The sequence below is a fragment of the Fringilla coelebs genome, assembly GCF_963513975.1.
Source record: "Fringilla coelebs genome assembly, chromosome: 11".
NCBI classification, from domain to species: domain Eukaryota; kingdom Metazoa; phylum Chordata; class Aves; order Passeriformes; family Fringillidae; genus Fringilla; species Fringilla coelebs.
The window spans coordinates 18,362,717-18,432,672 of record NC_140037.1 but is presented as its reverse complement, the minus strand read 5'-3'; the positions used below and the strand labels follow the sequence as shown (position 1 = coordinate 18,432,672).

The following is a 69,956-nucleotide window of genomic DNA, read 5'->3' as shown; positions in this document are numbered from 1 at the left end:
TTCTGCCTTCATTTCAGTCACACTGAGATCTTGAAATTAAATTTTCTTTTTCCCAGATTCAGAACCTCCCTTTGACATTTCGACAATGGAATGTGTTGATTTTGCTCTCCAAAACCCCTCACTTTTTTAAAACACCCTTCAATCCTACTTTTTAAAAACCAGCACTTCAGAACAAACCAAATGTTTCCCTGCGAGTAAAATGTAACATTTTGTTAAATCTGGATCAATTCCTTTTTCTTTCTTTCATTCCCTAAGCCCGAGCTTTTCCCAGCAGCAGCTCTGACCGAGTCCCTCTGCTCTGCCTGAATCATCCCAGCACAGGAAGCTCCAGGAGCAAAATGTGTCAGGGACACCCAGGCCAGCAAAATTCAGAGAGAAAGGGGGAAAAAAGGAGGGGAAATGGGCTGAGGGAGGGAAACAGGAGCTGGTAAGGGAAGCCCGATATTCCAAGCACACGAGGGCAGGCACTGGACCTTCTGCTTTTCAGGTGGTTGAATCCCAGAGTTGAGTGGTTTCCTCTCCACCTCACCAGGGAGCAGCTTTTATGTTCCACTGAAAAGGTATCCTGCTCAGACAGGCAGAGGCATAATGGGAGAGATCCATTAACCGGGAGGAAACGAGGGCATGTTAAACATGAAATATGCATGGGGGCTCTCGCCAGCTTGTTAATGCATTTGTGTTTGCAAAATACCTCTGGCTGGGGAAGCAGGGAGGGAGAGAGGGATGAGGCAGGCTGGGGGCACCCTGGGCACGGCGTGGACAGGAGGAGGGTGTAGAGAGCAGGCTGGAGCAGGGACAAAGGCAATTTGTGCCTGATGGGAGAGCAGGTTGGTCATGAAGACCTGCTCGATTCTGCAGAGGGAAATAAGGGCAGCTGCCTCTCGAGTCAGCCCAGCCCTCACACAGGGGTTCCTGGTGCTGGGGTTTGGGGGGTCAGGCACTGCTTTCCCTTCCATGCACACCCTTGAGCCCCTGCTCCCCACAGAGGCTTGCCAGCATTTGTACAGGAACCTCAGTGTTCCCACAAAACTCACCTCCACACATTTACTGGGACATTATGAGATTGTATCAATGATTAAAAATAAGCTGCATCGGTCGAAAGGGGCAATCCCAGTTCATGAGGTGATGGATGACCCTGGCTGGGGGACAGGAATCACTGAGCCACAGATTTCAGAGCTCACCCCGAGTCCATCCAGGCCCAGTTATTTACCACAGGGCTTATACTTCTTATTTTTTTCCCCTTCTTTTTCTTTTCTTCCACTGGCATTAAGAGCCTAAAAATAGCCTAAAAATAGCCATGCTTCCTAGTGCAGCCGGCAACACAAAACCAGGTTACCAGTGCTGCACAACAGCAGCCAGCTTGTTTGCTCTGAAATCAAATTTGTTAAGGCATTAGTCTCCTGTTCCCTCTCTCCTCCTGCTCTCCCTCATCACAGCCAGCCCAAGCTTCCCTGCAGCCACTGCCACAGCTGGCTCAGGCACAGGGGGGACATCATGGGCTCAGAGCGAGGGACAGCCACTGCCCCGGGCTCAGCATGTCCACCCACAGGCACCTGGGGAGTCTCATGGCTGGCTGTGCCCCATCAGAGCTCACCCCTCAGCTCTGGGAGCAGCCTGGGACCCAGGGGATGGATGGAAATGGGTGCTTCTCCCTCAGACTGCAGCAGGGAAAGGGTGAGCAGCAGTGCCCAGCCAGGACAGCTTGGGCTGGGGGCTCCTGCCAGCCCCACTCAGGACACAAGGAGGAAACAGCTCCAAGGGGAGTGACCCTCAGGCTGGGCAGGAGCAGAAGGCAGCTGGACCCTCTGGGGGCTGGGAGAGGCTGTGGACAAGGCTCTCCGTGTGCTCTGACCGCAGGTCATTACAGACCAGTGGGATCCTTCATGAATTATGAGCCGATATCGATCGTCTTTGCCAGTAAACACAGAGTGACCTTTATTAAAAATACACGAAAAACTCACTTAGGGAAACTCACTGACTTCTTGCTGCTGACAGATTTACACAAAAAGCAGATTTGTCCCACAACAGGAAATGTGGTGAATGAGGCAGGAGAGGGGAGCAAGGCTCCAGCACAGCAAGCACCACATCCCTGCCAGCCCCTGCACACCAGGACCAGCCGCCTGCTCATCTGGCAGAGCTGCCCACCTGGGCACCCCCCAGGGCAAGGGTGCAGGTCTCTGCCCTGAGGGATACTGCAGGGGGAAAGATGCCAGTCCCTGATGGATGCAGGTCCCTGATGGATGCAGTTATTTGGGACAAGAGTGGGACAGTGTAAATCTGGGAATTTGCTGGGAGCTGCCCAACAATAGTCAGGTCTCTTGGGGTTAGAACAATTAATTTTGTGCAGTACAATAGCACAACCATTCCTCCTGGCCAAGGTTAAACATCCCAGTGCTGCAGAACAGCCTTTGTGTTTGCCCAGCATAAACCCCTCGTGCTCCCTCAGGAGTGCTGCTGCTCCTGATGTCTTGTCCATGGGTTAGAGAAACGAACAGCTGTGGCTCAGAGCTGGATGGAGATGAAGAGTTCCGCACCCCTCAGCAACCGCTTGAGCCGTGAGTGACCGCTTGGACCCACCTGTGGGCAAATCACTCAGGATCCACAAGGATCACTGAGTCCAACTCCTGGCCCTGCACACGACTGCCCCCAAATCCTTCCATGTCCCTGAAAGCATTGTCCAAATGCTCTGTGAACTCTTGGGGCTGTGACCACTTCCCTGGGGAGTCTGTTCCCATGTCCAGCCACTCCTTGTGCTGCTGAGGGTCAGAACTGCATCATCTCCAACCACTACATCCCACCAGCCAGGGAGCCCACAACAGCCACAAGTGCATTTGAGATCTAAATTATAAATAGGAACACATGGCACCACCAACTCAATGATCCTGGTGGCCTTTTCCAACCTAAATGATTCTGTGGTCCTGTGATCCTACCCAGAGCATTTCAGGATGATGCCTCAGGAGCTCTCAGCATCCTAGTTCAGGAGTGGGAACCGGTCCCACAAACTGACCTGCAGGTTTCTCTCATCTTTTTTTGTAATTCTCTTTTCTAGACATCAGCGAGAATTTGGTTTTTAAAGCTTGTGGGCATTTTTCAGACAGACAAATAGAAACCAATTGGTAAATGCACACAATGATCAATCAATCAATCAATGGCTTAATTTGCACTTGTTTTTTACCCAGGAGAGCTGATTGTAATAAATATGTACGGAAATGGAAATGATGGATCCATTCCCAAACCAGCTCAGGTGTTTGGTTTGGGAAGCTGTGAATACCTGGGGCCATGTTTGCTCCTCACCTCCATGACCTGTGCTGTGCTGGGATCCAAGCCAGAGGGACAGGATTTGCATTTTGAGCAAATTTCCCGACTTTGCAAGTTGACTGTGCTCAGCTTCCTGCAGACACCTCTCGGCAGAAGGGCTTTCTGGCAGACAAAACCCCCCTTCTCTCTAGAATCCTCAAAATATTCCATTTTGGAGCAGCCAGAGCAGATGATGGAGGAGAGCAGACTCTCCAATCAGTGCCGGGGCAGGAGGGCTGGGAGCGAGCGGATGCGACACGGAATGGGATGTGCAGTGGGATGAGATAAACTCCCCAGCTTGTTTGGGCCCATTATGGCACATTATTCATCAAAACACTCAGCTGAAATCAGCCAGCTCCGGGGTTTGTTAATTTGCTCTGTTTCAAAAAAACCTCAGGCTTCGGAGAAAAAAAGTGCCCAAAATATCTCTTTAGCAGACTGCAGCCAAGTGGTCCCAGAGAGGAGCCCATCATCCCCAGTTATTGCCTTGCTTACATCCCTGTGGAAATTTGGGAATGGCTTCTCTGAGCCGAGAGGGGAGGTGAGGAGCTGGATAACTCTCTGCCTTTTTAAAACATTCAGGATATTTTCCTGCATGGAAAGAGGCTGCCAGGATTAAGTCATCCCAGGAAGAGTGTTATTGCAGCACGCCTGGGTGAATTCCTTGCACAGACAAAGGTGATCCCTGTGTCTCCCATGGGAGGGGGGCTCTCACTCTGCCCTGATGCTGCTGGTCAGAGATAAATGAACCGAAAAGAGAAAACCTGGGGGCTCATGAGCAAATCTGGGTCCTGTGAGCAGATCTGGAGTTTGTGGGTAAATCTGGGGGTCCATGAGCAGCTCTGGTCTCTGTGAGCAGATTTGGGCTCTGTGAGCACACCTGGGGTGTCTCTAAGCACATCTGGGGGGTCTCTAAGCACATCTGGGTGGCTGCACCCACTGTGTCCCTGCCTGGAGAGCAGGGATGCTTTCCCAGGGAGGGAAGGCAGGGAGCAGGCTGGGGTCCTGCACCAGTCACCCTCCCTGACCCCCCAGTCCTGTCACTGTCCCATCAGGGGCAGAGGGACAGTGCCAGGTGGGATGGTGCCTCTGATTTCCAAGTGCTGGTGGTTTTGGGTAGGTTGGACCTTGCTGGAACTCCTTAGCAACACAAATGCTGCCCCTTTCCCTGCCCAGGAACTGCAGATGCAAACAAAGCCCTTCCATCAGCCCCTCCGTGGCACCCACACTGGGACCCTCAGGAATGGTGTGGGACCCCTGCCATGCCTCAGCAGTGACTCAGAGTGTCCCACTGCAATCCCCCCAATCTATATCTCCCCCTGCTACATTAAAGGGCAGTCTGCCATGGCTGGAAGATTTTATCCTGTTGCCCTTCTCCCTCCATCCCTGAGGGCAGATGAGCTCCCTTGGGGACCCCATCAAAGCCCCCTGAACATCCAGAACCCTCCTCGAGGCTCAGTCCCAAGTCCAGGTTTGTGAACTAAGAACAAATCCTCTGGGTTTTGTTCAGACTTTCCAGCCCTAGCACCAAGCGTGTGGCAGCACTTGCCAGCTGCTGACATCATTGAGCCCCTGTGTGTGATCCTCTCTTGTCTCTGTTTGGCTCACCAGGGCTGATTTCCACCAGCATGGAATCTCCAGGCTTTGCAGCATTTCCAGGAGAAACCCACTGTTGCTGTTGTCCTTGCATTCTCTCAGTCCAGGGATGCTCCAGTGCCACGATTTCCCTGTGCCACCACACAAAGACAAGGGATCCCAGGTTTGGATGGTTTTACTCATGAACTCACTGTGGAACAGTTTCTGTTGCAACCTTTGGGATAAACCAGGGCTGGGACTGCATGAGAACCGTGAGGGGTCCAAGGAGCCCCTCTAGATCCTGGCAGTGCCTGATCCACCTTCCTAAAAACATGTGTCCACGTTGTGAGTGTGGGCAAGGCTGGCAGGAAGGTGGCCAGGGCCTCTCCTGTGTCCCCCTCGCCGCTCCCCTCGCAGCTCCCGGGGGCTGCTGGACGTGCCGAACCCGCTGCACCAGCGGCTGCAAGACGGAGCCGGCGATCTGGTTTCAATAAAATCAGCAGATTGCTTCATGGCTGGATGGGAATGTTGTGAGGCTCCAGGATTTGCTCCTCTGGCAGCTGGATCCTGTTTGTCCATCGCTGCAGCTCCCACCCCACATGTCCGAACAGGCTTCCCAGGGAGGGGGTCAGTGTCCCAAGCCTGTCAGGGTGTCAGAGACATTTGGACAGTGCCCTTAACATGCTTCAGCTTCTAGTGATTTCTGAAAGTATCAAGTGGTTGAAACAGATTAATTTTGTCAGTCCCTTCCAGCTGAAAATATAATATTTCATAGTCTTAGTTATAGTCTTAGTCTCTCATTTTTATTTTTATTATTATTATTATTCTATTTTTATTTTTATTATTATCCTTATTCTTATTCTATTTTAGTTCTTATTCTATTTTATTCTACTCTATTCTGTTTCATTCTCATCCCACTCTGGGTGCTGTGCTGCTCGGAGCACAGTGCCTGCCCTCAGTCCAGGTGGAGGCAGTGCTTCGAAATATTGCAGTTTTCTAGGTTTTCTCTATACCTTTAAATTCCAAAAGCATTGTGACTTCTAAGGGAAAACCCAAGCCTTTAAAGCTGTAAACAGCTGGTTTCCCTCTTCCTATATAAGACCAATCTTTAAAAAAAGCACTAAAAATTTAACAACCTTATTGTTTTTTGAAGTACTTTGTGAAGCTAGGCCACTCCTAGGCTCAGTCTGTTGTCCAGGTGAACTGGATAGCAGCAGGACAAATCCAGAACAGCATCCCCAAGAGCCAGCCTGGCCTTCCTCCCTTGCTTGGCTCTATTGCAGTCCCCAGACTGGCCCAACAGGAATTTCTGCTCCATACTGAAATGAACTTGAGGCAGTAAAGGAGTAAATGTGTAAAGAGAGGGGTGAGCGCTCTGTCAGCTTGGTGCAGTGGAACCAAGTTCTTCTGAGTTCTTATCTTCTGAGTTCTGGCAGTGGCAGAGGCACTGACTCACTCCCAGAGCCCCCATCCTGCAGCGCCGTGAATCCCAAACCCGCGGCTGCACTCTCAGCGTTCTGCTCCTGCCAGGACAGAAAAAGCGCAGAGCAGGACAGAGCAGCTGCGTTTCGCGCCCCATCAGCTAAATTTCGATGAAATCATTTTGATGATTTGTTTAGGAAGGGAAAAAGCCCCATTAACTGTACATTTGCTGTTAATTAATAGGCTGCTTTTTCCTCCTCTGGCACAGCACTTCCGAGCTGCCTCACGCTCCTCTCTGAGCGCAGCATCCTGGGGGGCACAGGGAGGTGGGGAGGGGGATCTGGGCAGGGTGGGACCTGCAGCAGCCTGACCCTGGGTAGAATGGCTGTTCCCAGCTCCATGCCCTGCTCCAAACGTGACACATGAGGATGGGAAAAGCAAACAGCCCCATTCTTCTCCCAAACCTCGGCAGGGCTGCCCCACCACAGTCCATGGGCAGCCCCCTGGGCACTGTGCAATGCCAGCAGGGCAGGCGAGGAGTTCCACAGCTTTTCAGCTTTATTATTTTTAGTAAATTCTCTTTTTGTGTATTTATTTTCTGTATGTATCTTGTAAACATCTCTGGAATGTTATTCTAGGGGAACATTGGCTGATATCCTCCAGGAATCGGAAGCTGGAGCTGCTGGGGGTGGGAGCAGGGCAGTGCCCAGTGCCTCAGGGCACTGAGTGCCCAGAGCTTGCACCAGGCACAGGCACAGCAGGGAGCTGGATAAGTGAAAAGTCTTACAACCATTCCGTCAAAATGCCCACAGGATGCCAAAACACTGGGGAGAGGAGGGAGCAGTCACACCTGTCCATGTCTCACACAGGTTCTAGCAGCATGGCCAAGGGGACAACCACAATGTCCCCAGCACAGGCAGAGCTCCAGCAGAGTTCAGGCTGGGAGAGCTTGGGGTGTTCACCTGAAGAGAAGGCTCCAGGGAGACCTCAGAGCCCCTTCCAGTGCCTACAGGGGCTTCAAGAGAGCTGGAGAGGGACTTGGGAGAAGGGATGGAGGGACAGGACAGAATGGTTTTCTTTCACCCCAAGGCACAAGGAGAAGGGGCAGGTGGGAATTCTTCCCTGTGTGGTGAGGCCCTGGCACAGGGTGCCCAGAGAAGCTGTGAAAGTTCCCTGGAAGTGTTCAAGGCTGGGCCACTTGCTTCACTACCCAGGCCAGAGAGAAGAGCCCTGCAACTTTTGGTCCTAATTAAAGATGGTTTGTTTTGAGATGCAAATAGTTTGTAATCAGAGGGGGAAAGGTGGAAATAGCCACAACTTAATTTCTACAGTCTAAAATGAATCAGGCATCTGTGGGGGTTTTTTTTAAATATGTATTTCTTTTAATAGGGTGAGTAACTTTTGTGTGGGCTGAATTAGCTCTAAATGAAAGCAAACAAGGCATAATTAGAAACTGGTTCACTTTTTTCCTGGTTTCTTCCCCTCTGGAAGGGCAGCAAGGTGTGCATTCAAGGTGTGCGTCTGGACGGGATGGACGAGCAGCAGGGTCCAGCTGGGGGGTGAGGAAGGGGCAGCAGGAGCTCCCAGCACGGGAGTTGGGCACACACTGGGGACCATCCAGTGGCTTTAAGCCTTCTGGAGGTGCAGGATGAGGCCTCCTCCCAGCTGCCAGCCCCACCAGTGGCCGTGGCACAGTGGCTCCCTGTCCCCACAGCCAGACATGCCTGCTGTGGGAACCTGCCTCTGCCCAGCAGCAGACGGGCTGCTTTGCAAAGGCAGCTCCACGTGTAAATCTGGGAAGCTCCCACTTGGGAAGTACATGAGTTTCTCATTTAACGTGGTACCACACTGCATTCTTTCTTTATAAAGAGCCCTCATTTAACTTTAGGCGTGTTTGTACATCTAATTTAAAATGGGTCATGTTTAATTGATTTCATATATCACTGCTGCTGCCGCCAGCACAGCCCAGTGATGGTGGCAGTGCTGCATCCCTGGAGCAGGCACATGGCTGGGTCCCAGGGGTCCCTTCTGCTCTGACCTTGTTCCATTGGCATGGCCACAATGCCAAGTGTCACCATCCCCAGGGAGCTCCCTCTGGCCAGAGGAGCACCAGGCTGAGCAGGGCAGGGAGAGCCTCTCCAGCTGTTCCATGGCTTCCCTCCAGCTCCATGGTGCCCACACACAACCACTGTGGGCTGGTGGTTTCCAAATCCTCGGGCTGGGGAGGAGGACACTGCTTTCAGAGCAAGGCAGGAGCTGGAGAGCTCTCTCCATGTCCTGCCACCCCTGCATGGGCTCTGGGGCTGGGCCTGAGCTGGGGTCATGGCACTGCCTGTGCTTCCCATCGCCCTGTGCTCCATGTCCCCAATGTCCCTGCTGTGGTGCCACCACGGTGAGGCACACACCAGCTCCTCAGGGCAGGAGCCTCTCCAAAACACAGGGACAATAGGACAGCAGAGCAGGGGACAGCACTGGGAGACAGGGAGCATCACTGGGGAGCCCAAGCCTCACAGGACATGTGCCTGGTGTGTGTGCCCAGTGCCTGTGCCCACCCTGCCAGCCCCGGAGCTGCAGCAGTGGTGGGCACTGCTTGTCCTGCTCCGGTCACAGCTCTTCTGGGGAACTGAATCCAAGTGTCAGCAGAGAGGGGATGATGAGTCAGCTCCCACCAAAGGCTACACTATTACCTAGCAGCTTAATAATGAAAACTGTCATCATTCCTGCAATAAGGAAAGATAAATAAGTTATTAAAAGAAGAGCCTGCCACCCTGCCTGGGCAGGGCACTGTGCCAGAGGGATATTAACTGCTGGCCACAGCCTGTCTGTTTGGGGAACAGAGAGGGATACCCTGAGTGCTCTGAGAAAGAGCTCTTTCCCCTCCAGCTGGCTTGGAGAGAGCTCGTGTGCCTGGCACAGCAAGAGCCACCACTCCTGCTCCAGCCACAGGTCCTGCACCAGCCACAGGTCCTGCTCCAGCCACCACTCCTGCTCCCATTCCTACTCCTCCTCAAAGCCGCAAAGATAAATACAGCCCCAGGAAGGGAGATGGGGCTGGGGGAGAGGACTGAGGGTGAGGAGGGGCCAGAGAAGGTTCTGAAGATCTGATCACCCTCAATCCAGAGCGAGGAGTGCATTAATGAGAGCTTTGCTGAGCACTGTCAGTGGGACCCTCTGCTGAAAGAGAACCAAGGGGCCACCCACCAGAACATCCCTGTGGCAGTCCCTGCAGCTGATCCTGTGCAGAGAAGGGGCAGGTGCACGTTCCACACTGGATTCTGCTCAGCTTCACAACCAAAACCACTTTCCCCTCCCTACCAAGCTCCCTTGGTTGGGCCTCAACTTCAGCACCTGTCAATATGTGACACAGCAAAAGGCAGCTCTGATGGGGTGAGAGAAAGGCATGAAACGGTAAAGGAAGGAGGAAAGAAGTGACCTTCCTTGCCCAGCTGTATTTTACTGGGAGAACATCCACTAGCTGCTCCATCTCTGGCCAGGAATGGTGAGGCCCTGGCTCCTCTGCAGAGCTGAATAGAATAAATGACCTTCATAACACTTTCTCTCTGAAATCCTCCAACTTTCCAGTAATAAACAATGTGGTTGTCAGGGCAGTCCAGTCACTTTATCTAAAAATTGCTCCTTCCTTCCTCCCTGAACAGTCAGAGAATCTTCCCTGGACCCTACAGCAACACATTCTCCTCCCTGCTGTCTTCTGGGGGGGTCATCCCCAGGCCTTTGCCCCCTCCCACATGTGTCTGTGCCCCCATCCCCACTGGTGTGACCTCCCGGGGGCTTAAAAAACCAGAACAGTTATTGTGGCACTCTCTCTCTGGGCTACCTCAGTGCCATTTTTAGCCTCAGCACAGTGCCTGGAACCGTGTTTTTTAATCGCTGTGTTTACATGCATCTTCTGGAGCTGTTGAAGTGTCCTGACAAGCCTCTGGAATCAAAGGCTTGGAGCTGCCCCAAGGGCAGGGAGCAAAGAGAAAGAATCACCTGGGCTGCCGTGGGGATGGCCCGGGAAGGGCTGCAGGAACACGCCTGGCACAGAATTGGGGGGGGATGGCCCGGGAAGGGCTGCAGGAACACGCCTGGCACAGAATTGGGGGGGGATGGCCCGGGAAGGGCTGCAGGAACACGCCTGGCATGGACAAGGAGCGGGGTATGGCCCGGGAAGGGCTGCAGGAATACGCCTGGCACAGAATTGGGGGGGGATGGCCCGGGAAGGGCTGCAGGAACACGCCTGGCACAGAATTGGGGGGGGATGGCCCGGGAAGGGCTGCAGGAACACGCCTGGCATGGACAAGGAGCGGGGAATGGCCCGGGAAGGGCTGCAGGAACACGCCTGGCACAGAATTGGGGGGATGGCCCGGGAAGGGCTGCAGGAACACGCCTGGCACAGAATTGGGGGGATGGCCCGGGAAGGGCTGCAGGAACACGCCTGGCACAGAATTGGGGGGATGGCCCAGGAAGGGCTGCAGGAACACGCCTGGCACAGAACTGGGGGGATGGCCCAGGAAGGGCTGCAGGAACACGCCTGGCACAGACTCAGGTGGGCTCTGGGCCACGGCCCTGCCACCCACAGCGGTGGCGCAGGCCCCAGCACGCCGCGCTCCGGCAGCACGGCCTGCAGACGCCACCAGATCCACAGGCAGGTTTCCACTCTGGGCCAGGAAAGAGCCCATAAAGTTTGTGAACATCTTAAAAATTAAGCACCTAATGAGGCCCATGGTGCAGCCAAGGGCTGGGTGCCAGCTGGGTGCTGGCTCCGCACTGGGCCCTGCCCGTCCCACAGCATGAATGCCACAGAGGGGCTGTGGGGACAGAGCAGGCCCAGGACACGGCCACCGCTTAAATGGCCTGGGGACACTGAACTCCCTCACCAAAGCCCTTTGCTCTTCCACTCCCAGAAACATTTCACTTCCTGAAAACCTGTTTTCAGGTCTTGCTGTCAGTAGTTCATGTCTCCTCAGCCACGGAGGGATGGCTGTCTGGGAAAGATCAGTCTCCCGTGCCCTCAGGCTAAAGCCAAAGGTTTGTCTGGGGTGCCATCACCCTGATGCCATGGTGCCATCTCTTCCATGCCATGGCACCATCTCCTTCATGCTGTGCATCCTCCCTCCCAGAGCCAGGCAGCAACACTCCCACCCACGGCCGTCTCAGAGGGACCTGAGGGCTGGGCTGAGGGCAATTTGTCAGAGCTTTTTTTCCATCCCTCTGTGCTTTCCTGGCTGTGAATAACACAGCACCCAGTATGTGGATGACTTCTTCGATGTCTCAGCTCTTGCTGCAGGAGGGGACAGCCTCATCCCAGCCCACGGTGCAGGGTTTCCTCTTATATCCCACAGGGCAAAGCTGACCAGGGCTGTGCCGCCTCTCCAGCCACCCCTCCCTGCCCCTGCTCTGCTCTGGCCATGCTGAACCTGACCCATCCCTCCTCCAGGTGCTGCTCCCCTACTTCTGCCCCAGCCCAGACTCTGCTTCCAGGGCACTTGCCCACCTTGGTGCTCCTCTGGAGACTCTTTCCCCCAGCCTCCCTCCTCCTGGCCAGTCTCCTGCCATCCCTGCCTTCTACTGCTCTCCTGCCGCCCATAAAAATATATAGAATATAGAACATTATTTTATGATGTACTATAAAAAAAAAAAACAACCTGGAACTAGGAGACACGTGCCAAACCTCAGCAGCACATGCAGGAATGCCTTTGTCCCAGCTGTTGCTGGATTGCCTGAGTCTGAAGGCTTTTCAGGACAGGAACCTTGTTTTTCTTAATTTATTGATTTTTTTTCCTGGCACTGGGCAGCAGTGGTGGCAGCAACTGTGCACAGTTAGTGATGCCATCTTTGGGTCCCATCTCATGAAGGGCTGCCCAGGGGTCCCCAAACCAGAGCTGGGAGTGTGGGTATCAGTGGAGCTGCAAAATGTGAAGAGGGGCAGGAGCAGGGGCCTCCCATTGTCCCAAGGATGCTGCTGCAGTTATTGCTCCTCAGCTCTGTACCTGTCAGAGCCCTCTCCCTCCTTCCTCAGGACTGAGCCTGTGCCCATCTGGGACCCCTCAGCTTTTCCTGGGGTTTCACTGAACTCCTGGTTCCTGCACATTTAGGGCACCCATGAGCAGGGAACTGCTTGTCTTTCCTATCAGGGCTGACGTCAGACCCTAAACAATCAAGGGATTCCGTCCCACACCCTGAGGTGCCAGCCCCACTCCCCAGGGTGCCAGCCCCACACTAGGAGGTGCCAGCTCCTGGTCCTCCCTATTTCCTTCCCTTCCTGGGCTGGTGAACTTTCCTACAGCCCTTTCCTTCAGCCCCAGCTCCATAAAGCTCCCGATTCATTCCGCAGATATTTCCTGCGCTGGGGCTTTCCGCAGCATCTGCTGGTTTGAAGTGCTCCGTTTATTCGTCCTGGGGGCACCATTACTTTCTGCTTTAGCAGTTCTGCCTGCTCTGAAGTCTCTGCCAGGCTCCATCCACGGGAGAGAAAATTGATGAAAGAATAATAATGATGATTGTTATAAATATATATTTCATTGCGGTGGCCCTTGGTGCACGTGTTCGTCACTGATGAGGAGACCAGAGGGTGAGGGGGTGCTCAGTTCCCAACAGGCTCCCAGCAGCAGATGTGTGTCCTCACCCTGCTGCCCTCCTCCTCCTCCTCCCCTTCCTCTTCCTCCTCCTCTGAAGGCACCCCTGTCTGCTCTCCCCAGAGGGTCTCAAGTCGGTCTGGTGGCCAAAAGAGCTGGACATGTCTGGAGACGGGATTCTGGCAGTGCCTGTGGGACATGTTCTGGGCAGGCTGGAGCCACTTCCAAGCTCATCCATCCATTGGGATGGCGGGAACAGGGATCAGGGGGAGAGCAGCTGAGTTGGGAATAGAGCCTTACAAAGTGGGGCATGGGGAAGAGATGCCCAGCCAAGTCTCCTGGCTTCTGCCTCCATTTCTCCATGGACTTCTGCTCTCATCCAGCTCAGTGGAAACATAAATCACCAATAACTTCACCCATAAATGATCCCCATCAGCACCAGCAGCACATTTCCCCTCTCCTCAGGGGATTTTCCAACCAGGGATTCTGTGAGCAAGTGGAGAGAATCTTGCCCCTTCTCTTAAAGGAAACATTTTTCCTTTGTTTCACCAGCTGTGGATAATCCCCTTCCCTCCACATCCTCAGCCACAGCAGACTGAGGATGCTCTGGGCCAGTGTCCTGACCCTCGTGGCCACTCAACCTCCTCCACTTCCATTTCCTGCTGCACAGAGTTTCAGGTATTTCCTGTAGACACTTTAAAATTCCTCAAGGGCTTCTCCATTTCACCCACAGTGGGATGGCCTGGAAGCAGGACAGCAGGAGCTGCGTGGAGTGGGGTACCTGGGAAGGCTTTGTACGGATCAGCATTCCTTGGCTCATGTTCCCACTGGCCTTCCCACTCAGAGCAGCCCTCCCCTCCCTGCAGATCAGACCAGAGAGTTCTACATGGGCCCTCCTGGGTCTGAATATCAGTAAATGCAATTCCATCTGCAGCAAGGATAGGGTTACCACTGCTGGCTCATCCCTGCTTGGGCCAGGAGCCATCTGTGTGCTGGGGGCTGTGCTGGGGACACACACGGATGCACAGAGAGCACCAGCCCAGGGGGTACTGTTACCTACAGATGGAAATTCATCTCCAAGGTACTTGATCTCCCCTAAACTCCTTTGCTGTAACTCTTCCAGAGGACATCTGTTAAATCTCTCCAGGGATGGAGACTCCACCACTGCCCTGGGGAGCCTCTCTCAGTGCCTCACCACCTTTCTGGGGAAGAAATTATCCCTAATATCCAACTGAGCCTCCCCTGGCACAGCTTGAGGCCGTTTCCTCTCATCCTGTCCCTGTCCCCTGGGAGCAGAGCCCGATTCCGACCTGGCTGCACCCTCCTGTCAGGGAGCTGTGCAGAGCAAGAAGGTCCCTTCTGAGCCTCCTTTTCTCTGAGCCTCTCCCAGCTCTCTCAGCCACTCCTGGCGCTCCCAGCTCTTCCCCAGCTTTGTTCCTTTCCCTGGACACACTCCAGCCCCTCAGCATCTTCCTTGTCTCTCCAATCTACATCTTGCAGCCCAGGAGGGTGGGAGAAAGAGATGGAAATACATCAATCACCAGAGCTTGCACAAATGCAGATGCAAAATCTGGGATTTTTTTATTCCTTATCTGCTATTAGACCAGTCATAACCTCTGCTGGAGCCCCCTCCCAGCATGGTCAGAGGCAGTAGAGCTCTCCTGTGCCCTCGGGGTCACCATCTCCTTCCCCATGCTGCTCCAGTGGTGCATCCTGCAGAAGGGAGCAGCTCCCTACAGAGCCCCCTGCTGTGGCCATTCCAGCCTCACGATTGCAGCAGATCCTTCCCAAACACTCTGAGATCCAAATATAAACGGACAATTCCATGGAAAACCCACAGCTCAGCTCAAGCAGCAGGTCAGGGATGTTGGCTGAAAGGCTGTTCCAGGGCCCAGAGAGAGACCATGCAGCCCAGAGGGTCTCAGCTTCCCTTGTTTGCTCCCGAGGAAGTTGGTTCTTATGGCAATTTGTGCTTCAATAAACGTGAAATAAAATCCATTCTGCCCTTTCCCTGCTGGCGTCATCCCCATTTCCCTCTGTTTATCACATCACATCCATTGCCCCGGCAACCACGGCAGCCCAGGCAGGGATGGTAGTGGCAGGTGTGGCCTGTGCCAGCCCCCCAGCCCTGCATGAGGATCCCGCTGTCACACAGGTGTCTCCAGTGGGACACACCTCTGGGAGGGAGGGGGGCTGGCAACAAACCGGAGTTAGGAGAAAACAGCCCCAGAAGAGGATGCTCTTGGCAGGAGCTGGTACTGGCCCCAGGCAGCACCCACGGGAGTGACTCTGGAAGTGTTTGCCTGTGGGATCTGCAGGTGTGAACATCCACCCCCACAGCCTGGCTCTGCCTCCAGGACGGACACAAACAGAACCCCCAGCTCAGACAGAGAGTCCGGGAGCACTCCGGGGACTTGCTCCCAGTGCAGGTCCGTCTCTGCACTCACTCGTGCCCTCCCACCTCGCGGGGCCATCCTCTGCCTGTGCCTCCCCTGCCCCGTCACCCTGCAGGTTCACCCCTTTGCCCCTGCAGTAAGGAGCCCATTCCCGGTGGACCCGTTCCCTTTAGCCCTGCATCGGTTCGGATTCACAGCTCCTTGTCCCACCGCTCCCAGGAGAGCTTGCGGACCCCACTGAGGACAGCGCAGCCCGCGGGGTTCCCCCTGCTCCAGGCTTCGCCTCCATCCGGGAGATATTCCCATAGCAGCGACAGCCCGGTCGGTCCCGCGCTCCTCCCGCGGTCTCCGCCTGCCCCCGCGCGGCGGCTCCGGGCACGGACCCGCACCCACGGACAGACCCACACCCACACTCACAGAGGGACACGCACCCACCGGGGAGCCGTGCCCAGACACGCAGACAGACCCGCAGCAGTTTGAGACAGACAAGGGTCACTGGGAGGCAAGAATGACGGAAAGGATGGGAGGGAAATGCTCAGGCACGGGGAGATTTACTTGAGAGAAAAGACAGAGAGTATTCAGAGAGTGGTGAGGCCCTGGCACGGGTTGCCCAGGGAACCCGTGGATCCCTGGAAGTGGCCAAGGCCAGGTTGGACAGGGCTTGGAGCAGCCTGGGGCAGTGGAAGGTGTCCCTAAAGCTTCTCGTGCCAATGGGGATGGGATGGGTCCAATCTGTGCTGGAAACGGAACCTCCTGGAGTCTCCAGAGGCAGCCCCATCTGGATTGACCCTACAGGCAGCTCTCATGTGTCCCTGCCCCACACCCTCTCTGGGCAGCAGAACTTCACTGCCACGTGCCTAGGAGGGACACAAGGACTGTCCAGCAGCCAAGGGACAGGCTTAAATGCTCAGGTCACGAAGCCTTGTGCAAGACTCCACTGGCAGAGTCAGTGAATGAAGAATAACCAGCCACAGGGAGTTGCTTCACCTCTTATCAGAGAGCTGCTCTCCCCTCCCCTGCAGTGACTCATGCTCTGCTGAGCCCTTCCTACCTCATCTGGGACGTGTTACAGCCCTGGACCATACTCCCTTTGCATACAGATGGAGATTCTCATGGAATGTCTGCCTCTTCCTCCTCCTCCTCTCCAGTGTTTCTGCTTCTCCGGTGTCCCTTGCCCAGGTAACACAGCCTGTCCCCTAAGCAGGGCTCCCTTTGGCTTGTCCCCACTCTGGAGCCAGCCCTGGAAAGGGGATGCTCCCCAAAGGCTCCCCCTTTCCAAAAGCTGTTCATGCTCATTTCTGCCGGCTTGGTTAGCTGCCAATCCTCCCCCAGGCCAGTGTGACTCTACCCTGCAAGGGGAAGGAGGCAGACACCCAGATTCCAGGGAGTGAACCCATTGACTCCTGCTGACAAGCTGCCAGCTGACATTTCTGAGGAGCTGAGCATGTGCCCCTCGGTTGGGAGAGGTTTAATTGAACCGTCTCAGAAGCACACACGTCTTTCAGAGCCAGGGACGGTGGTGACTTGAGGAAGGAGCTAAATCAGATGTCAAACACTGATTCCTCCACACATCTCCAGGGACTGACAGCTGGAGTCACTCTCACCATCTGTCTTCCCGCTGCAGCCCCCAGAGAAGACACACTCTGTTAGCTGTTCCTCCAGCTAACAATGGAGATAGCGAGAGAACAAATGCACTCATTTCCAGGCCTATGGATTTTCCATTCAGGGATTTCAGGAACGTGCTGCATTGGGAAATGTGCTCTGTTCATTCCAGGACACAGCTTCTGTGCTGTTACAGGGACACTGATGGACCATCTCTTTCCCATTCCCTGCCCAGAGCACCCTCTGGGCAGGTGTGTCTGGGCTTCCTGATCCTCGGAGGAAAAACACTGTCTGAAAGTTTCTATTTATTGTTCCTGATGCTCTCATCCTCACCCCAGGCAAGCTTGGAGACCAAAGGGGTTGGCCAGAATCTTGGGACACATGATAAAAGCATTTTGTCTCTAGATAGGACACATCTTCTCGGGAACGAGTCCAGGATTAATAAACCATCTTCCAGCAGCCAAGTGCATTGTGTTAACTCAGAAGTAATGAGGTCGTGGGGAATCACCAGGATGCTGGGACGCAGGGGGAGAAACCAGTTCAGAAAAACACTGGATTGGACCAAACACTGGATGCAAATCCTGCTTCTTTCTTCATAACTGAAACCACTTAACAGTTTGTGTCATTAAAGCTCCATCGCAAGCTCCGAGGAAAGCAGAAGGGGAAAGCTCCAGGTACCACAGGAGCCAACCCAGCCGGGGGGATGCAGGAGCTGGTGAAGGGGTGGGGGGCTCAGGAAGGTCTGACCTCTGTCACCCCCAGCAAAGGCCCCCTCAGAGATGCCAGAGCTCCGCCCTGGTCCTGTAGGGACCTGTCCCCACCCTGCCCATGGCTGGGGCTGTGGGTGGTGCTGCTGGGCTGGATGAACTGGGAGGGAGGGCTGCAGGCTCTGCCAGCCCAAAGCATCCCAGGGAGCAGGAGGAGGAGGAGGTTGAGGGCACCCTCCTCCTCTCTCGAGCTGTCCACCTCCACAGCAGCTGTTCCCAAAGGGTTCTTGTTCCTTGGTGCCAGTGCACTCACAAAATGTGAGCAGAGCATCTCTTTACAGAAGTTTTCCAGGTCACAGGTGTCTGGGGCTTTGGGAAAATGACTCCGTGGTGGGGTGACATCCAAGAGTTCTCACACTGAAAGGGAGCTGCATTGGGACAAACACTTCTTTGCATATTCATTAATTATGATTTACAGGCTAATCCTGAGCCCCTCCCTGTGCCGTGACAGCCTCAGCACCCACCCAAACTTGAATCACCTTTTTCCCCTGCAGACTCTGGCTTAGACCACCCACGGGACTGCCAAGGCCTCCTCCTACCTCTGCCCTCAGTGTCTCAGGGGAACCACCTCCCTCTGAGAGTCACCCAAGGGTGTGGAAAGCAGCTGGGAGCAAACCCCTGCTCTGAGCATTCCTGTACATGGGGGGGCTCAAACTCCAACCATGGTCCAGCCAGAGCTGGTCCCTGCTCTGCAGTGTCTCTGCCACACTCTTCCCCACTCCTTCTTCCCATGCTTGTGTTCTGGCAGGTTTTCCTCCTCTTCTCCATCCAGTCACTCCAGATCTCTTCCTCAGCCCCTGTAGAGGTGCAAGAAGGTCTCTTTGCACAGGCACAGTGATGCCTTGTCACCACATTTTTCTTCACAGAGAAAAGCAAGGCACAATTCTTCCCAAGAATATTTCTGGGTTTCACATTCTCTGAACCTCAGAGAAAAAAAAAAAAATCCACTTCTTATCTCATTTACTGCTCCTGTGTTGTTCACAAGTGGAATGCATCGTGGAAGATTGTTTACCTGAAGGGAATTGATAATTGGATTCTGGTGTGAGTGTTTTGATTCACTGACCAATTGGATCCAGGTGTGTGTGTGTGTGTCGGGACTGTCGGCTGACAGTCACGAGATTCTGTGCAGTGGAGTGCTTGGCAGATTCAGTTTAGATGTAATGGAATATAGTATAGAATAATATAGTATAATAAAGTAATTAATTAGTCTTCTGATAAGATGGAGTCTTCCTCATCATTTCTCCCTTCGTCGGGGCATTCCCTGCAAAGACAATAAGGCCTCGTCTTCCTCCTGTCCTCCACATGGGTCCCTGATCCACATTCCCACTCCCAGCCCAGTATTTAGCTGTGCCATCTGTCCACAAATCCCTCAGGCACTGCCTGCAGCAGGAGCATCATTCCAGGGCTGGTGAAAACTCCCAGAGGCTGCTGGGCAGAGGGTTCCTACCCTGACTCCTTGGGAACCCTCTGCCTTTGCTCTGGAAAAGCTCTTGGGCAATCCCAACACCATGGAGGTTAATCCAGCTTCTTGTGCATGAAAACCAAGCCAGAAGAAGGGATATGTCAGCTCTTCAAGCTGCAAGAGATCACAAACCCAGCGGACCAAGGGTTCACCGCTCAGAGCAGTGATATTTTATTCAGAACTGATTTGCAGATCTTTGCCATCACAGCAATGCTGAAATGACTTTGGTTTCCAACAATGGCAAAAGCAGGCTTGGGTGGGATGGGAGGGAGCTCATCCTCTCTGGCAGCTCAGCTCCCTCAGCATTTCGCAGTAGAGGAGGGAACAATTCTGCAAGCCATGAGCTGAAAAGTGACATTACGCCCTCCTTCGTTTTCTCATGCATCAGCTCACATTTTCGCCTTCCCCAGTTCCTGGAAGGCTCTCTTTGTATTTAACTTCCAGGAACATGTGAGCCCCACCGTGCTGTGAGTTCCTCGGCAGCAGAGGCAGCTGAGCAGGATAATCCATGGGAAGCTGCTGAGCCTGGTGCTGGCCCTCGGCCCTCGGTGTCCCTGGGTGTGGGGACACGAATGGGCTCTCCATAGAGGGCAGGGCCTGAGCACACCCTGACCCCCGGGGGCTCCTCCCGCGTCAGCCCTGGCAGCTCCCCCATCCCAGGGATTTTGTTCAATCCAGGTGCACTTTTTATTGGATTTTGTTAAATTAAACATGTGATCCCATTTTATCTGACCCGGCTCTGAAGTCTCCCAGGCCCAGGAAAACTCTGCTGCCTCAGCCTTTCATTTCCATGTTTATTTACTGCCTTTCAGATCGCCTGGGCTGCACGGTGCAGCCTCTGATGAATAAATAACCGGTGCCCTTCCAGGCCAGATTGATTAGATGGATTTAATTAACGAGCCCAGCTCCCCTTGAGGACTATCCCAACTAAAATACTGGAACCAGCTAGTGTGTTACAGCGCCAGGACCTATTGATTTACGGGAATATGAACAAGGGATCATTTAGTGACTTCATCGATGCCATAACAAGAGGCTGCGAGGGGTTGGGTCACAGCTGGTTCATGATGGGGAGATTGTTCCCTCCCACTGCTCGGCCAAGTAGTGCCTGCAAACATCCATCCATCCATCCATCCATCCATCCATCCATCCATCCATCCATCCATCCATCCATCCATCCATCCCCCCCAGCCCGGCTGGACCTGTGTGCCCAGGGGAACAGAGACCCGGAGCAGCCGACTCGGACTCAGTGGGATTGAGCCCACACGGGCGCTGGAAACACAGGGAAAAAAGGCAAAATCCTCAGGAGAGCACAGCAGGGGTTTCTCCACACCAAGGTGAAACCTGGAGCTTTGCCGGGAAGGGGGAGGAGAGCAGGAACATAGAACCCACGCTGGGCTGGGGTGGAGGGAGCTGTGCTGTGCTGGGGGAGCAGCCAGCACCAGCCTGAGCACCCGTGTGCCCAGGACCATCCCTCTAAAGGGGACAGGTGTGTGACAGGGCGCCGAGCCCAGCTGTCCCCTCCGCACTCCATGGCAGACGGCAGCTCCCGCACAGACTCACCCCGCAGCACCCTGGAGAAGGTGCCGCATGGGTTTATTAATTAGTCCATTAAATTATCTCAGAAGTAATTGAGACCCACGTGTTCCCGCTGCAGGTCCCTCCCTGCCAGCAGTGGCATGGGCAGGAGCCGTGACACGGGACCGGATAATGAGCTGCCGTGGGGAGCATCCAGTGCCACCTGCCCTGTCCCTGTCCCCGTGTCGCCTGCCCTGTCCCTGTCCCCCCGCCGCCTGCCACGGGCGGCTGCCAGGCTCGTCGCGGTGACAATCGTCAGGTTTTAATTAGTCTCCAACACGACTCCTGTCACAAACACTCTGCTGGGGGTTGTTTGTTTTAATTTGATCAGGGACAGGCACAGAGAGGGGGAAGAAGGAAGGTAATTAAATTTGACTAAAAATCTTGGAATGCTATTAAAGCGGATGTCCTCATTTGCATAATCCGCTCCCCGCGGCGCCCTAAACTGCCACCAGTTTGTTGTGACTTTCCCGAGGTGTTCCACAGCAGCCGGATGGGGATGACCGAGTCCCAACCGAGGGACGGGGGAACACCGGGGTGTCCTGCTGGGGGCAGGACACCAGGGGCACGGTGACAAGGCAAATACAGCCAGCTGTGCCTCCAGATCCCAGCCTCGGGAATGATCCCGGAGCTGCGGTGCAGGCCCCTGCACAAGGCCAGCCAAGCAGGAGGTGGTGTAGGGTCAGAGCACGTGTCTCTCCTCATTTTGTAGCCTTACACAACAACTTCTGCCCTTTGGTGCTTCTCTTTCCCTACTTGTGTTTCCCTGTTTAACATGGAGAAAATGGTGCTCCCTGCTTGGCTGTCCATAGAGCAATTACCTGTAATTATTTCTGCTCATTGGCAAGCTGTTACTAATGATGTTTGCTAAAGGTTTGATTATTATTGCAAATGCTGCTTCTACATCTGGAGTTGGGGCTGGGATGCTGGGGCAGTTTCTAAGAAAAGCAGGTTTTCCAGGGAGGGGCTGTGCTTTATGGAGATATCTCAGTTGGAACCAGAGATTGTGATGCTGTTGGGGTGGGGTTTGTTTGGCTGGGGAGGTTTTTGTTATCTTGATAAAATAACAGATGTGATAAACTCACACCAGGTTACAAACAGGAGTTTGATGAGAGACAGTAAAATCCTGCATAGTTTGGGAAGAAACATGAAATGCCACCAGCTCCTGGCAGAGCTACAGAGGCAGCAGCACCTTTGGGGGAACACCCAGGGTGGAACTACCTTTCCTAGAGGCACTGAGGGAACAGTGCAAGCAGGGCAGGGCAACAGGGGCCCTCACCTGCCAGCTGTCCCACAGCACACAACTTCAGCAGGTGATGTGATGTGCTCCTGCCCTAGAAAGCCTCTCATAGCCCCCAGCAGAAACAGGATGTCACGAGAATGATTGGCACTTAGGAGAAGGAGCATGGGCATGCCCTCAGAGTGCCTCGATGCTGCCCCAGCTCCAGCTGCAGCAGCACTGAGGATGGACCAGCTGGGGGAGGACGGGATCCCCTCCTGACATCTGCAACCACAGTAAGGGATCTGCAGGGTGTCATCATTCCAGTTAAAAACCATGGGACTGACACAGTGACTGTCACTAAAAGGAGAGCTGGAGCACCCTCTGGGCACCTTGCCCAAATATCCTTCCATCCTGTTTTGTAGCTGTGTCACTAAACCATCCCTGCTTCTAGGAAAGACCTGGTTTCCTGCTTCCTTCAGCACCTGGGTCTTCCCCTTGCCATGAGGACTGTCTGACTTCACTAACCTACAGGACCTGGTCAGATTTGTGCAATCTGTTTCCAGCATGATTCTGCCTATGCTCCTTTTTAAACTTTCAAAGTCCCAGTTACAGCACTGTTTTCTCCCACTTGCCCACTTCTATCTCTTTTCTGCCTGAAGGATCTTCTGCACCTGAGGACAGAAGAGGAATGCAGTGCCCAAGGAAGTGCCTTGGGCTGGGAGCTACAGATGGATGTGTGTTCTGAAACGGGCTGATCACTCAGGATTCCTGCTGGGACCACTCACCATCCCACAAGTCTCATGGCAGGCTCTTCTCCAAGCTGGGTGTGTGATGCCAAGAGGAGCTGTGTCTGTCAGGGTGCCAGTGCAGGGCTGGCAGGGCCAGGAGCACAGCACGGATTCCCAGCTCTTTCTTTTATGTAAAGATGAATGGTTTTGTCCCAAATCTCTGTCATTGGAGTCAGGCAGGGAGGATGCCTGAATTCCCATCTTGTCTATGACCAGACAATGTCCGTTCTGCAGGAATGCTGAAATCAGAGTGCCTGTTTGTGTGACTGCCAGGCCAGGCAGGTGGCGTGGTCTTCATCCACAGACAGGGAAAAAGCTGCAGGGAAGCCAGGCCTGAGTGAGAACTGAGGGCTCATCCCGGTGGCAAACAAAGCAAAAGGAAAAGCTGGCTTGGGTTGCTCAAACACAAAGTTGTCCCAGTGGGAAGGGGCCTGCACTGCCGTGCTGGAGTGGGGGCTGCCTGGGACACGAGTGCAGAGCTGTGCCATGGAGGTCACACCTTTGCAGTCCCAGGATATAAATCTATGCCATGAGGTTGCACAAGCCTTCCCCAAGCCCCTCAGGGTCTGTATTGTAATATTTGCTGGGCTGCACGACCCAGAGGCTGAACCCGTGGTGGGAGGTGTCCAACAGCCCTACATCATCCCAGGCTTGGGAGGAGATGCAATCCCAGGAGCTGGACCAGGACTGCTGCCAAAGGGTGGGAAATTCTTGAACCACGAACAAAGCTCATGTTGAGAAATACAACCAGAGTGTAAAGATGCTGTGACAGCCGGGGTTGGGTGACTGGACTGGGCATCACTTGTTTCTCCTAGTTTTATTTCTCTTCATTAGCATTAAATTTTTTTGTATTAATTACTAAGCGGTTCTTATCTCAACCCACAAAGTTTCCCTTTTCTTTCCCATTCTCATCCTTATATGGGGGGTGGTGGGAGGGAGTGGCTGTGGTGCTGAGCTACTGCCTGGGGTTAAAAAGTGCAGGAAGAGAAACCAGTTCATTCCTATCCCCTGAGAAAGTTATTGCAGCCCAGTGGAAGCCCCCCATCATGGAGATACTGCTTAAATCCCCTGGGACAAGAGGGTCTCTCCTGGCTGGGGCTGATTTAAGGCAAGGGGAGCATTCTGCCCCTGAAGACAGAGAAGCTGCAGAGCCACAGGGGCCCTGTCCTGGCACAGGTGTGGTACAGAGTGAGGTGAATTTCAGAAGGGTGGGTGGGGGTGGGTGGGGGAAGGTAGGTGCTGGGTAGGTGGGGGGGTGGGACAGGTAGACTCCACCACCAGGTGCTACCTGTGCACTGAGAGCTGTAGTTGAGCCTTTAAAGATCCTTCTGCCAGGGCTGAGGTAACAGCCCAAGGATCCCAGGGATGGGAAAATGGTCAGGCTGGGCAAGCATCACTCCTGTGCTGGGGATAGCCCACACAGCCAGCTGGGATGGCTGCAGCTTCTCTTTGGAAGGAGAGAATCATTATTAATTTTCCCCAGATGCACATTTTCAAGTACCTGTAATGAAAGACAACTGTGCATGTTCCTCACTGTAATTGGGCTGTTTGCACTCTAAATACAGCACAGCTTCTACCTGACTGGCTAATAAGGAATGATTTCCTCTCCTTTTATCTCTAATTAAGCAAAACTGAGCCTGGCATTGCTGCTCTGCAATCATTTCCCAATGCAGGGGTTTGTTAAGTTGTAGGGATTGGCTTTTATAAGGTTTGAAAAGATTAATCTGTAATAATGTGTAGGGAGAAAACATAAATCTCTGTTAATGAAACTTGGAGGATTTCAGTAAGAAATTGATTTTACATGTTAGTGTCTGCAAAGCAGGGATTGGAGGAAAACCGTTTGGACTGATCAGCTGATGGGGGTGAGAGGGGAGCTGGATTTGGGAGTTTGGCTGGGGTGAGCCAAAAAGCCCTGGGATCGCTCCAGCTAGCTTTGCAGAGGCTTTGGGGTATTATTTAGTGTTTGCACCCAGCACAGCATTGTGCAGGGGATGGGGAACCTCTTCATTCAATCCACTGGGGACTTGGGACCTGGGGATGGGGACAATGTGAGGCAGGACAGGGGTCCCTGTGGGAGTGGGGGTCCCTGAGAGCTCACACCCCTCCAGGAGTGGATGCCTGGGTGGGTCTGTGGAGTGCTGCCATCCTGCTGGGACCCTGGAAGGAAAGACGCCAGCTTGGCCTCCATCCCAGGATGGGGAGGGTACCCTCTCCATGCCAGTGCTGGAGCCCTGGCCATGGGGGGATTTGGGATGAGCCAGGGCTGCCCCAATACCTCTGCCCATCAGTGCTAAAAGCCAGAGCAGTCCTGCTGCTGCCAATCCCAAGCTCAGAGAGGGATTCCTTCCTCTCCAGGCTTTAACCTTGCAGCCTTCATCACCGTCATCTTCATCTACTCCAGCATATTCCACCCCATTCCCATCACTACTTCCAAAGCAGCAGCCAGACATGTCTGCTCCAGGGAATTCAACAGCATAATGTGGTTCTCCTTCATCAGCATCACTGATGCTGGATGCTCATCTTCCTCCTCAAGGTGCTCTCCCTGCTGCAGGTGGCAATGCCAGGAGAGCCCCAAACCCCAGCAAGGCCCTGGAGCACAGCTGGATGTGGAAAATGCTGGGTTTGAGTCTCTTCACCCACCAAGGGGCTGCCCCAAGGCCACACAAGGCCACACTGTGCTGCTCCAGTGCTGGAGAAGCCCTGAACATGGAGGTTTCCTCATCAGCCAGCGGACCTTGTTAGTACTTTATTAATTGCACGGATGGGAAGAGCAGCCCCAATCCAAGTCAAACAACTGCTGCACTTTCATATGATACAAAACAAAAGTCCCTTAAATACAAAATACCAGCTCTAAGTGAGCATCACCTGATGCTGAGCTCTGACACCAGAGTTATATATTAATATTCCACCTGTACAAGTATTTATAGATAGAAAAAAAAAAGAAACACTTTAAAAAAATATCAGGAGAAAATTCACTCCCCCACATGTTAGTTATATTTTTATATATATATAAAATACATATATATAAAAACACAGACTAGAGGCTGACTTGTGCTTTTCTTTTCACCAAAAGACAGTTATGGCCAAACTGACACTGGGAGTCCCCAGCTCATGGGTCGTGTTGCCTTCCAGTTGGAACGACGTCTGGGAATTTGGGTCCCTGCCTGAATGGAGAAACCAGGTCATCTCCTGGGTGCTGACAGCTGCAGTGAACAGCTCCTTCATGAAGGGAAGGAAGGGGTGGAAAGGGGAACAAATGTCTCTGCAGGGAGTAGGTGGGCATGGGCCATGTGTAGCTGCCCAAAGAGGGGTGAATCCCAAACAACTGCCCCTCCTGCCATCCCTCCTCCCTCTCCAGGTATGGCACTCCACACTGAGGGCAGGACAAAGGAGGGAGCTGGTCTGGGGAGTCTCTCCCCACCTCAATGCCTCTTTCCAGGCATTGCCCCTTCCCACCCAGGCACAGCTTTTCCAGGGCTCCAGCAGTGTTCTGCCCCATGCAAATAATGGGTTGGCTGGTTGAGGATGCCCATGGCTTAGAACATGGTCCATCCACCCCTCCTCTCAGTGACACCCAGTGCAGAGAGAGGGCCTTTAGCCAAGGAAGAGCAAGGCACGGGAGTACAGGACTGCTTCTTCCATGCATTCAGCACCAATGCTGCAACAGGTTCCATCTGCCCCTCGACAGGGGCTGGCACCTATCTATCTATAGGCAGCCCCCTCCTCCCAGAACAGCAGCCTCTTCCAGTACCACACAATGACTCCCTGGCTGTCCCCACCGAGTGACACCACACACACAGTCCCCCCCTCGCTGCCCACCCTCCACTTCCCACCCCCGCACTGCGACCTGCGGACACGGCCCCATTTTCCCCACTCGCTCCTCCCGCCTCACTCCACGCTCCTTCACCCCTGCTGTTGCTCCTGGCTTGTGTGAGGGCCCCACCTCCTGCCACAGGCTGCATTCAGGGGTGACCCCATGGCCACTCTTTCCCTCTGCTCCCCCACTTCTCCTGTGGGACACCACAGCTTCCCCTCTGTGGCCACCCTGCCCCGCAGCACCTGGGCTGTGGCACGGGACTGCCCAGCCCGGGGTGAAAGGACCTTTATAAATATGTGCCTCTGTCCCCCTCCACGGGCACTGCACCACACCGTGCCTCCTGCTGAGAGCCCCAGTCCGGATCCCATGGCAAGTCCACGTCTGAAAGGACAGAGAATCTTCCTGGTGCCTCAAATCTTTGTCTCGGGGCCGACGGGACTCAGGGCTGGGAAAGAGTCTCGGATCCTTGCCAGTTCCATGGCACAGAGGTGGCCAAAGACCCTGTTATACCACTCGGGAGACCGACCCCTGGAGAAGAGAAGAGGCAGAGGGGGTGAGTGGGCAGGAGAGACCCTGGCAATACCATGGAGCAGCAAATCCTGCTGCTCCACGCCCTCCCCAGAGGGTCCCGTTACCTGAGGTCAGCCCTGCAGATGTGGGTCACCCGGGAGCGGCCCATGGCGCCGGGCTCGATGAGGTACTGGGACGTCAGCACGATGGCCTTGACACCTCCCTCCACTGGCACCTTGTCGTGCTCCACCGAGAGGGAGCTGAGCAGGCAGGCTCCCCGCGGCAGGTCCGTGCGCCAGCGCCTGCGACAGAGCAGCGGTCACAGCGTGCCCAGCACGGGATCAGACTGTGGGAGCCCACAGCCCAGGAAGAGGAGATGGGGCTGGAGCAGAGGGTGTAGGACCGTGTCTCGGGGGCTGTTTGGGTGCACTCTGGCTAGCTACTGACACTAGCCCACACGGTCTTACACAGACAAAAGCAAAAGATCGAAAGTGCTCTTTTCCACGTGGGGACGGATGTCCTCTGTTTATTGACTTGCTAGGAGACACCTCAGACTCTGGTGACTCCCCAGGTGAGAAAAAGGGCGTGGCCTGATGGCGGGAGACTTTTATACCCAGGGGAAATTGGGGGCAGAGGAGGAGGAGGAGCACAACCAAGGGGATACCAGTCAGGAGTGACAAGGAGAGGGGTAACCCAGGAAGAGACCACCAGGGGATACTGGGGTGGGTGAGAGAAAGACCATGTGATGGGGGAAGAACAAACCACGTGATATAACATCAACTATTCAGTGCAATATAAAGACCACTCAGCGCAAAACAACAACTAAATAAACTATTTAGTGCAATACAACAGAGAGGATGTGCCCCACTGAGCCCAAGCCCCCCTCACCGGAGCACCATGCAGTCCCTGCGCGGGTGCGGGGCCATGCTGTCCGTCACGTAGTGGTACACCTCCATGTCCTTGTCCAGCGCCTCCACCACCCTGCTCTGCAGCAGGTCCTCGTCCCACAGGTGACGCTCCCGCAGCACCCGGTGCAGCACCGTGGCAGGAGGCGCCTCGACATCCGTGGAGACCTTCCACAGGCGCAGAGGGTGCCCGTCCCCAACCTGAGGGGATGAGGGGAGGGTCACACAAGACTGTCCCACAGGACCCCCAGTGCTAACCCCTGAGCAGCTTCACTGATGGCTCCCACTGCCATTGAGCAGCACAGTCCCATCTGCTGGCTAGTGAGGGATGGGGTGGGACCTGCTCTGGCTGCTGGAGAGGTTACCCCATACACATTTCCCTGCATGTTCTCAAGCCCCTCCACACAAATTTACCTTTTTGCAGGACAGCTCCGTGTTCAGGGGCCCTGGCGTGCTCAGCCATCCCTTGAATTTCTCTGACGACTCTTTGAGCAGGTTCTGGACACTCTGCTCAAAGTAGGAGTGTAAATCCTTGCTCTCCCCCTGGCACACCAAGTCAGCCAGGGGGTGGGGATAAGCATCTGCAGCCATATAGGAGCTGCTCAGCTGCAGCAAGATGTCATGGGAGACCTGCAAGCCAAAAGCACACAGATGTTCAGTGAGGTAGAGAGATGTGTGGGGACTTTGTGAGTGGTTCTGGACACACAGAGAACTGTACCTCGTCCCCCAGGGAGTGGGGGACATACAGCCTGCACCATCTCCTGCCCCAGGACATAGCTGGGCTTGGCTCCAGGGTGAATGGCCGGTGGCTGCTGCCCACTGAGGGAAGGATGCCCTCAGCTTGCTCCAGGACCAGCACCTGCCAGCAAGGTCACACCTCCCACAGGCAGCGCTGGGCTGGGACACCATTGCCACCCACCTGGAAGAGCTTCTTGCAGTCACTGATCATGTGGGAGAGCCCCTGCGTGGCAGCCATGTTCTCATTGAGGTCCTTCTGGTCCGGCTTCCCCATGGTACCCCTCTTGTGTATGGCCCTGTGGGGGATCAGGTAGTGCTGGCACCAGTGGGCACCCCCTCATTTGTGTCACAGAGCAGAGCCAACAGGCCCCCATGTGTCACCATTCCCTGCCAGCCCCTCCCGCAGCAGGCAGGGAAGGAGTGCTGGGGAGCTGGGGCTCAGCCAGCCCTTACCTGGGCGATGTGCTTTCCTTCTTGGACACGTTGAGGTGGAAGATGGAGGGGGCCAGGCACACAGCCAGGTTCCCAGCTGTCATCTGGTTCTCCTCAGCCGAGGCGATGTCGCTCAGGAAGTAGAGCAGGGTCTGCAGCACCTCCCGGTTCTCGTCCGGCATGAGGATGATGGCGGCCTGCACCACCTGCAGCCGCTGCTCCTTGGACACGACTGCGGGCACGGGGCAGCGTCAGCGGGGCGTCCCCACGGCCACCACCCGTCCCCTCCATCCAAACAGAGGGACCCCTCCTCCCCAAAGACCCCGAGCTGCCCCCAGCCCGGCCCTTACACTGGTAGATCTGCAGGAAGGTGTCGGTCAGCTTGCTGGTGAAGATGGGCTCGGGCAGGTCACGGAAGTATTGCTTCAGCAGGTCGGCCACGTCGTACGCTGACTGCCCCGAGTAGTCGACGTGGTCGGGGCTGATCTCGTTCATGTGCCGGAGCGCCTGGATCCGGGACTTCACCCCGGACTTGCGGAAAATGCCAACCTGCCGGAGCAGAGCGGGGATGAGCGGGCACCGGCCTGGGTGGGCACCTGTGGAACAAAGACTCCCTCCCCAAAGGGATCATCCCTGAACCCAGAGGAGACACTGCGTGAGGGACGGCCAAGGGGATGCTGCTGGGTTCCTACAGACAATCCCACCCTCCTGCTGCAGCACACACACAAGAGGTAAACAAAGAACCCCAAAGCTGTTTTTTCCCCCAAATCCCAGTGCTGCTCCCCAGCAGCCACATTCTCACCTGGTCCAGGCACTGGCTGCGCAGGTAGCGCATGGCCTGCTGGATGCTCTGGGGCAGGGGCTGCCCCGTCCGCTGCACGTTGACGATGGGTGGCACCCCAAAAACCATCCTGTCCCTGTAGTCAGGGACTTTACTGCGCTTCATGAACTTGGGGACAGTCCTGCAGAGTGAGACAGAGAGACATCAGTGCAATGATAGGTACCCTCAGCACCTCCCCTCACAGAGGGAGCAGGATCCTGGGAATACACACACATAAACACATTTCTGCAGTATTTGGAATACAAGCAAGGCAGCTTCCCAGCAGGAATGGCAGCAGCTTTTATTAGGCTAAAATAATTTTGATACTTGGCTATGAAAAGAAACCACTGTCCCACTCTCTTATGTTGCTGCAGCATTTTTAATGCCCCATGAACACCTGCAGCCTCCACAGTGGCAGATGATGCCAGGAGCCCTCCTGGAAGCCAGGGTGATGCCAGGAGCCTGGGTCTCAGCTCTGGCTCACACTTGCCAGAGTAGACAGCCCTTGGTTTAGCTTTTCCCCCTCCACACCCTGAAGCTGCCCAGGCTGGGGACACAGCCCGAGCTGCAGCCCGTGGGCCCCATCCTGGTCCCCTTGCCCCAGCTCACCACGTCCAGGCCTGCTTATGGGGCACAGAGTACTTCTCCATGATGGCCGTGAGCCGGAGCAGGGAGCACTTCTGGAGCAGGTTGAGCTGGGCTGATGACTGGCGGTTGATCTCCAGCGAGGCCGAGTTCAGGCTGGGCCGGTGCGAGTTCTGGAAGCTGTGCCATCGCAGCTTTCTGCGAAACACGGGACATTCCCAGCTAAGGAAACCCCCACTGCTCTCCACTCCTTCATGGTTACTGCCACACCACCCTCCAGCACAGCCAAAATGGGTGAGGAAAGCCAGAGAGCTCGGCACAAGACGTAGCTCTCCTGGCGAGAACCCCAAGGAATACTGGCACAGGGGAGGCATGTACCCGCTGCGTTTATTAACTCGTTATTAGTTAATGAAAAACCTTTTAATCGCGGGTCTGTGCAGGCAGGCAGGGCCGGCAGCGGTGGCAGTGCTGAAGCGCTGGCAGCGGTGTCCCGCGGCCACCAGAGCGCACCCGCGCCCCGCGCTGCGCTGCCCTGCCCGCACCGCGCGGCTCCGGCAGCACTCCCCTCCCTCCGCCCGCTTCTGCCTTCCGGGAAGAGGTGATCATCCAGCCCCCGAGGACGGGATCGGGCGCTGCTCCCCAGACCCACGGGCTGTGCGCACCTCCCTGCTGCAGCAGCCCCGACCCTGGGAGCGTTGATGGCCAGGCTGGACAGGGATTGGAGCAATATGGTCTAGTGGAAAGTGTCCCTGCCCATAGCGGAGGGGGTGGAACGAGATGGTCTCTGTGGTCCCTTCCCACCCAAACCACCTCGGGTTCTGTGGTACCTGCAGGGTCTTGTGAGGGATGCTCCCACCCCCGAATCCCGGCGCTCCCGTGTCTCGATTTCTTCAGCCTCGTTGAGGGAGTTCCCAGTGCTATCAAAGTCACTGGCAGACGTGCCAACATCCGACATGGACTGTTCTTCGAAATGCAGGTTGGAGGGTTCCCCTCCCGAGTCCGACTCCTCCTCATCCTCCTCTTCGTCGCCCGCTTCCTCTCCATCCAAGCCAGGCGAGACGGCTTTACACCAGAGCTCCACCTTCTGCTGCAGCCTCCGCACCTGCTGCACGATGTCGTCGAGGTTCTTGAAGTTGACCTCCCCGTCCTTGCAGAAATCCTCGCTGCTGCCGAAGTCCGGCACGTTGTCGTAGACGCTGACGCGGCTGCCCAGGGAGCTGCAGGAGCCCCGGCGCCGGCGGGCGAAGCCCCTCGGGGAGGACGAGCCCTCCACGCTGCTGCTGCTGCCGCCCCCGCCCAGCCCCACGGCCGCGCTCCCTGCGCTCCAGTGAGTCAGGGGGCTGCCGGCCAGGGGACACAAGCTCTCGATGGACAGGGATTTGGGGAAAGTGCCGGGCTTGTGGTCACAGGGGATATAAACCAGGCAATCGCCATGGCGAGCCCGGCGCTGGCACTCGGCAGCAGCCCAGGCACCGCCGGCGGCAGTGGCCGTGTCCGTGTCGTAATCCTCCAAATAAACTCCACCGCGTTTGGGGTCAGAGCTGCCCTTGGTGCCCCCGGGGCCAGGCAAGCGGTTAGTCCTGTATGATACCGAGAAGAAGTGTTTTTTGCTGTGGAAAGGGGCAGGTGTCCCTCTTTTAGAGGAGTTGGTCCTGGTGGCTTCAAGGTCCTCATCACCCTTCGGGGAGCCCCATCCTGGTGGGAGAGTGGCGCTGCTGTGCAGAGCCACCCTCCTGTCTGGGCTGGGTTTCTCCTTGTCCTTCCTCCGCAGGGACTCGATCCGCTTCAGGAAGCTTCGAGACCGTCGTTTCTTCAGCTTCTCCTTAGAGGCCTCTCCCTGGCCCGAGGGCTGCTCCGGCGCAGAACCCTCGCTCTGGCTGCAGCTGGAGGCAGTGGCAGCAGCACGGAGGGGGGACGGGGGCTCAGATGGCACGGCCACGGTGCCCAGCGTGCCGCCCGTGCCACCCACGCTGCCCACACTGCCCGTGCTGTGCAGGGACGTGGCCTCGGGGTTGGTGCTGAGGTCTGTGAGGACACTCTCATGGCTGGACACCGGGTGCATGGTGCAGCTCAGGGCCTCTGAGCCCTGGGACACGACATCGGCGGACCCCACCCGTGACCACCTTTTGCTGTCCCTCTGGTAGGACCACTGAGTGCTGATGGCAAAGTCGACTTCCTCCTCAGAGTCTTCATCCTGTGGGCAGTTGAGAACAGGGTTGGAGCCAAGGAGGGTCAGTACATCACCCCACCTCAGAGGGGCACGGCCACCAGCATGGCCCCAGGTGGGGAGGAGAGCAGCATGGTCACCTCTTAAACCAGCTCGGGATCCCTTTGGCAGTGGAGGCCTCCAGGAGCCACTCTGTGCCCTGGGTAGTCCCAGAGCTCAGCAGGACACTGCCCCACCACTGAGCACATGATCCCCTGCACCCCTCAGCCCCTCATCTGCCTTGAGCATCCAGGATTTACCTGTTTACGCTGAAAGTGAACATCCAGCTTCATGGAGGCACAGGTGTTCAGGGTCATCAGCCTCCTGCAAGAAACAGAGAGGCTTTACCCTGGTCCCAGCCCCTGTCCCAGCCCTCCTGCGGTCACAGGGATGGCTTTGGCTTATTTTGATTTTCCTGCCTTAGAGCCTTGCCTGTGCCTGTCACCCGCTGCTTTGAGATCACAGTCAGAGGGACACCTGACTAACAAGGGGACAATGCCAGCAGATGGTAGCCCAAGCCAGGCAATGCCCATGCCAGCTGCTGTGGCAAGTGGGCAGGGGTGGTCTGCTCTAGGCTACTAAGCAAAATGACCTCAGAAGCTCCCGTGCCCCAGACAGGGAATGACTAAGGGACCTGAAAGCTCAGAGAGGCAGGGACAGGCAGAGACCTCCCATCACCTCCTACCTCACTGCACCCAGGAAATGGCACAGGGATCCCGTCCTGCCCTCCCCCCCCACACTGCTCCCTGCACACCAGCCCTGGGCAGCTCCCAAACCTGCAGCTGCAGCACTGCCGTGCCCAGGTGGAAATGCACGGCCAGGCTGCATTGCCTGGTACTGGGATGACCAGAATCACATGGAGCATAAAAACCTCCTGCTTCCCTGGAACCACCCAACACCAGCAATGTTCCCTGATCTAACAACTGAGTTCTCACTGCAGAGGGAGTGACAGTGCTGGAGCAGGCTCTGGACCCAGCCAAGGTCAAGGCAAGCACCCTACTAAGCCCACCAGCACATCAGGCACCCCCTGAGCCCACCACCCCATCAGCCTGGGCCGCTGTCATCATCTGTGCCACATCCCCCTGCTGATTCCATGTGAGGGGGGGCAAGGGAGCGTTACCTGCACAGGGATTTGAGGGAATCCTGGTCCAGGAAGCTGTGGTCCCTCTTCACAGCACTGATGTCAAGAGGGAATGATGACTCTGGGGAAGGAAGTGACATCAGTGGCAGATCCGAACCAGCTGATCCATCAGGGACAAAGGGCAGCAGTGGGCATGGGAAGAGGAGAAGAGGCCAAAGTGGCTGGAGATGACCTGGAGGTGGTGCATGCCCAGGGTCCCTGGGTACAACTCTTCCCAGGTATGTCAAGTGAGGGTGATAAGGTGCCCAAGGGGCTCCATTGAGTTCCTTGCTCATCCCTGTGCACAGACAGCTCTGCTGGGATTGTGCATGTGGGACCTGGACCTCCAGCCCCAAGGGTCCATCTGTCCATGAAGCCATGGAGTGTGATCACCACGGGAAGGGAAACAGAGGGAAACACTTGGAGGATGTGGGACGTTCTGTGGACAGAGGCTGGAGAAGGGTTGGTCGATTCACAGACTGCAGCACCAGCACCGCTGCTCGCTGCTCGCTGCCCAGCTGTGAGCACTGTCTGGGGCCAGCACCTGGGGCTGGGTATCCTGGGAGGAACACGGCCTGTCCTTGCACGTGGGGCCTGCCCCCCAAAATAGGCACTGGCAGCAAACAGGCTGCTCACAAAGCCATCACCGGGGACGGTGCTGCAGGAGGCGGGGGAAGTGCCCAGCCGAACAATGGCCACGGCTGCGGCCGCCCAGGCCCTGCTTCCCGCTATTGTCCGGCCGGACGGGGCCGGCTGCAGCCGCCGCTCCTCGCACCGACCGGGACCAGCATCCCCCCACGGCTTCCAAGTACACACAGCTGAGCCTGAGGCAAGAACCACCACCACAGCCACCCTGCCACCGCCCTGGGTGCCTGGCACAGGAGCTGGGAGTAGGAACACTGCCCCAGGGGGGCAAAGGGACATGGTCTGCTCCAGGCTGAGTGCTCTGGAAGGACAGGCTGGAGCAGGACAGGGGCTGTGTGAGTGGGGAGGGACAGAAGGAAGGAGAACATGCTCGCTCTCCACATTACCTACACTGGCTGCCCCTATGCTCCCACCCACAGCAAACATTCCCTGAACCACTTGAGAGCTGATGGCTCTCCAAAGCCAGGCTGCCCTTGGCCAAAGCAGCCGCCCCAGGATTCCTCAGAGCCCTGCCTGAAGGGGAAAAGTTCAGGAATGCAGAGAAGTTAACTGGCTGGTTCTCCAGGCCTTGGCCAAGGGCTCAAAGTGTAACAAACAATCACATAATCAGTGAACAATCCCCTCTATCCCCTCCTCTCCCTGGAGCTGTGGGCGCTGTCCCTGCACCCCCTTGGAATCTGGATGAGATAGAGGCTCTGGGCAGGTACAGAGCAGGGTCAGTGGCAGGAGGCAGCTCTCACCTTCGTACAGCTGGGCATACTGGGGGAACCCCGCTGCCCGGAGCCAGTCGCACGCTTTCTTGGCTTCGATTTCTGTAAGAAAGCAAAGAACCAGCCTGAGCATCCTGCCAGCAGCAGCAACACCCTGAGAACACAGCCCACACCCCCAGAGCCCTGACCCCAAGCCCATGTACCATGTGCACAGAGCAGAGGAGATGTGTGGCTGCAGAGCCAGGGCTCCCACCAGCAGCAGGGTCCTGGGCAGACATAGCTTAGCTGCAGCTCTCTGCCAGCACTGGGCAAAGAGCAGGAGGTGACAGCGGTGCCACCTGAATGACAGGGCCACAAGATGCAGTTTTAACCTTCTGATGAAACGTTTTGTTTCTGAACCCTCCAAACCAAACACAGTTCTCAGCCAGGCAGGAGAGGAAGATCTTTCTTTGTAATCATCAGTTCAGAGCTCGTCAAAGCTCAGCATTGATCACTTCTGCAAACATCCCCGAGCAAAGCTGCCAAATGAGCCCTTCCTCCCCACCTCCTTCCCACCACCCAGCCTTCCCCACCTCTTCTTTCAAGCTGGTGTTCGTCCCAGTCAGCACCAAATCCCTGGTGGAGTTTTTCACCCCTCACCCAGCTGGTTCCCACCCCTCACACAGGGATCAGCCATTGCCCAGATGATCCCATTCAGCAGCCAGCAGTATTTCCTGGGAAATTCCTCCAGTTTAGAGAAACTGAGAGAAAACAGCCCAGAGCTCCCACATCCACAGCAAGTCATTGCCAAGTGTCAGCACCCATTGGCCCGATGACATTTCTGCTGCCGAGGGTGACAACATCTGACCTCAAGGGCAGAAAATGCCTTGGCAGCCTCAGGGTCTGATCTGTCCCTGCTGGAGGCAGCACCCGGCAAAGAGAGGGCTGAGGCCAGACCCACCCAGCATTGGAATACCCTGATTCCATTCCCCATCCACCCACTGCCTCAGCCCAGAGCTCTGGCTACAGTTTGCATTCCCAATTCCAAATGTACAGAAGCAAAAAAAAAAAGCTCCAAATAAGCAGCTCAGTTCAGGACAGGACTAAGCCAAAGCCCTGGACCCAAATACTTGGCAACTTTTGGGAAGAAGTTTTGGAATGAGCATCAGGATCTGGGTCCAAACCACACAGCTGTCATTAACCATGCCATTAGTCCTGCCAAAACCCAGGGCTGACCCCTCCTGCCCCCAACAGGGCTCTGACCCAGCAATCCCAGCAGAGAACCCAACCCCAGAGCTATCCTGGGTCAGCTGGTCCACGTGGAGCATCACTTCCCTCCCAAAGAACCCAACACCCCGTGGGGAGGGCACCCCATGGCTGCATCTGTCCAGCAGGAGCACCAAGACTGGTGGTCCCTGGGAATGCTCTCTGGCCATGCCAGCTCTGGAAGCAGATCCCTCCCACACTCCTGCAGTGGGCAAGACCCAGGGACAGGCACTTCCCACAGCCCCTGCCAATGGATCTGCCAGTTCCCACTCCTGCCCGACTCTGCTCCCAGTGGGAATTCCATGGGGCCAATCCCAGCCAGCAATTGCAGCTCCGTGTGCCCCAAGCCATGAGCAAAACCAGCAATGTCCCACCTGTGCCACGGATCCTGCCCCAGGGATGGGTCTGGCTGAGAGCAGCAGGAGCAGGGCCGTGGCTGAGCTTACCCCTGCCCGCAGCGGGGCTCAGCTGGTACCAGAGCATGGCCGGGCACCCACTGGGGCCACGCCGGAGCCTGGGGACACCCAGCGTGACCACGGCCACCCCAGCAGGCCGGGAGCAGCCAGAGCCCAGGGCTGCAGCAGGATGCTCCCTCTGTGCAGGACTGGGCTCAGCCTCCCGTCATCGTGGTGGAAATGCGGAGTCAGAGCACGACATTTCCTTCCCTCCTCCGCCTCCCCACGCACGGGCTGGCAGAGGGCCAGGGCCCCAAACCTCCACCTCTCCTCTCCTCTCTGGCAGCCAGGTCCCAGGCTCTGCCAGCTATGGCAAGTCCTGCATCCCCCCAGAGCCCCTCCAACAGGGAGAAGCCCCCTAGAGCAGGGGGATGTTTGACCAGCCCAGGCTGAGCCCTCCTGATGTAGAAGTGCTGTCACAGAAAAGGTTTCCAAGTGTCCTGTCCCAGAGGGAGCCAGCAGCCAGCTTCCTCCTCTTCCCACCCTTCCCATGGACGTGCTTTCCCAGGGAAGTGCAGGAAAGGCCGGGCAGGCAAACACTCCTGCCGTGGGGCATGGCCGGACACTGGGCACAGGGTCACCCATTCCAGCCGTGTTCCCAGCCCTCCCTGTCACCTCTCAGGAGCCTCACTGTCGGGCAGGGTGATGGGACCTGAGCCCAGCACATATCCCTGGCTACAGCCTCCACTGGGAATCCAGCCTGAGCCCAGGGATTGCTGCCCAGAGACTCCCCACCATCCACCCTCCACCCCGCTCAGCCTGAGCCCCAGGCAGCAGCGACAGAGATGGGCTCCCAACATCTCCAGATGCCAGGATTCTCTGATGCCTAATGCAGGCTCATCAAACACTACACCCACCCTCAGCAGGGCACAGAGAAGGTCTCTGTGCCTCCACTGGTCAGAAAACAATTTCCAGGAACTTATAGCAACTCAATATCTTTGAGATCTGTGGTTTAAATGAAGCAGAAATCATCCCACTCCAGTTGTACAGCCGAAGGAGCGAGCAGAGGGTACAGGCAGAGCCCATGCATCCCTGAGAAACAAGGGGATAAATCCCACCAGCTTTCTGACTGCAGGCAGGGAAGGCAGACCAGCAGCCCCATTATGTTTCATGCTCCAGAGGAAGCTCTCCATGAGAAATGAGCCCTCAGGAAATGCCTGGACAACCCCACGGGGGAAACCAGCACCAACACCTTCAGTGGAAAAAGCTCCCAATGGTGCACAGTCCTATGAGCCACCAGAGAATCCTCCCCCAGCAAAGCCTCTGCCCTTGTCCAGCTGCTGTTGAGGCTGGATGGCGTTCCCCAAGGAAAAGGTTTCCACAGCAGCTGTCCCATGCCCTGCACCCAGCAAGGGGCAGAGACTGTAACCCAAGTGCCACCATGGTCCATCAGAAATGCCCCAAGTGGGTCCAGCCCCCCCAGCCTGACCTCCCAACACCCCTAGGAAGGGGGGGAAATCATAAATAAAGGAAGAGAAGATGTTCCCATTGTTCCAGAAGAAAAGGATGAAAACCAACACTGAAGTGGAGAAAAAAGGACAAAGTTCCCCAATCGCCTTCATGCAGTCACCCCACTGTGGCATTTCCCTGGGGCAACCACTGGTGACTCCAGCAGGAATGGCTCCTGGCTGTGTCTGCAGCCTGCTAGCTCTCTCTCAAGTGCTTTGGTGCTCCATCCACCCACTCCTCCTCACAGGCGTGAACCAGGGAAAAAAGGGGAAAGCCCAGGGCATTCCATAAAAGCTCTAAAATAAGCAACCTGGAACATTGGAGGCCAGCAGAATTACAGGCAGGAAAGCCACTTCCCAGAACCCCAGCTCTGCACTTTCACTTTAACAATCAAAACTGACAAGAAGTCCCAGGCCAGGCTCTCAGCTTCCCACAGCAAGGTTCCAAATCCCCATAAAACGTCCCACACAGCCAATTAGTGTGTGAGGAGAAAACCCCACCACAACATCGCTCGCACGTTACCTCATGGAAAGCTGGAAGCAGCTGCCTGGCACTGCGGGGGAAGCTTCAGCCCCAGCACCAAGGGGAGAAAATTGCTCTTTTTCCTTTCGTGTTGGTGTGATTTCTTTCCATCCTGCCTGAAAGTAAAACTGCCTACAACAGGGACTTTCCTCCCCAGCTATAAGCAGAAGTTTCTTGCCTGCTTTCTACAGGAATGACAGAAAGTCCCAACACCTCTCCTGAACCGGGGTGATGTGCCTTCACTGCTTGAGAACATGAGGAGCTGAATGGGGTGTCCCATGGGAAAGGTGAATCCTACTCATGCCAAAGGTACCAGGGACAGAGAGACTGACTCTGCCTGGAGAAGTCAAGAGCTGACTTCCTGAGCAGGGCATCTCTCCCACAGCACCAAGGGCCAATCCCAGACCCTCCCAGGGGGCTTTGGAGGAAGCCCCCACAGTGCCCTCCCAGCACTGGGCACAGCTGGAACTCACTGCCCACCCAGATGGGCTCTTGGGGCAGGGGGCACACAGAGCTCCACACAGCAAAGGGCATCTGCCAGCCCCGGGCACCTCCTGCTTCCAGCTGCCAGCTCTACTCAGCAAAGCGCAGAGATTTTGGAGCTGCCAGCACAGACATGGACAGGGCACATGGACAGGAATGAGGAATGCTCTTGGACGTTCTCCCAGACACGGCGCGTTTCCATAATTAACCTTCACACAGTAAATAGGTCCCACAAGCTTTGGGAACTGCTCCTTGCTATGTCACCAATCAGGAATTGCTCAAATGCCTCCTTCACCTCCAGCCCTGAAATGTCTGCTCCAAGGGCATCGCTCCCTGGGGATGGCACCTGGCAGGGGGGATGGCAGCAGAGCCCTCTGCCACCCCCAGAGAGCTGCTGGGAACACGAACACGAGGGACATCCAGGGGTAAAAATGATCCTAGAGGTTGTACAGGAATTGCTGGATGGTGTCTGCGAGTACTGGCTGGTACAACCCAGACAGGAACCCCTCTGGCCACCACAGAGCAGGGAGACTGAGGCTGCTGGGTGTCTGGATCAGATCTGGATCATAATCCTTGCAGGCTGGGCACAGAGACCCCCAGCAACACCATCAGAGCCCCCCAGAGCACCCCCCCGCCTTATCTCTGCCACTCATCCCTCCGCAGGGCTCCAGGGCTGTGTGACCACCCCTATCAGCTGAATGTGGTATCTCTCATTTCCTCCCCTCAAACGAACCCAACAGCAGCCTCAGGTCTGGTTTAAAAACTCTGTTCTAAAACCTCAAGCAGCCCTTCACGCCCACAGTGTGCAGAGCTTTGTGCTGCACCCACCACGCAGGAACGCGGCCACCAGGAAACCGAGGTGACGCTGCAGCACCCGTCCACCCAAAAGGAGGCACCTGGGAGAGGGGCCTAACCTGCTCAGAGAGCACCTCTGCTTCCTCAAACATCACTCACAACAACCTAAATTCAGGTTTGCAGCTAGTGCTGTCCTTAATAAAGATGAGAAGGAAGCACTGAACAGACATATTAGCCACAAGAAATGACGTGTGGGATTATGGAATCATGGAATGGTTTAAGCTGGGAAAGCTGTTTCAGATCATCGAGTCCAGCACTGCCAAGGCCACCACTAAGCCAAGTCCCTTCTTCACACCAAAACATCTTCACAGACCCCACAGGGCAGGGCTGAACAGGGGACAGCCATGCTCAGGGGCGTGGGATGCACCAGAAGGACTGAGTGCCCTGGGACATGCCATCTGATGGACACTGGCAGCAGGACACAGTGGGGTGACAGAGACCAAGTCAGTGTCCCCTGGCACTGCTGTGATGGCTATGGGAGTGTCCTACAGCACATTGCAGATTCCTGCTCCTCCAGCAGCTTCTCAGAGTCTTGTAGCCCCTGGAGCCTATGGAACACCTCCTCCCAGCAGCTCCAGAGCACTGGGGAGCAGGAGCTCTGCGGCAGCTCAGGGTTGCACGTCCCACTGCTCAGGCTACAGCTGCAGAGCAGATGTTCTGGGGGGAGCAAGGGATGGAAAAAGAGAGGAACAGAAACAAAGGGCCAGGAAGGTGAGGACCCTGATCCGTCCTTGCCTCCCCCACCTGCATTTCTGCAGCTGCTCTGACCCCAGAGGAACAACAGAGAGGGCAGGACTGTCCCACTGTGCTGGGAGCACATAGCAGCAGCCCACCATGTCTGAGAACAAGCCCAGCATGGAGGGAACCTGGGGTTCCATCTCTGAAAAGGCAATGGCAAAGCAAGTTCAGAGCAGAGAGAGTCCCTGGCTCCAGCTCACCCTGCAGACCACCCCAAGAAGGTCTATCAGCACCAGCACAGCCACTAGCCACCTCTGTGGGATCCAGGCTTGGGGTGAAATTTCTTCCTTCTCTTTGGTGTTTGCTGAAGCCAGAAAGAAAAATCCAGAAGAGAATCCCAGAATAGTTTGGGTTGGAAGGGACCTTAGAGATTATCTCATTCTGGCCCTCTGCCATGGGCAGGGACACCTTCTACAACCCCAGGTTGCTCCAAGCTCTGTCCAACCTGGCCTAGAACAGTCATGAGGCATCCACAAGGAGCCAGATGAAAACAGCAACTCGGATGCTGAAGAAAATTAATCTGTCTTGCCCATCCTGTAGTCCACCCTTTCTAAAATGGCTCAGTTTTCCTGTTGGCCATCCCATGGATCTCACACGCCCTTTGTTTGGACAAGCGGACGCCGTCACTCCGAGGGCAGCCAGCGGTGCCAGAGCTTTGGCAACCATCACCCACCACAGGTATTAGCCAGGCTGCACCTCCCAATGAGGAGCCATCACATCTCACTTTTCTTTACATGGACAACAGCAAAAGTTTTTCAGTTTTCACCACCTGGAAGAGTGTTAAACCCAGCACAGACTGAGGTCAGCGTCCGGAGTACTGCACGAGGCCCGGCACCAGCCACCACCAAAGGCCAAGGAAGGCCAAGTCAAAGGAAAACACCAACAGTTCTGCTAAAGAAACAGAACCAGCAGCAGAGGCTCTGCAAGGAGCTCTGAGCTCCAATCACCCATTGGAGCATTTGTATCTCCCATGGCTGTGACCTGCTGCAGCTGCTCTCCTGCTTCCCACGCCGAGGAACAACCTCCAGCTCCTACTGCTAAATCCAGGCACTAAAGAACAGTTATTTCCTTAATACACGAGGGAATGCCCTCCTACTTTTATGCATTTATTTAGCATAAACACGTGTGTTACCAGAGGAACCCATGGAGCAGCATTCCCTTGTGGTCTTGCTGCAGCTTTTTCCATGCTGTACAGAATCACAAACCCACCCCGTTCCTGGCTGAAGAATGCTCAGGGTCCAGCAGCTTTAGTGGGAGCCCTACATGTCCCCAGGGACAGGGAACCCAAACCATGGCTGTCACACTCAGCCAGTGGCCTTGCAGGAAGGAACAGGCACTGAATTCCCAGCAAAGGTATAAATGGTTACTTTAGGGCTCTCTTCTTCCCTTTTGCAATACAAAAATAACCCCAAATCAAGTATTTCCCAGCTCAGCACAAATCCTTCCTCCTTCCCCACCAGACTCAGCTTTGGTTTATCAACTGGTCCCTGCTGCCCAGGGGAAGTACAGGTGCCTGCATGTGCTCCTTGCTAAACTCCTGAAATCCCATCCCACATTAAAAAGATCTGAAAAATTCAGGAGTTTAACCCCAAGGAGTCCTGGATGTACAGCCAAGCACAAGGCTCCTCTCAGCCCATGGGGTGCAGGCTCAGAGCCCCTGTCCATGCAGGGATCCCTCCAGGCACATCAAGGCATAAACCAAACTCCAAAAATGCAGCCAAGGGACATTTCTCAGGGGGGCACAGGTCTGTGTGCCCAGGGGAAGGACTGTCACCAGCTCAGAGGTCTCTCCCATCAGGACCCCTTTCTGCTGCACCCCACACCCACGGACACCGCTTAGGGTATTTCCACCTCCACCCCACAGCTCCAAACCCCGCTCTTTTCTCATTCCTTCTTCCGAAAACTGCTTTTAAATCAGTGAATTGGTATCAGCACGCGATGGCACATCCCGGAGCACGGCTGGCACCAGCACCATCGCCCCCCTGGCCATGCCCCCTCCCCGCCTGCCAGGGCCGGGGGGGTTCGGGCTCACCGAAAGGATTTTGGCTCAGGAAACAACCGGAGATCAGGAGGAGCTGGCACGCAGCGCTCCCACCGGCTTGGCTGGCTCTGGCAGAAATAAACCCAAATATTGCCCGGGCTGCGGGTCTCTTCTGCCTGCTGCAGCTCCAGTGGGAGCAGCGCGGGGAAGGAGAAGCTGCTGGCGGTGTGACTGAGGCCAGCCCCTGCTCTGTCACCGCCACCGCCCCTCGCATCCCTGCCCCGCTCAGCCGCATCCCGGTCCCAGCAGGGCACAGGGCTCCTGCACATCCCGCTGCAGCCCAGCTCCGGGCACGGGAAAAAAGGTGAAGGAAATTCTGGTTTTCGAGAAAAGATTAAAAAAAAAACCTCCCCAACAATTTTAACAACACAAGCGACACCTCTGAACCCTGCCCTCGCCCCCGCTCTGTAAAAGCCGGAGCAAACCGCCCTGCTGCACAGGAAACGCCGCTTCCAAGAAATCTCTAACAAGAAAAAAGGTCATTTTAGAGCCTTTCCCACCTCCCCCGAGAGCGTTTGCTGGCTGGAGCCTCCCAATCCAAACACAGAGCCGAGACACGAGCAGACTCACCATGGCAGGAGCTGTTAATCCCGGCTTTGTTCATTGGAACCCGTGGATTAAATGCAGAAAAAAACATCGGCATGACCCCCAGCCTCCTTCACGCCCTCCTCGGCCACCCAGCACTGTCCAGCAGCGGCAAGAGACCTTCGCATAGGCACTCCATGGCAGAGCGGCAGGGCTGTGCCGAGCCGAGCCGAGCCGAGCCGAGCCGACGTGTCCCCGCCGCCCCGGCAAACAGGACATCCCGGCCCCGCAGGGCTGAGCGCCACGGCGGGGGTGGGAGCGCCGGGAGGGCTCCATCCGGTACCGCTCCCAGCCCCGCCGTCCTGCCCAGCACGGGACCGTCCTGCCCAGCTCGGCACCCCGGTGCCGCCAGGTGAGCCGCAGCTTCCCGTCCCAACCCGAGAAATGAAGGGTTAAGGGCGAGGCGTCCCGCATGGTGCCGGCTGCAGGGGCTGGGAGAGGGGCCGGTGGGGAGTCTGTCCTGTCTGGCAGGACACCGGGATGGACACCCCAAAACTCCCTCTCATCATCAGACTGGCCAGTCTCATCACCATCAAACCAGAGCCGTGAGCCTCAGCCGAGGCTCCTCTCGGAGCACAACAGCAGGAGCTGCCAGCAGGTTCTGTGTGTGAGGGATGGGAAAAGTGACAGCCAAGGCTGGGTCATCATAAATTTCCCAGTCCCTCAAGATGTCAAAGAGGACAAAAAGCTCAAAAAGATGGCTCAGGGACAAGAACAGCAGTTCTTGAGTTCTTGAATTCTTCACAATCTGAGATATCCAGATTAAATCACCCAATTCCCTACAAATTTAAGGTTTGTGCTGAGCCCAGTATGCTCCACCTGCCCTGTGAATGCTTCTTCCCCATGCAGCAGGAGTCTGCTCACCTCTCAGCCCAAAGCAGAGGGGTCAGCACGGTCCAAGCAAAAAGCTGCAGCTGACACAGGATTAGTCTCAGCAATGAAAACCACGTTCCCTGTGCCTGCACTTCCCAAACCGGAGCTTTGGCACAAATCATTCCCAGAATGAGCTGAGCATCATCTCACCTTGCTTCTGATTCCCAGTGAGAAACACCATAGGTCTCTCATCCCTATCCAGGGATATAGCATTGGGAAACATCCCACCCCCCTCAGCTCACACCCGGCAGGTCAGACCCTGCAGACCCAGAGCGTCCCCAGCCTGTCAGACCTTGCTGTCCTGACAGGCTGTGACCACGATGGAAACTCAGCTGACAGGCCCAGTATCATCCCAAAAACATGGGGGGCAGTGAAACCTGCAGACAGGGGTGGAAACACAGCAGGGACATCAGGTTTAGGGAGGTCACTCAGTCAAACAGGAGCACATGGTCTACCTCATTCTTCATCTCCCAACTGGAAGGAGATGATGTTGGGGCTGGAGTTCCCGTTCTTTATGGAGCCAACCGGAGATGCCAGGATGGCAGCATTTTGAAGAAGCCTTAAAGGGTGTCACAGTTTTCCAAAGAGATAAAGGAACATTTCAATAAAATACAGAAGCCAGGAATGTGGGGAATGTCATGGAATATTATTAAAACAGGCTAAAAAACCTGGCCTCAAGCAATATTAGAGACTCTTATGCTGGTCTGACAGTCAAGGTGCTGAATCCCAGTGGAAGACAAATCATGGGAATGGCAGAGTCAGCTTACATGGTCCCATCCATCTGCCTCCCACCAGAGAATCCAGCATAGGTTTGCCTGTGCCCCTTCCCACAGCCAAGCCCACCCTGCACCCAGGCTCCACCTGCCCTGGGAATGCTTCTTCCCCATGCAGCAGATAGATCAAAATGGGGTCCTTTATGTAAAAAACAGCATTTCTGAGGAGCCAAGGCAAGCAAAGCCTTGTGGGACACAGAGGAGAGCCATGGATCGGGAAGGATCCAAGGATGCACGAAGGGATCTGGGCTGCTCCGTGGCTAAAAGACAATCCCAAATCCAAGACCTTTGCTGTAAGTCAGGTGGAACCCTTCCCAGACATGGTTCAAACAACTCTTCTTCAATTTGGTTAATTCACCAAGCACTTCCCAGCCTTCTGAGGGATTTCCAGGCACAGGAGCTCACACCCTGGCACAGCCATTCCAGCTCACGGGAAGTTATGACGCCGAGCACACCGGAGCCAGAGCGGCGGCTGCCAACAGCAGGGTCAGGAGCAGAGGAACAGCTCCTGGGGTCAGGAGAAGGAGAAGCCCAGGGGTCAGCAGGCAGCAGGAAGCCCCAATTCCACACATCAACCACTTGCAGTAGGAAGCAGAGGCCAGTTACTGGCAGAGCAGTGCCTTTGGCAGGAACGGGCATGTTTGTTCCAGCTTCCCTTCCATGTGAAAGCCCCTCTGTAAGGAAAAGATTCATCACAGCAAGGCCCACTTGGGGATTTTTGTCTGGGCCTGACAGCACAACGGCCTCGCTGGTGCTCACAGCTGGGCATGGTGAGGATGGGGCTACTTGTGGGTGACAGATCCCCTCCTCATGGGGGGCTGATGCCAGGGCTGGCAAAGGGTTCAGCCTGTTCAGAGCTTCCCAGGGGTGATACTAAGAACACTTTGGCCTCAAGACAGTCATTCTGGAATAGCCACTGGTTTCACACAGGGAGAAACCTCCCCAGCCAAACCCCCATCACAGCAGCTGTGCATGGCAGGGGAGCCATCCCCGGCACTCAGGGCTGTGTCCTTCAGAACAACACTCTAAAATGCAAACATTCCTTTCCAATCCCAGCAGTGTGCAGCAGTTGCCCCACTGGTGTTTCTGAGGAAGCCTTTGTCTCAGCAAAGCTCTCCCCCAGTGCTGCTGGCTGATGTCTTTGTGGTCAATCAGTCAGCTCACACCCTTCTAGAACTTTATCAATCTAATTTTATGACTAATTTTTGACTCACATGCGAGTTTTCAGAAGGGACCCAAAGCCCCAGCATACTTCAGCATCTCCAGGGACAAGCAGCACTTGCCCTTAGCCCCATCCAAGACAGCTGGTGCCTTGATTTGCCCAAAATCCCGGTCCCAGAGCCTGGACCCATGGCTGCTCACCCAGCACTGCCTCGCTGAGCCCCAGCCATGCACACAAGGCCAGCCACACTCCACTGCCCTGCCTGGCATGTGACAGGTGACACTGACCCGTGACCGCCGCACACAAGGACGCGCTGCTCTTCCCGCCGGCTGCTCACTCACCGAGTGCTTCATTCCCACCTGCCCACAGGACTGTGAAGTGGCACAAGGTCCCTGCAGCCTGAGAGCACCAGCAGGGCTGCAGGAGCTGATCTTTGCTCTCTTCGGTCTCCAGAGCATTCCCAGAGAGAGAGAGGTGGGATATGGCATCTCCTCCCCCTTCCACTGCAGATCACCCCCGTGCCCATCCCCGCCCAGGAGCTCAGCAGGGCTGGAAGTGAGCTGAAGGGGGGCAGTGCTGGAAAAACAGGGAAAGCACTGACAAAGCCACCAGTGCATCACTCTGTGCCACGATGGGCAGAGGAGCCTGGCCAAGAAACACAAATGTTCAATAATCCATGCAACCCAGTCTTACACATCTTCCATGCTGCCAGGAGCCCTTCACGGCTCAGTCCCTGCTCAAGGAGCAGCATGAGACCAGGTAAATCCCAGGTGAAGCAGCTGGGCAGGTGAGTGGCTCTGCCAGCACAGCCAGAGAACAGCCCAAGAACAGCCAAGATCTCTGTGGGTGCTGGCAGCAAGGAGAGACTGGGATCTCTGAGGATTTGAGTTCCATCCCGAGCCAGCACTGAGCACTCAGGGATGTGGCCCTGCCAAAACAGATGTTCTTAACACACAAAGTTTCCTTCTGTCCTTGGAGACCACTGATAAAATATCAGTGAACCTTATCAAACATCAATCATTGAGACTCCTGACCTTGCTATCAATGTTTTCTCCAACTGCTACGGCCAAAGAAACAGAGACACAAGACTCAGGCTCCTTCCCCAGGACCCTGTTTGGGGGACCCCAGCCCAACCCTCAGAGCAAAAATTGACACCCAAAGCAGGGAGGGAGCAGGGGCTGAGGTGGGGGCAGCCACAAAGTGAGTTTGCTTTGTTGAGAAGGGCAGGAAGGAAAAGCGTCAACCTACGAGCTGAGCCAAGGGTCCAGCACTGCTTCCTGCCACGGTTCTGCAGAGAACTTCATTAATGAGCCAACAGCTGCAGCTCCCCAGCCTCTAACAGTGTTCACAGAAACAAAAAATTAATTAAAAAACAATCCCTGCTGCTCGAGCAGGTGGGAAGGCCGTGGAGAGCAGGAGAAGAGAGGCACCCTCAGAGAGCGGCTGCAGCACAGCAGCCCTGCCCGAGCTCCAGGGACAGCGCGATCCCCACCAGGCTTCCTCAGTCAGAGGAAGAGCTTTGGGCACACCCAGCTCCTCTCGAAGCAGGCTCTGCCGGTGGGGAAGGACACCCACCCAAAACTCACCAGGTCCCAGCCTGCTCCTCCTGTGCCTGGGATCCTGCAGTACCCAGAGCTGGCTGCAGCTGCAGGACACTCACCCAAGGTCAGGCTGGCAGCCCCGTGCCCAGGGGCAACGTGGGGCATAAAATTGCAGCTCACCAGCAAACCCTGACTGTTACCACTGCTTCAATCCCACAGCACCACAGGAATCATAAAATCATTGACTCTCAGAACTACAGGATGGTTTAGTTGGGAAGGGACCTTTCAGCTCATCCAGTTCCAACCCCTGCCATGGGCAGCAACAGTTTCCACCAGACCAGGTTACTCCAAACCTCATCCAACCTGGCCTTGAACACTTCCAGGGATCCAGGAGCAGCCACAGCTTCTCTGGGCAACCCATGCTGCCAGGGCCTCACCACCCTCCCAGGAAAAACTTTCTTCCCAGTGCCTCAGCAGCACCTGAGGGTCACCTCTGACCCCTCTCTTTGGACACTAAGAAGAGATATTTTAAATTTAAAATGTGTGCTGCTTCTTTTTTTGTGCTGGAAACTGCCCTCACCACACCAACCAGCACCATCTCATTTTATTTACCCCTCTTCCCTGCTTCCTGCCATGCACACTCCATCCATCAGTGCTACCCCTGTGCCTGGCCCAGCACACCAGGACAGTCTGCAGGTGATGTTTGCAGCCAACCCAGCCAGCACCCTGCCAGCTCACTGCCCTTAACCTGGGGCAGCCCCAGGTGCTTTCAGAGGCTGCCTACAGAGCAGCAGAGCTCCCAGTCCTGCCCTGGGACCACCACTCCTGTGGCTGCTGGAGCAGAGCGACACCCCAGCGCTGCGGGGCCGGGAGCCAAGGCAAAACAATGGGAACCATTTACAGGGCAGGAAGCTGCATCTGCTGGATGAAACGCTATCTTCAAACAAGACGTGTTTGGATAACTCCAGTTTCATAACTCGCCTCTTCCGATGTTAGGAAATCATGGTAATAAAAAGAAAACAAAATGGGGGAGAAAAAGTTTGGCACGGGGAACATCGGGGAGCAGCTCGAGCCTGGGGGAGCCCAGCCTGGGGCATCGGGGTCTGCCTGGCCCAGGATGAAAGTCTGATCAAATATCCTCGGGGAAAGAGTTAAATTTGCACTACCCACCCCAGGGGCACAGTAATGCTGATGATCTGGTGCATTTCCACCTTGGCTTGTTGGACTTTTTGGTGCCAATCAAAGCCATCCTAGGGGAGGGAAGACAGCCACGCCAAGCACAGGATGCGGGGTTCAGCAGCCCTTATCTTCATCATCTTAAAGATAATGGAAGGCATGGCCTGAAAGCAGCCTCGTGGATGCCAGCTCAGCCTCAGCACAGCGACAGCAGCACTGCTGGGGCCACCCACAGGACCCTGCTCCTCACCCTGCTGTGACAGGAGGGACCCCACAGGACCCTGCTCCTCACCCTGCTGTGACAGGAGGGACCCCACAGGACCCTGTTCCTCACCCTGCTGTGACAGGAGGGACCCCACAGGACCCTGCTCCTCACCCTGCTGTGACAAGAGGGACCCCACAGGACCCTGTTCCTCACCCTGCTGTGACAGGAGGGACCCCGCAGGGCCCTGCTCCTCACCCTGCTGTGACAGGCAGCCCAGCCAGCACCTCCCACAGCTGCCACCTCCACAATTCGGGACAAGGAGCCAAAGCTGAGGTCACCCGGCTCGGCTGCGGACCCTCCCCAGCACCCACCTCCTCTCCCCACCCTCCCCAGGCCAAATATAAATTTGCTTACAGGAAATGCCTTAAAGAAAAGGCACCTCCCTGCATCCCAAAGAATGCCCAGAAAATAAACTGTCTCTGGACATGAAGGAAATGGCTTTTTTTTTTTTTAAATCACATTGCAAAGCAGCTTTATTAACCCCTTCAGTCCCTGATGCAAATGCAGCCCCTGTGTGCCTCAGAGAATCTCAAGGTGTCTGGAGTCTGCATTGGTGATGTGAGAAGAGCCTGTCTGTGGCATCACCACATCCTGAAAAAAATGCCACAAAACCCAGAATCCAAACACAAACTCTGCCTGGCAAGGAAAGCATGGGATCCCCGAAAAGGCTCATAGCTGGGGACCCACCCTTGACTTCACAAAAGCTCTGGCTCCATTCCCAGAGGCACTGGGCAGAAGGGGAACTTGCCCAGCTGTTGGCATTGCTGGAGGTCCTGCACTGCAGCCAGGGGGGGCAGGGGGCTGTGCCTGTGCCCCCCTCCCCACCCAGACCCTTTCCACAAGGGCCCTGAGTGGGGACTGTCAGGGTCCCTCAGGGGCTGTGCTGGGATCTCCAGCAGATGGAAATGTGGCTCCTGAGCTTCCTGTGGAGGCAGGGATGGGGGACCCCGGGCCCCTGCAGCCCCCCCAGCCCCGTGCCAGCCCTGCACTGCAGCTGCTCCAGCCCAGCAGGGACACACGTGGAGGCTTAGGAAGCACAAACGCTGCCTTCACACCAACGTCCTGACACAAGGCACGAGAAAGCAAAAAGAGAAGAAATCCAGGAAATCCAGGAGAAGCAGCTGCCTCCAGCAGTCAGTCAAGGACAGAGCAAAGCCAAGAGCCCCATGTGGAGAGCAGAGAGCTTGCTCTCCCCAGGCCCTCCAGCACGGGACAGCACAATAAATAAAACAATAAATAAGCTCCGTGCCAGGATCTGGCAGTGTTCCCGTGCACTCACAGGTCACAGCCACAGAGAGGGTGACTCCATTCTCTCTGTACAGCAGAGGACACCAAAGCAAGGCCAAGGGCACAGCCAAAGCACTCCCTGTGTCACCAGCCCCCAGCACCCCTGAACATCCCTTTAATAAGCAGATGCTTGGTGCTTTCAGCCCCAGAGGCCCTGCGTGGTTTGATCCAGCTCAGCTGCTGCTGCAGAACGCCTCCGTGCCTGCTGTGGGTGGGAATTTCTCGGCGCTGGCAGAGCTGTGGAGGTGTGAGGCCAGGCGTGGGAAAGGGAAGCGTGGGGTCAGCTGCCACTTGGCTGGGAAGCAAATGTCTGTCCAGAGCAGCAGCCAGGGCTCGGGCTTCAGCAGGAGAGACATCACCTGCCTGGAGAAGAGAGGCAATCTCTGCCTTGTCCCTGAATTTGCACTTTGTGTACGTCCATTATTTCTACCTGGGGGAGAACCACTGCTTCCTACATCCTCGCTGCTGCCAAGAAAGCAGAACCACAGCTCCCAGGACTTTATACCAGGTGAAATCACCAGCTACAGCCCAGTGTGCCCCAAGTGTGTCCAGGAGGCTCATGCCAGTGGCTCTCACTGTGCAACAGCCATCCTGGGATTTGCTCAGGAAGGTGTCTGGAGGCCATGGGGCAACCCTCTGCCTGGAAAAACAGAGCTGGAACACCAGCCCTGGCTGCCCAGACATCCTGCTCTTGCCCAATGACACTGATGAAACAAGGTCAAGTGCCCTCTGCGTCACCGCCGTGGGCACTGTCCTGCAGCCTTGTGACACCCCTGCCCACCCTGCCCAGGGTCAGTTCCAGTTTCAGCAGGAGCAGCAGAGGCCAGCAGCCAACCCTCTGAAACCCCAGAGAGCAAACCCCACCTGCGGCCTCAGAACCACCCCTGCTCCAGCCCAGCCTTCAGCACTGCCAGCCCAGCCTCATCCTCTTCACTCCTTTTCCTTTTTTCTTTCTTTTTCCTTTAAGTGCCAGCTTTCTTGTCCTCTCCCCCTGCCCCTGCAGGGCAGGAGATTCCCCAGCTCACCCAGGCTGGGGCACACAGGACCCCTCAGGTTCAGCACCAGGACACCCTGGGAGAAGACACCAGCTCCTGCTCTCACTCAAGCAACGGGACCAAGCCTTGGCTGCAGCACCCATGGAAATCCAGATGTTCATCCCAGGACCATGCCGGAAGCCAGGTGTCCCAGGGCTAATCCTGACCACCCCACCTGCCTGCCTCCCCTGTAGACCCCCAGGCTTTGCCACTGCACCCCTGCTGGGATTCCATGTGCCTCCAGTGCAGTGGGATAGGAAGTGGCTGAGCCCCTGGGAAGGTCCCCCGAGCTGCTGAAGCTGTTCCCAGCCCTGCCGTTAACGTTTGCTCTGCTTGTAACTGGCACGGGGTGACAAGTGCCCTGTGCTGATAAGGGTTCTGCAAACAGCCAGGCCAGTGCCCACGTGGCACGGGGACCTGTCAATGATTAACCCAGCAGGTGCAGGGGACAGCAGCAGGCTGGGGACACGGCCACCCATGGGTGTCACAGTACCCAGAGGCAGAGGACACATGGGGACCCACTAAAAGCCACATCCTGTAGGATCAGGGTCACACCTGCATCAGCAGGGAGAGGGTGATGAGCCTGGAATGGGCAGAGTGAGGCCAGCACAGCTCCACACTAACAATGCTCCTCCTGCAGGACATGCAGGTAACACACCCAGTGAATCAGAAGGCAAACAGATAACAAAAATCCAGAAGCCATCACCAGAAGAGCACTAAAAAAGTGTCCTTTTACTGGAAGTGCAGGGACAGACCCTGTCTCTTTAAATCCCCGGCAGCCTGGAAAGGTTCCCATGTTGCCGAGGTGCCTCTGCAAATGGCAGGAGCCAAAGGGCCAGAGCAGCTCAATCATTAACCTGCCGAGACCCCCGGCCTCGCTGGAATGTGCCACCGCCAGAGCTCTGCTCAAGGGCTCACAGGAGCTCCTCTGCCCCGGCCACCAGCCCCTGGAGGCTCCAGCCACTTTCCAGCACAGCTTTCCTCCAGACACCTCTGTCACACGTCCCAGCAGGGATGGAACACCATGGGCAAGAAGGGAAGTTGAGAAATAAGAAATCCCAAGTTCCAGGGGGATGTTCCCATGCTCAGTAAACCTGTGACATGGTTTGGGGAGCTGTTACTCCCCGTGACTCCTCTTGCCTTGGAGTACCATTGCTGCTGCAGCAGGACCAGCATGGGCACGCCATGGGATGGGAAGACTGGCAGGGCAACAGCATATCAGCTTTTACAGCCCCCATGCCACTTCTAAAGCTTTTTACATGCACAAAAACAGCTCAGCTTTCATCCCTGGGCTCTGGTAATCCTTGTCACCAAATCAAATGGGAAGAAGGGATGGAGCAACATCTCTGCTATGAGGCTGGGGGGAGGAAAGGAGACCCTCGTGTTAGGGGATGCTCTGAGCCCTGGTCCCACCATACCACAGGACCCTCAGCTCCCCATGCATCAGGGCCACAGCGACCACTCCAAAGGCATTCCATTCCCCGCAGGCCCTGCCTGAATTTGGGGATTAAACTCCCACAGACACCAAATGCAAAAGCCCTTCCAAAGCCACACTGAGGGCAAAGGCAAACCCCAAACCCCTGCAACAGGCAAACTCTCTCAGGCTTTTCAGGGGGTGATCACTTGAAGGAAGGAGTCTTCGTTCCTCGGCACTGCCTGCACCCTTCAGTGCCAGCCAACTTCCAGGCTTGGTCCTTCTGCCCAAAGTCACGCAGCAGCCTCAGCATGCCCTCGGGGAAAGGGCGACCTTTTGTTCCCCCACTCACTTCAATTGACTTTGAGAACCTTCAAATCTTTTTGAAATTAGTACAAAACCAAAGGGAAGTACTGACGTGCCCTTGGGCACAACCACATTTTGTTCTCTTACGAAACTGAAGCGCTGGCAGCCTGTCCTGTGAACACACACTGGGGTTTGGGCACTGGAGGCGATGCAGACAAGGAATTCTCAACGGAAGCACGGCTGGATTTATGCACTCAGTCTTTTATCAGAAAAGGATTTCTTGGAGGAAGTGCGAGCACATGGCAGGAACATGAGCTGCTCCTCAGAAGGAGCTTTGATACCTGCTCCGTCCTGGAACTTCGTGTTTTGCCACACACAGAAAAGACTGACAAGCTGTCAGGATAAGGGTGGGAGCTGATTTTTCCCCTGCAAGAATGGAGGGAGACTGATGGGATGCGAGCTGATCCCTGGGCCCTGCTCCTGTTGGCACACGCGTGCCAAGAGCAGCAAGGGGTGACTGCACTCCACCTCCTCAGCTGGGCTTTGGTGAGAGTGCAAACAGAAAAAGGCACAGCCATCGATAACAGTTCACGTATCCAAGTGGAAAAGAGTGTGGATTTCTGCCAAAAATTCACGATATGCACTCCAACACCCAGGGACTGTACAAAGGTCTTTAAGTAGAAGAGGCTCTGCTGCCCTCGGCACACAGAGCATTTCAGAACACAAACCACAAATCCAAACACACAAAGAGCTGGTGTTTGAGCTCGGCACATCAAAGAGCCCCTGAGGAAGCAGCCTCTCACCTTGGCAGCACACTTCCCCAGCGTGACAAATGACACACGCACAGCAAACCCACTCCTCCCTACCAACGACAAAGGGCTCCAGAGGAGCCAACCTGCTGCAAACGTGCCCAGGGCACTGGAAGCCAGCACTTAGAGCCCAGCCTCCCCCACTGCAGGGAGAGGGCCTGATCCGGAGCTTTCCGGAAAGCAAATCCGTGCTTTCCCAGCCACAGGCTACCTGCACTAATCCCAGGCAGAGGAGGTGAGGAGGAGCCCTGGGGAAGGGCAGGTGGCCCAAACCCCGCATCCCTCCTGAGCCCTGCCAGCCGTGTGAGGGTCAGCGCGGCCGATCCGCGGCAGAACGGGCCAAACCCCAACCGGCCGCTCCACAGGCAGATTCTCACCCGGATTCCCGCCTCACACACGGCTGTGACTCAGCCCGGGAGGACAGAGGGGGATCCAGTTATTGCACGAGGCTGTCAGGAGCTGCATACCAGCTCCAAGCTCCTCATGCTCCCCACCTGCAGCGACAGCCACCTCCTCCAGGCACCGAGTCCGGCCCAACACGGACACCCGTGCCAGAGCACGCCCATCCCACCTGGGGCATCCTGGTGCTGCTGGAGACAGCGGGGCTGAGCAGATTTCTCTGGAGCCACAGGTGAACCACAGAATCTATTCAGGTTAGAAAACCCCCTGTGACCACCGAGCCCAAGTGTTCCCCCAGAAGTGCCAAGGCCACCTCTAACCCACGTCCCCAAATGCCACAGCTCCACAGCTGTTAAACCCCTCCAGGGACAGTGACTCCTTGGGCAGCCTGTGCCACGGCTGGACAGTCCTTTCAGAGAAAAAAATGTTCCTAATACCCAACTAAACCTTCCGTGGCACAACTTGAGGCCACTGTATCTCTCCGTCACCTCCTGTCGACTCACTCCACCACACACTGCAAGTGATTTCAGCAAGAGCTGCAAGTGATTTCAGGAAGGGATTCTGCCACGCTTGTGCAACAGTCGGAGCACAGCCCAAAGACGGCAGATCGCTGAGTGCTTTCCCCCAGACCCCAGCTCCTCCTCTGCACTGCCCCCCCGCACCCAGCCGCAGGTTCCCCATTTACCTTGTGGCTGTGCCCCGTCCAGCCGCGCTCTCGGGGGACCTGTCGAGGGACGGGGAGGACAGAGGGCTCTGGAGGAGATGGAGGGCGCAGGGGGAAAGCGGTGGCCGGGCCGCCGCGGGCAGCGGGCGGGCTCGGCAGTGCCAGCCGGCGCTCCGGCTGTTGTCGGTGTGAGCGGCAGGTGCGGGGCTGTGCCGTGGGCCCGCCCGCGATCCGCCTCCCCATCGCCGGGATCCGGCCCCCATCGCCGGGATCCGGCCTCCATCCCCGGGATCCGCCTCCCCATGCCCGCACTGCCCGCCCCGGGATCCGCCCGCCGCCCCCGGCCCCGCCCCGCGCCCGCAGCCCCGGCCCCGAGCTGCAGCGGCGGGGGCTCCCCGGGGCCGCATCGGCCGGTGCTGGGGAAGGCGCTGCCGCGACCGAGGAGGGACATGGAGATGGAACCTGGAACCTCCTGTAACCCCTCTGCCAGGGAGCCAGGCTGGGAGAGCTGGGGGTGTTCGCCTGGAGGAGGCTCCAGGGAGACCTTAGAGACCCAGCCAGTGCCTAAAGAGGCTCCAAGAGAGCTTGGGGCAAGGGATGGAGGGACAGAACAAGGGGGAATGGCTTTTTACTGAAAAAGAGAAGGGTTAGGTGGGGTGAAATTATTCCCTGTGAGGGTGGTGAGGCCCTGGCACAGGGTGCCCAGAGAAGCTGTGGCTGCTCCTTCCCTGGAAGTGTCCAGGGCCAGGCTGGATGGGGCTTGGAGCAACCTGGGACAGTGGAAGGTGTCCTTGCCCATGGCAGAGGAGGGAATGAGATGAACTTTCAGGTCCCTTCCCACTCAAAGCATTCTGCTATTCTGTGCCATGTGGAACCCAGTGGAACCCCAAACCCCATCCATGTCCCGCAGTGCCCCAGGCCCCTGTGCCCCCCCAGCTCATCCGTGCCTCCCCCTCCACTCCCAGACTGGCAGCAGCAACTGCAGGGCCTGGCCTGGCCCGTGGGGCTGCAGGATGGGGACACCAACAGCTGCCACCTCCCCGCAGGGCTGAGGATGCAGAGGGATCCCTCAGGCTGTTCCCCTCCACAAAGAGGAGCCCCAGGACAATTTCTGGACACACCTGGCTGTCCCCAGCTCTCCCTGTGGGTCAGAGCCAGCAGATGGAACAGCTGGGGTGGAAGCCACAGGAGGGCATTGAGAGGAGCACTGGGGCTGCTCACAGGGGCTCATGTCCCCAAAAATCCCCTTGCACTGCTCTGTAGTTACTATTTCAAGAGCACAGAGTGAGGAGCTCACATGGCACACCTGGCTCTGGATCACACACTCCTGTCACACCAGAGGGGCACAGCCACAGGTGATTTGCAAGAGGGGAAAATGGTGCTTAAAATGGACTTGAAGGATGAAATTTTTGTGAGTAATGAGAGGTGAAAGGGCTGGAGGTCAGGAAGCACTAGCCTGAGCATGGAGGCAGAGGCAGAGGATGAGATGGAGGCAGGCAATTATCTGGGGTGGGATGACCAGAAAAGCAGAAGAGAGACCAGGTAGTTTGCAGGGATGCCATAAACCACCTTTCCTCTGGAAATCACTGCTTGGAGGGACGCCCAAGCTCCCAGCACAGGAGAATCAAGTTAAAAAACAGGATTTTTCCCCATTGTTTTCAGAGTCTGAGAGGCACATCTCCTTCCTTCCTTCCCAAGCTCCCGACTCTCCTCCCACCACCCTCTGCCCTGCCGCAGCCCCCCCTGCCCTGCTCTCCCCGCGGAGGGAAGGGACTCAGCACAGGCTGCTCAATGCGCCTCTTGTCGGCTACAAACTCCTCCCGCAGCTTTGTGCGTGAGAGCTCCTCGCCAGCTGGACCCGAGCGGCGGGCAGGGGGTGGCAGGGGGTGACAGCAGGCAGCCGGTGCCCCCCGGGGTCAGCCCCAGCCAAGGGACAAGCTGTTGGTCGGGGTGGGATCACTGGAAGGCCATTTAGGCTGGGAGCACCCGCGGGCAGAGGAGGGGTCGGGGGGATCTGGGTGTCAGGACCCAGCCGAGCCTTGACCCCCACAAGTTCGGCTCCCCGGCTGATGGGGAGGGGACAAAAAGGGACAGAGGGCGAGCAGAGGCTCTGGGAACCCTTCGGGTGCGGAGCCTGGAGTGCTGACTGACCCCAAAGCCAGCACCCCGGGGACAGCCGGGATGGTTGTTTCACCCGGGTGGCCCCAGCACGGTGCGGCCACTGGAAAAGCGCCGGGCTCAGAGGTTTCAGGCATTTTTCCGCTCGTTCCTTGCGTGAAGCAGGAACAAGGGAGGGTGTGGAGGCAGGAGCAGGAAATCTCGCGGAGACGCTGAGCTGGAAAGCGGCGGCGGGGGCAGCGCGGGGCGGCCGCTCCCAGGCGGGGCCCGGGGGTCCCAAAGCGCGATCCCCCCCGGCCCCGCGGGACACGGATCCTCTGCTACCCCCGGAAACCCCCGGAAGGGTCACAGCAAGGAAACGGCAGAAAAGGACAAAAACCGACTCCGAATCCACGGGAAAAACACATTTGCTCCAGCAGGGAACCCCCCGTAGAAGGGGAACCCAGGCGCCCCCCGGACACAGCCGGCTCCAGCACAGCACGGCCTTTTCACTGCTGCTCTTTTCCAACAACCCGAATAAATGGGGGGAAAAAAAGGTTACAGTTTTCTTTCGGGCATATAAATACAAACAGAGCCCCAAAAGGCACCCATAGGCAATGAGGTCTGGGGCATGAGTGTCACATCCAGCTGCCAGGGGATTCCTGCCCTGCTAATGCATTGGCTCCTGTTTTTCCACTGCTGTGGATGGAGAACGGGAGAAACTCTGTTATTTTCTCATGAAGGGTGCCACCCCCTGGCAGAGCTGGCCCGGCCTCTATTGGCACCCTTGCCCACCTTGGGATGCCCCATTTATCTCTGTCCAGCTGCCCTAGGGCAGTACACCTGTTGGCTTTTCCCAATCCCCAGCCCTAAAAGCATCACTCAGGTGCTGCCACTGCAGCCCTTCCAACAACAGGGTACCCAACAAATCCCACAAGGAGCCCCAGGCCCACAGGGCATCCCTAACACCCCTGAAAACAGTGGACCTGCAGCACAGAGAGCCCAGAAACCACCCTTGCCCATCCACCGGGAGCTTCCAGGACCACAGGGATGTTTCAGCCCTGGCCTCACACCAGCAGGAAGGGAGCAAACTAGCTCCAGCCAAGAGGAGGATGGCTTCAATGTCCTTCATGAGAGGAAAATCAGGGGAAAGAGGTCGACTGACACACCCAAAATGGCAGCTGGAGCCGTGCTGCCAGCTGCACGAACACAGCAGGCAGGATCTCAGCAGTGCTGAATTCCCCGGCTTCCAAAGGAGGAGGGCGAGAGGGAGGAAAAGAGAAGCTCAGAGACACACACAACAGCATCATTCATGGAGCTGGGTTTGTGCAACAAGGGTCCTGTGTCTGGCTTGGAGCTCCGGCCAATTAAAACAGCAGCCACAGATCTGGGAGAAACAGCAGGAATTTATCCGAGGAATCCGGATTATGTGGCCACTGCTGGAGCAGAGCAGAAAGCCCCCAGCTCCTGGAAGGCAAAACGCTGGCAAGTGATGAGCAACCAGCTCCATTATCCAACTGTTCCTGCCTCACCCACCCGAGTCAGAGCTTCCTCTCACCACATCAGGGGTGGGGGGATTGCTGCTGCTGCTCCTGCCTCCAGACAGGCCCACCAAGAGGAGGGTGAGGACCCTGCTCCCCAGCCCACACGGGGACCTGGCTGAGCAGGCAGGGGCACGAGGAGCTGCAGGGCTGCTCGGGGGGCACATGGCAAGGCAAGTGGGCTGTGGTCCCAAAGATAAGGGCAGTGCCTTGCACGACTAAGACAAACGTGGTTTTCCATTCTGGTCCATCCTTGGAAGCATGCACGGGGTCATCAGCATGTGTGAAAAGAGACAGGATGCTGAGCAATCTTGTGAAAATCTTCCCTGGCAGGGCTGGCTCCTGGGAGCAACCACAGACCCTCCAGGAGACCCTAGAGAGGATCTGTGCTCCCTGCTCTCATTGGATGATCCCAGAACAATCTCCTGTCCCCTGCAGGAGAGGCTGTCCCCCCTGATCCATGAGGCAAACAGCCCCTGGCCACAACTTGCCACATGTGCCAGCTCTGAGCTGGGCAATGTCACTGGCACGGGGTCTTGACAGTGGGAGATCTTTAGGGAACTCCACTTCCCCCTCGCCTGCAACAAATTAAGCCTATCTTCTCATCCCTGAGGAACAGCCCCTATCCACCCAGCGTGATTTGGGCCATTCTTGAAGGGATCATTTATCAGCAGAAAGAATGAGTCTCCAGGTGTGAGGTGGAATTGTTCACTAAGCATCACAGCCGACTGAGAAACAAGGCGGCAGCAGCTCCTCCTTCACACAACCCAAAATAAATGGCTTTCAAGATCATTACCCACACCCTGTTATCACAGGCATCTTTACAAGCCACATCAAACCAGTTTTAGCACCGGAGTCCCAAATGAACAAAAACTTCCTTAAGCATTTTCACAGCCTTGACAAGATGACTGATACAAGCATCATTAAAACATTATCAAATACAAAATAATGCTCTTCCTTTGATGAAAAGTGGTAGTCCTTTTCACCTGACCGACCCTCGGGCGGATGATTTGCTTTACCAGTGGGCTCAGAACAGTCCCCGCCTCGGTTTTGGGACCGGCATCACTCAGACTCGACAGACAGCCGGGCACGGCCCAGAACGCCACTAAAAACGCTCGGGTTCGGACGGAAAGCAGAGCCCGCGCCCCTCAGCCGCATCCCCTGTCTACGCTATGCCCTGTGTGCCCGCCGCACTGACACGGACGGAGCCCACCCTGCGCCAGCCCCGTCCCTCTCCCGCCGCGCTCCGAACGCGACGTTCCCGCTCGCGGCGCTGCCCCGCACCGGGCTGGCCCCGCACCCGGGCCCGCACTCACCTGCCCGCCCTCGCCGCCTCCCCCCGCACGGAGCCGCGGCCGCGGCGCGGCGGAGCCGCAGCCCCAGGGAGCGCCCGGAGCTCCGGCGCGGAGCCGCGACCCCGGCCCCGTCCCGGCGACCCATCGCTGCTCCGGCGGGACGGGCGAGCTGCGGCTCCTCCCCCGCCCGGGGGGCACGGGACCGCGGCCGCTCCCGGGGAACGCCCGCCCCCCTTCCGCCCGTTCCCCGCAGCCCCGGCGGAGCCTCCCCGGCCGAGGAAGCCGCTCGCCCCGGTGGACGCTCCCCCCGCCGGGGCCCGCAGCATCCCCGGACGCGTCACCTGGGAGCCCGCCCAGCCCCTTCCCCCCGGCTCGGGCATCGCCAGGGGCCGAGGTGAAGGTGATGCTGAGCCACGTGCTCCACCTGCGCCCTCCCAAAACTGAGTCACCCCCGTTCCGCTGCGCCTCCGCTCCCGGGGGCGGGCGGATGTTCAAAGCCCTGCGGACGCGCCGGGCAGGGCTCAGGGGCTCTTCATTAAGAAGGGAAGGAATTAACGTGATCAGACTGGTCTGCCAATACCTCACACTGCTTTTCCCCCATCTGACCTCTCGGGCTTTGAAAACTAACTCCCGAGAGCATCACGCAACCCCAGGAGGCTCCCACAGCCCCATGCCTGCTCCCTTTGCACCACCTTTACCCAGAGAACTGAAGGGCTACTTCAGGCACCTTCAGGCTCAGGATTACCTTCCTCTGCACGTTAAGGCAGTTTGCATGTCAAAGTTCTGACCAAAGAAAACCATTACCCAGCCAAACCTTTCTGCCAGTTTCCAGTGTATTTTCTCATGATAATTTCAGGGAAATGACCACACTGGGAACTTCCTTCTCGCTCCTTTCAGTCTCATGCAAACCACCCGAAGATGCAGATAGAAATGTACTTTCCTGCCTGCAGGTACTTTCCAGTCAGTCCCAATCGCTCCTTGCTGCCATGGGAAAAACTTGGCGAGGCTCTGGGTGAGAGGTGGCTAAAGGGGCCTTTTCCCAGCTGGTTCCCTGCACTTCCCACGTGCTCTGAAACTCACCAACACATAAAAACCTTCTCTCTAACCCAGGCTCTTCCTTTCTGGCCTTCAAAGAAAATCCCCCAACCTGTGAGCGGATCCTGCTGTCCAGAGGGGGGAATCTGTATTTTGTTAGCTACAGGAAATGGGAAAACTTCCAGCCCTGGAATTAAAGCCCAGAAGGAAGGAGCTGAGCTGGGGGAGGGGTCTGTGTCACTGCAGCAGTCATCAGGGGGTCAAAGCTACAAACATTTTACAGGCAGAGGGACACAAGAATGAGAACTGGTGATTCACCAGCCAAGCCTGAGCCCAGGAGGGCAGGGAAGAGGAAGAGGAAGGAGCAGCACAGAATCCCCTCATCACATGTCCCACCAAAACCACAAATAATCACATTCGGTTCAGCTTTTCTACTTCCCAGCGCTCTGACCCACGCCCAGCCCCATGACTGCCTTTTCCACCATGTAAGAGCAGCAGTTTCTCGAGGAGCTCCAGAAGTTCCCAGAAAGGGTTCCTGCTGCCACATCCAGCATCCCACTCACTCCATGGGTCCCCTCTGATCTCCCTGGCTGGCTCTGATGCCACAGCCAGAGCACGGCCCCAGTGCCAAGAGCAGCGGCCTCTGCACACCCACAGATCCCAGGACCTGCCAGCCCCCAGCCCCTCTCCCTTCCAACACATTCAGACAATGACAAAACCAGATCCCAGTCTCTGCTTCTCCCCCCAGACCCAGGGAACCACAGTCATGGGCTCAGGTCAGGTGAGGAACACGGCCTCGTGCTCAGGCCACAAGCCCACCGAGCCAGTGCAGGAGATTTTTGTGCAAGGAGAGAAGAACAGCTCAGCTGTGACAACACATCAACAACAGCTAAATTTAGCAGGTTATTTTCGGTGATCCAGATGCTGGGTAAATACAACCTTATTATTTCATGCAGGGGCAAAAGTTCAGCCGAGTCCCTTGTGCTGCTTTTCCCTGTTAGTTCACCACATCCAGCCACAGGAGCCCACCCTGAAATGCTGCAATGTCACCACTGTGACACCACTGTCTGGCTGTGCTGGCAGGAGCCACCAGCTCCGTCCCTGTCCTTGAGCAGCCAGAGGAGCCACTGCTCTGTGACATGGGCAGAGCACCTCCCAATCCCTTTTGGAGGGGCCTGGGGCTGCTGTTGGTAGGAATTTATTCTGAGGATGCAGTTTTCAGGTGCATGGCCAGGCTGTGAGCCTTTCCTTTCTTCAAGCTTTTCCTTTCTGCTCAGTCCAGAACAATACATGGGAAGTGAATGCTGGAGAGGAAACAAAGGGTTAGGAAATCCATGGAAACCTGACCCAGCTGGGATTGTTCCAGTGGTTCAGTCTGGGGCTGTGCAGGGGCTCTGTGTCCCATGCAGTCAAGGGGACTGCAAGGTGGGCCAGGGAGGGCTTTGATGCAAGGCAGGGCAGCAGGAGGGAGAGTAGGGACACAGGAGTCCCCCTGTGCTCCACAGCTGGAACATCACCTCCAAGAAGGCAGATGAAATCCAAGTTGTTTTCCACCATCACTGCCGCAGGGGCTGCCATGGCATACCCAGGTGTTTTAATGACCTCACCCTCCCAAAGTTCAGGGAAGGGGCCGTGGCAGCACAACCACAGCTCCAAACAGGGGGTTGGGAGTGGGTCTGTCCTTGCCTGGAAAGCAGCTCAGGGAGTTTGCCAGGTGTGCTGGGAGAGCAGCAGTGCTGAAGGGGGAAAGTCAGAGACAACTCTGGGAATTGATGGAAGAGACACTTTGCCAAGAGCTGCTGGGATAAAGCCAAACCATCTCCACCCTGCCTTGTGCCACTGTGTTGGGAGCTGAGGTCCCCGTGCCACCCATCCAAGGCGACTGAAAATCATCATAAGGGAAGGGAATGGTGTCCCCAAGCCCATGGCCTGAATGCCCCCTTTGTTTGAGCATCTTCTGGGGACAATGAGTGAAGAGGACAGCAGGCACCTGCCTTGGCCCTTTCCCAGTGGAGGGCACAACCTCCCTGCAGGCTTGCTGTTGTCCAGTGTAATCCATGGGAAAAGGAGAACTGCAGCCTGCCCCAGGCACTGTGCTGCTGCAGGTCACAGTGACACCAGGAGCTGCTATGGCCCCATCATCACATCAAGTCACAGGTGACAAATCCCACAGTGAGAAACTGCAGCTGCTTAGGACACGAGGCTCCTGCTCAGGACATGAAGCTCCTGCTCCTCCTGCCCCCAGAGCCCATGGCCACCCAGCATCCCTCCAGCAGCCAGAGCTGGGACAGGGACATGTGACAGGCAGGTGTCAGCTGGGGTCATGTGAGTGTCATTGAGCCTTCATCAGGAGAGACCTGGATTCTCCAGGCAGTTTTAACCAAGGGGAAAAAAAACCTATAAACATTTTTTTGCCCCGAAATCCCAGTCACAGCGTGATCCATAGGAGCCTTTCCTGCCCCTTCCCTTCCACAGGGCTCTTTAACTCTCTTGACTTTTATGTTCTTAATCTCTCCCATGCAAGGGCCAGAGACCACCCAAGACACCTCTGGGGCTCTCTCACAAAGCACCTTTTGTTACCCAGAGCTCTCCTGTGCTCTGGGCTCTCACCAGCCAGACTCAGAGCTCACTTCACCCTTATGTGCCTGAAAACAAGAGGCCCTCAGTGCATCCCCCTTCGGGCAGGGAACTGCCTGGAGATCCCCAGGCACATCCCACAGGCTCCCTGCATGGTGGGTTTCCCTTTCCATGGTGCCAGGGCTCCAGCCAGCAGTGTGGGCAGCTCTACTGCCCCCACCTCCGACACCAGAGCTGCCATCCACGGGGTGTGTCCTGAGCCCTGTGCCCAAAGCAGCAGAGCCACCTCAGCTCCAGGTCCTGCCACTTCCAGGGCCACCAGGGCCACCAGAGCCATGGCCATGGGGCACCCTGTGTAGGATGGGACGGGTTTGACATGGGGGTGTCACTGCACAAAGACCCCCATGGCACCAACAGTGGGATGAGGAAAGGCTCCTCTGCCCCCCTGCCACAGCCCCATCCCCATCCCTGCTTCCTTGTTCCTGCTGGCACACACCTTCCCCTCCTCCTCCTCCTCCTCTTGCTCCCAGAGACCCCCACCAGCCTCCCCAGCACCCACAAACCCCTCATGGCAGGGCAGCCCCATCCCCAGCCTGTGCCCTCACCTCGGCAGAGGTCTGATCAGGGCAGCAGCAGCCGTGCACACCCCCCAGGCTCAGCCTGCAGCTGCACTGCCAGTGCCTCCTGCCCCACAGCCACGGCTGAGACACCCCAGGCACACAAAGCCACGGGCTCCGAGCCAGGGGTGCCCTTCCTGCCCATGGCCCTGCAGTGCCAAGGCTCTGGGGCTCCCCATGGCATTATCTGCTGAGCACAAAGCTGCTCACCACGAAGACAAGAGGACCTGAAAAGGAACCAAGGTCCCTTTGCAAATATTTTCTCTTGAAAATAACGGTTTTGGGGGAAAAATCACACTGCTGGCAGAAGAACCCAGCAAAGGAACATTCCTCTTCCCATGATCCCTGCTCACCTGCCCTTGTTTAACAGCAAGGGCACTCCTGCCCCAAAGATTATTGCTGCAGCTTACCTGCATCTTTTTTATCTTCTAACAACGTGAATTTCTGTGAAAAGAAAGAAAGAAAAAAAAAAACAGAAATAATTTTTAAAATCATTTTGATTCTCACACTTGTGGAATGCTGCCCCTCTCATCTGGGCTCAGTCCCCTGTGCCCAGAAGTGACCTGAGACCAGCAGAGCTGACCTGGAGCTAGAACAAGCAATGATGCTTGGGGCCCTGGCAAAGGCTTCTCCCAAGGGCATCAGCCCACTGGTTGTAAAACACCACTCTCACTCCAAAGGGCCCTGAGCACCGGGCAAAGATGGCAAACCTGGCACCCACGAGCCCAGCTCAAGGGAAGCCACGAGAAATGGGAGAAATGGGATGCAGAGCAGCAGGGCCCGGCAGCACCTGGGACACAGGAGCACTTTGCAGAGTGGAGGAGCTGCAGAAGGCCCCATTCCTGGTGCCGAGGTGAGCCCAGGAGGCTCCCCAGTCCCTCTTTGGGTGCAGACTGAGCCCCTCCAGCGCTGCTGCCCCGCGAACGGGCCGGAGGTGCCGGCGGGATCACGGCAGGAATGCGCCGCAGGACCAGCCCGGCTTTCCCACGGACTCGGGACCCCTCTTCCTGCCGGGGCAGCAGGGCTGAGCTGGCCCAGGGAAGCCAGGCTTAACCATGTCCCTGCTGCTGTGCTTCCCCGGCCCTGCCTGCCCGAGGGGTGCCATCACCAGGGCTGGAGTCATCGCTGGACCTCACAGCGTGGCCGCATCCAGCTCCTCTGGATCCTTTGGCATTGCCCAGTCTGTTCCCACACCTTCCTTTTCCCATGAAATCTTCCACCAGCCACAGATCCACTTCATTTGGCCTGGAAAGCTTTAACCCCACAGACAGAGCCCAGCACGTATCTCCCTGTTCAAGGAATTCCTCAGCAAGGAAGGTGAGAATTCCTTGCCTGTTGGTGGTGAGCAGCTGAGCAGCGCTGGCGTGGGGAGGAGAGCGGGTCCAGGCTGAAGCAGAAGGCTCAGCCCTACGGGAGGCCACTGAAGGCAACCAGGAGGGTGGTGCCCTGGCCAGCTGGGCCACCAGAGCCCACACTGGGCTAAAGAGATGGGCTGAAGGCAGGGGACTGCTGGGTGCTTCCAAGGAGGCTGAAACCCGTGGGCACCAGAGTCTGTGCAGGCCAGGCTGGAGCCATCCCAAGCTGCAGCTGTGCCAGTGGCCATGTAGGACCCGGTGTCACTGTCCGTGCCACCACCAGTATGATGGCAATGCCAACACGCAGCACACAGGGACAAACAGGGTTAATGAGGACAGCTAAGCTCTCCAGAGACAGTGGGGATGAGACAGCAGGGACAAGACAGCCACTAATATTACCAATGAATTTCACAAATGTCATTTTTAGACTCAACTATTTTAAGCATTGCACTGAAAGCCCGAGGGGACAGCGTGCATTCCACATTTATTTCACCACAGCAGATCCACTCACCCAGCACAGCCCGGTGTACACCACTGTATGAAAAGGGATTTTAACACTTTTCCCAATCTGAAACTCCTGAAATTCACACTAAATATAACTCCACAATCTCCCCAGCTCACCTCCCACCACACTGCATGGGCTGGAACACAATAAACCAACAGTGATCAGGAGGAGGCAGGGAGAGTCGTTTGTTATGAAAGTGGCAGATGAAGAATTAAACCCTAAAGACAAATCTCAGATGTCACGCCATGAGAACTGCTGCTGCAGGAAATAAAAAACTGGGGGCCCTTGGCCTTGCTGCTCCTTTGTCATCCTGCTCAAGCTGCCCTGACCCTCCAGGTTGGCCACGGTGCCCCAGCCATGCCACGGGTGACCTGAGCCTCTGGGCTGGGAAGGGCTGGCACGGCAGGCGCCGTACAAGCAGGCACTGCAGGACCCTCCTGGCATGGGCTGACCACCTCGGGGGGCTGAGGGTGCGCACACACACAAAAACACAGACAGACAGACAGACACACAGAGCCCAGCCCGCCGGGCAGAGCCCCCTGCCCGCCCTGCGCTGTCGCTGCCGGGACACGGTGACCCAGGAAAGGGCAGCGGGCGAGCTCAGGGCACAGGGACCAGCGCACCTACACACGGCCCAGCCAAAATCAAACCCTCTCGCGGGCACGACACCCCCCGGAGCAGATGCCGACCCCGCGAAGAAGCCGAGCCCCGCCGGGGACGCGACCCCAGCGCCCCTTGCAGAGGCTCCGCAAAGCGGAGCGCGTCAGCGACCGACACCGCGGGGCAGCGCTGCCCTACCTTGGCTCTTTTGAAGCAAGCCCAGAAGAAGTCCAGCAATGGCATGATGTGCCGGGGGGCCCGGCAGACCCCCCTAGAGCGCGGGGAGAGCCCCCCCCGGCACCCCCATGGCAGCGCTGCGGCGGCGGAGCCGGCAGAGCCCGGTGCGGGCAGCGCGGAGGGAGGAGCGGCAGGCAGCGGCGGAGGCGGGCCAGCATTCAAACCCTGCACCGTTATTCAGTTGGTTGGGAACGGGCTTGGACGCGATAGAAATTCCCTGAAGATTGCGAGTTTTAAACAGCTCCAGGCTTTCCTTCCTGCCTGGAACGCACCCGAGCTGCTCCCGTTCCCAGGCAGTGGGAAGGGGCGAGGGATGACCGACACCCCAGAGCGGGAGAAGGGGGATTTTGGCTGTCAAAGGCACACGTAGGACGTTAGAAACCCAAACCCTGGACTGTTCAGATTGTCACTCCGGTCCTGCCCGAGCCGGCTGGCAGCTCCCGGCGCTCTCCTCTGCAGGCACAAGGTGTACCCAGCCGTGGTGCCATCCCTGGGGGCTCAGGTGCTGCTGGCCTCACCACGGGCACAGCAGAGCAGCGTCACCCAGGGCCAGCCTGCTGGTGGGATCCCAGCAGGGCAAACAACACGGGGGAATCCCCCCAGCCATCAGTATGTCTGAGCCCTTCACTCCAGCTCTTCAGAGCTCCTTATCTGCCTTCTGCAAACATCATTTGTTCACAAGGGCCACAATCAAAGGTCAGGTCACAAACATTTGTGCCAGCCCCCCCCTCACAGCCCCTCGGGCCAGGATTTTTCCTGCAAGCACACAAGAACACCCCACAAACTGGTGATTTGTGTCAGCAGTTCAGAAGGAGCAAGGGCAAGCAGATCCACAGTGATGTCTGCGCTTGCCCTGCTCCCAAGGACCCTTGGTGGCTGTCACCCACCCTGGACTGGCACCAGGCTCTCCAGTGGGATCGTTCCTGCCCACTGCCCATCTCGGGCTGGTGTCAGCTCCACTCTGACAGGACCCGCAGGAGGAACATGAGCCAAAGCACAATGGTTCTGCTCAGGATGTGACACGTCTGTACCCAACCCCCAGCAGCTGGTGCCTGTGGCAGCTGTGTCCAGTGCCACGTGTCAGGGCAGGCCAGGACGGGGTGTGGGGCCCCAAAGCATAAGGATAAGGCAAGCACAAAAAGCAGGAAGGCCACAGCACAGCTGTGTCAGATGTACCTGCCCGGGGAGGATGGCATGAGGCACTGCCAGTATCCAGCAGAGCTGAGCAGCACCAGGGCCCTGGACTGGCAGCAGTGCCCTGGTGGCACTGGCACTGCTCTGCCATGGCCCCAGCAGCAGCTCACAGGCAGCAGCAGTCCCGGCGCCGGCTCCAGCTGCCTCCTTCCATCTCCCCCTCACTCATTCCTCAGCAGGCTCTGGCACCGCTCCCAGCCTTGGCACCAGCTGCAGCTCCTCACCCTGTCCCCTGCATTGCTGGCGTAACTGGGCCAGTAATGTCCCCAGCAGGGCTGGGGACACCAAGGCAGCACAAGCTTTGTACACCACTCTTTTCTCGTCCCTCAAAAACCCAGGGTTGCACAGACAGTCTCACCTCTGTGGCACGCTGCCCACCAGGGTCACCTCTCCCAGCAGGGATTTAAAGCCCAACGCTGCTGCCCACCCTCAGTAACTCACCCACCACTACCTCAAGAGCTGCAGTTTTACCCCAAGGACTTGCAAATAGTCCCCTGCAGGGATGAAGGCAGCTGGGGCACTGCTCACTGCCAGACATCCCCATTCAGCTCGGGCACTGCTGCTCTGGGGCTGAGGCTGCCAGGGGACCACCACCGCAGCCAGGACGCTGAGTGGCCCTGCCAGCGCAGGGTCCTGTGAAAGGCTCTGCCATTGTCATTCCAGGGAGTCCAAGGAGACTCTTCAAAGATTCTGCAGGCTCTGGGACATCAGGGCCTGGGTGAGGCTGAAGGCAGCTGTGACAGGAGGGACTGTCCCTTCAGAGAGGCAGGCACTGCCAGGCTTGGTGGCACTGGGCTCCTCTTCCCATCAGGGGCTCACCCTTCAGCACCATGCGTTGTTCTGGAGCAGGACAGGACCTGCTGCTTCAGCCATAACCCTGCCAGGACCCAGAGAATCACCCCTGCTGGCTCCAGTGGCATCGGGTCCTTCTCCCGCTTCCTCCAGAAGCTAAAAAAGCCAAGCTAGCACAAATAGAAGCAGGCTGTCTCCTTCCCAGGCCTGGGAGACAAACCACAGCGGTTTCTGCATACTTGTGTAGCTTCTTCCTACCCGGTCATCCCAAAAGCATTCCAGTAATGCTTCATCTTGGATCCTTCCTCAGCGTGCCAGGACACTATCCTCGGCAGGAATAGCTCCTGGGGACTGGATCCACGGGGAAGTGGCAGGAGCTGTGCACACCAAATGGGTATTTCTGCTGAGTGGACAGGGGACTGACCCCACTGCTGCATTTGGCTCGTCCCAAAATTCCTAATGTACCCACTCTGCAGACAAGCTTACAGGACAAGCAAAAGCAACATCCATTCATTCTATAAATAAATATGTGTGTGTGCATGCGTGTGTGTGTCACTATCCTCCTCAGACCCACATGAGAACGCATTTTAAACCTGAGTTAATTTTAAGAAGATGATTCTAAGGGAAATGTCACCCTGTAGACATTCACTAAGAGTTGCCCATTGCTGCCCGGAGCCGGGACGGGCACCAGGACGTCACCAACCATCCCCAGCACCGCCACACACATCCCTCCTTCTCCGAAAGTCACGGGACAGGGCCGGTATTTCGGAGGACAGGTACAGCCTCTTCCCACAGCAGATCATTCCCTGGAAGGAGGATCCCGTGTCCAGGGCCGGAGCTATTTCTGTGTGCCCATGAGCTAT

General features: G+C 56.6%; 1 protein-coding gene across 5 annotated transcripts; it reads right to left on the bottom strand.

The window, feature by feature from the left end:
• Positions 1 to 26,548: 26,548 nt before the first annotated feature.
• STARD8 (StAR related lipid transfer domain containing 8) lies at positions 26,549 to 67,180 on the bottom strand. Of its 5 annotated transcripts, XM_084212825.1 has the most exons (15): positions 67,069 to 67,180; positions 64,821 to 64,854; positions 35,203 to 35,274; positions 33,818 to 33,899; positions 32,958 to 33,021; positions 31,319 to 32,685; positions 30,516 to 30,689; positions 29,889 to 30,048; positions 29,437 to 29,635; positions 29,108 to 29,318; positions 28,836 to 28,950; positions 28,331 to 28,546; positions 27,900 to 28,117; positions 27,137 to 27,313; positions 26,549 to 27,029 (listed from the first exon to the last, which is right to left on the bottom strand). In XM_084212825.1, exons 1-15 carry the CDS (start codon positions 67,111 to 67,113, stop codon positions 26,912 to 26,914), a joined length of 3,252 nt encoding a protein of 1,083 aa, XP_084068951.1. In that variant the 5' UTR covers positions 67,114 to 67,180; the 3' UTR covers positions 26,549 to 26,911. The 5 variants fall into 5 exon arrangements, with proteins under 5 accessions (XP_084068951.1, XP_084068953.1, XP_084068952.1 ...); XM_084212827.1 differs by lacking the exons at positions 64,821 to 64,854; positions 67,069 to 67,180 and adding an exon at positions 55,270 to 55,443; XM_084212826.1 differs by lacking the exons at positions 64,821 to 64,854; positions 67,069 to 67,180 and adding an exon at positions 43,531 to 43,723.
• Positions 67,181 to 69,956: the final 2,776 nt, after the last annotated feature.

Bases quoted from the DNA above. Each gene is read 5' to 3' on its own strand.
- STARD8 (XM_084212824.1), bottom strand. From the start codon at position 36,900: ATGCTCTGGTACCAGCTGAGCCCCGCTGCGGGCAGGGGTAAGCTCAGC. The intron at 32,686-32,957 runs GTAAATCCTGGA...AACTGCCCACAG, and splicing joins TTCACTTTCAGCGTAAACAG to GATGAAGACTCTGAGGAGGA. The intron at 29,636-29,888 runs GTGAGAATGTGG...CTGCTCCGGCAG, and splicing joins GCAGCCAGTGCCTGGACCAG to GTTGGCATTTTCCGCAAGTC.